This window comes from Mirounga leonina, unplaced genomic scaffold (assembly GCF_011800145.1).
Source record: "Mirounga leonina isolate KUSES-001 unplaced genomic scaffold, KU_Mleo_1.0 Mir_288, whole genome shotgun sequence".
NCBI classification, from domain to species: Eukaryota; Metazoa; Chordata; class Mammalia; order Carnivora; family Phocidae; genus Mirounga; species Mirounga leonina.
In genome coordinates, this window is record NW_023270664.1 from 680520 (window position 1) to 752608 (window position 72089).

A 72089-nucleotide genomic window follows, 5' to 3' on the forward strand; every position below is an offset into this window, starting at 1 on the left:
GGGAGAGGCAGACTCCCCGCCGAGCAGGGAGCCCGATGCGGGACTCGATCCCGGGACTCCAGGATCATGACCTGAGCCGAAGGCAGTCGGTCAACCAACTGAGCCACCCAGGCGCCCTGAAATACTGTTGTTTCTTGGCAGTGTGTCCTGGGTATGAGGAAGTTGGTCTGTGATCTCTGCAAGGAGCTTCTTCTTGACCGACTCTGTGGGGAGTGGTGGGTTTTCTCTCTCCCTTCACTGCTAGTCTACACAGGGAGCCTGCCCCTCTCTCTGATGCCTTCCATTCTGAGATACTCTGCCCTCAGAAGTGCTGCAGGTATTGTTCTCGCTGTTCTTAACCAGCCTTGGGACTGGAGGGTGGAGCATCGCTCTCAGAAGCACCACTGGGTGAGGGAGCTGGGGGTGGTGCCCTGATGTTCCCAGGGACTTTCCAGGACCAGTGTTGGAGAACTGCACGGCTCATTTTTTTTTTTTTTTAAGATTTTATTTATTTATTTGACAGAGAGAGACATAGCGAGAGAGGGAACACAAGCAGGGGGAGTGGGAGAGGGAGAAGCAGGCTTCCCGCTGAGCAGGGAGTCCGATGCGGGGCTTGTTCCCAGGGTCCCGGGATCATGACCTGAGCCGAAGGCAGACGCTCAACGACTGAGCCACCCAGGCGCCCCTGCATGGCTCATATTTGTACTGATGAACCTTCATGTGTAGACAGGTAGATATGTAGACAAACACCTTCTTATGCTCTTCTGCAAGAGGAAGGGCCTGGATTGGTAACCTGGGATGAGTCTGACCTGGTTTGTTAGGGGAGGCCCCGTCCCTGGAGTTCTTTTTCCTCATTGGTGTTCTGTGAAGGAGAAATGGTGGGAGACCCAGGACCACGGCAGGGACAGCCTGCTGTAGTTGGAGGAGGGCCGATGGGCAGCTGGACTTCTTCATTTACTGCAGGGGTCCTGGGGATCCCAGCCGCAGGGTTTCTGTGAGTCCTTTGTGTGTGGACAGTGGGAGAAAGAGAAAGAACAGCAGTCTGACTAAGCAGTGGGTGGTCTTGGTGGGATTGTGTGGACCAGACAGGCAGGGACAGCTCAGAGCCAGGCATCCCAGGGCTGCAGGGGGCTCCGGGTTCCCTCCCATATGCTGCTGTGTCCATGGGCACCTCAGGCAAATCATCTTCCTCTGTCTGTCCTCAGTGTTTTCCCTGGAAAGTGGAGACATTAGAATGTGTGGTCTCCAGAGTCCTTGTCGCCTCAAATGTGCAGTGAGTCCAGCACCGGGCAGCCAGGCCGAGGCCCCGGTGTCGCCAGGTGATGGCCTTGCTCCGTGTCGTCACGGGTGCTGCTGTCTTTTGCCTACCCCCTCCTCATTTTCTAGCCAGTGCTCCCCTCCCACACATGCCTCCTCATCCTCTCCGAGCTGTGAGCATAGCCTGCCTTTGAACGTGGTGCAGCTTTCTTGCAGCTCTGAGAGCTAAGCGCAGCACCACCAGCTAGTTGATGGTGATGTGTTCTGGATTCACATCATGCCAGGCAAACATGAGCCCACTGCTGGGATGAGAGGCTCTGGGAGCATACCCCCATCTGGGGGGCAATGGGGAGCTGGCATGGCTGGTGTTCTCTGGGCCTAGGCTCAAAAGTCAGGCCCATCTGGGCTTGAATCCCAAGTCTGCCAGCCCGTTAGGCTCTCCAAGCCTCCGTTTCCTCACCTGGAAGGTGGGGGTGTTGCAGGGCTGTTGGGAGCATAGGATGAGAGGATGAGCTGCTAGGCACCACTGTGGCTCCCGCATTCACCCAGGGACGAGTGTGGAGTGGCATGTGTGCCAGGGGCTTTTGGAAATCTTAGTATCAGGCCACACCCTGGTCAATTAAATCGGAATTGGGGACGAGGCCGGGCACCGCAGGTTCCCCTGTGAGCCGTTTCTAGCCTGGGAGTTGTGCTTGAGCACTGCTGGGCCTGAGGGGAGAGGCCTGCCGTGGTACCCGGCTGCAGAGGTGGGAGCACGCAGGCCGACGTGCCCTGGTGAGGCGTTGCCGGCCCGGTGTGCACTAAGGGTTGCTTCCTTCCGTGGTTAGAGGTGGAGTCACAGCTGAATGCAAGTGCCTGGGAGAGAATTAACCTTCCCTCAGAGCCACGCACCCCGCTTCTCAACCACTTCTTCAAACTCCCAGTTTCTACAACTGAAGAAAAGATGTAAAAATCCATCCATGCAGACTTGGAGGAGAACTGGAATATTTCCAAATGGAAGAAATGTAGTCACAGACGTGAAGTTTTGACCTTGCTGAGAGAATTCAGGATGTGAATGATGGACTCCAAAGATTCAAAATGTGCTTCTGTTTTTATCATACCTTCCTGGGAGGCCAGATTTACCTCCTTGGAGAAGGGAGGTTTTAGAGGGGACGTCCGTCGCTGTGTGCCAGGTGCAGCGCTGTGTGTGGGCCCCCACCTGACTCCACCCATTCTGGCATCTTTCTTTTCAAGGCCAGCGATGTTCATCGAGGCTGATGTGGGTGGGATCTCCTGTAGGAGGAACCCACTAGAGCTGCTGAGATAGCAAGGGTGTCCTTCATTGGTGATTCCAGAGATGCTCTGCCAGAGCTAAGTGGGAAGCAGAATTGGAAAAAACGACAGAGCCTAGAATTTCTGCAGTCAGATAAGGAGGATTTTACAAAGTGAAGATTCTGAGAAAGGATTCAGAAAACTCATCATCAACCCGTTACAGTTCGTCTGGTCCTATTGAAACAATAAATATTATTGCGTCCATCCAGTATATAAGATGTATGGACCTTGTTTGGTTCTCAAGTCAAACAATTCAACTGTAAGATGACATTTTTATTTTTTTATTTTTAATAATTTTTTATTTTTAAAAAGATTTTGTTTATTTATTTTAGAGTGCGAGAACTCGTGCACGTGAGTGGGGGGAGGGGCAGAGGGAGAGAATCCCAAGCAGACTCCCCGTTGAGCACTGAGCCTGAGGCTGGGCTCCATCTCACGACCTTGAGATCATGGCCTGAGCTGAAATCAAGAGTCGGACCCTTAACTCACTAAGTCAACCAGGTGCCCCAAGATGACATTTTAAAAAGTCAGTTGGGGAATATTTTTCATTTTTTAAAGATTTTATTTATTTGACAGAGAGAGACAGAGCGAGAGAGGGAACACAAGCAGGGGGAGTGGGAGAGGGAAAAGCAGGCTTCCCACGGAGCAGGGAGCCCGATGTTGGGCTTGATCCCAGGACCCTGGGATCATGACCTGAGCTGAAGGCAGACGCATAATGACTGAGCTACCCAGGCGCCCATTTTTTTAAAAAGGTTTTGTTTATTTATTTGCCAGAGACAGTGAGAGAGGAAACACAAGCAGGGGGAGGGGAGAGGGAGAGGGAGAAGCAGGCTCCCCACTGAGGAAGGATCCCGATGCGGGGTTTGATCCCAGGACCCCAGGATCATGACCTGAGCTGAAGGCAGATGCTTAACCATCTGAGCCACCCAGGCGCCCCAATTGGGGAAAATTTAACAGTGATTGGGTATTAGAAATTTATGTATAAAGAACTGTTGTTCCTTTTGCTAGATGTGATACTGGGTTTGTAATTTTATCTTTTAAAGTCCTCATCTGTTAGAGATGCCGTGGGTGTATTAGCTTTTCTTTAACTTACTCCAGCTCCTCCCAGAAGTGGGCTGGGGGGCAGGAAGAATGATTATTGCACTTGGTCAGTGGCTGCAGGAACATGCATCATATTGTCCACTCTACTTCTGTGTGTGTTTGAAAATTTTCACAGAAAAACTTAAAATTTGCTGCCATCATGCTGGTTGCCCTAGTCACAGTGTAGTGTGTTTTGTTTTTCCAGAATGTTGTGGATCTCTCCAAGGCAGCTGGTGGAGGTGGCAGTGAGGGGACCTAGAAGGGAGTGGAGATAAACCAGCTGTCTTCTGTGTTTTCCCAAAATGGGCCCTGAACACAGCAGTTAGCAGAGGGAGGGAGTGGGGACTGCGTTCATTACCCACTGCACATAGGGCTAGATTAGGCTGACGTGATGAAGTATCGGAAGTGTGAGTGCTCACCGTGTGGGAAGGCCTCGTGTAACATATTTGTGCACGAAGTATCTATGCTTTTCGGTTTTTAATACATTGACAGTAATGGGGTCTGTTCATGCATTTCGTTATGATGATCTGACGTGTAGCCATACTTCTCCTGTGGCTGAAGATAAAGATAAATAGATTTGTCATCTTTGACATTTGATTCACTCATTTTCCCCTGTTCGTTTGCTACTCACCAAACGCTCTTTGAGTGAACAATGGTCCAGGTGTAAATCAGAGATAAGTACTGTGCCTACTGCGTGTAGCTGTGGGTAAGTGAGGGTGGCAGGTTGCCACAGGGCGGCCTCGGGGAGCGGGCTGCCCTGGTCTGCAAGCCAGAGGACGGCCAGCTTGTGGTCTCATGGGTGGGGGCAAGGGTGGGCAGGCAGGAGGCCCGGGCATAGTGTGTTATAGTCACTCATGTGGAGCTTCTTGCCCCAGGAGCTTCTGTGCTTGTGCTGGCCTGTCGTCTGCTCTCCGTGGAGCACCCTGCACGTGGGAAGAAATGTGTCCGTATTCTGTGGTTGAAGACAAAAGTTCTAAAGACAACCGTGTCATGGTGTGGGCATATACTGCTGTTCCCAGCCACGTGGTTCCCAGGGCAGCTGCAGGGTGCAGTGATTTTGTCTCCAGACCATCTCAGCAGCGCTGGCTGGCCCAGGCTGGGCTCTGGGTGGTGGGTGCCCGAGAATCTCTGCGCGGAGCCGTGCTTCCTCCCTGTTCCTGGGAACCGGCAAAGAGAAAGATGGTGCACGTTGGGAGGGGCAGTGAGGACCCGCGGACGGAGGGGGAGAGGGTCCTGCAGTGTGGGAAGCCGGGTTTCAGGACTTTTCACTGTGAGGGATGAGGGCCAGGGTCTGAGCCTTGACACCAAAGGAGTTCTGGTTAGTACTTTCATGCCAAGTCTGCAAAGTGCCGCTCACTGGCCGTTTTTGTCAATAAAGGTTTATTGGCACACCGCCACACCCATCTGGTCACACTCCAGGGCAGCTCTGCAGGCACGAGGGCTCAGACGACACACGGCCCACTCAGCCAAAATCGTCTGCTCCCTGGTCCTTCTCAGAAAAAGCTTGAGAACTCTTGGGTTTCTGTCAGCTATTTTCAGCCTTTGGTGGACTGAGGAATCTTTTTCTTTGTTATCAAATTTAAATCAGTTTGAAAAAATACACGTGGACTCATTACTTCCAGTACCCTGTCAAGGTTGGGAGCTTTCAAAGCCTAGGGTGACCTGATCTGATTGGTATTGAAATGTGTCAGAAAGGAAGGGCGCAGGGGGCACCCCCTGGGGTCTGAGGGACTCTGGGCAGTGGCTGCTGAGGGCGGTGCCCTTACGTGAAGTCAGGGGCACCGGAGACGGGCACCTCTCCCAGAGATGGTGAGTGCCTGGGCACAGGTTGACTTCAGGTGTCCATGGTGTGTCTGTGTAAATAGACAGATGGAATAAAGACATAGGTAGGAACCAATAGAAGGATTTGTTCCTTAATTATTTCCTTGGTAAATTGTGGCTCAGTAAATAAAATTATTTATTTCTAACATACCAACCTGAGGTATACACCAAAACCATTCTTGTTGCAAACAACTTTAAGAATGTTACTCAACTTACATGTTTTGCTTCAGTTTCTTACCAGATGGACGTGTTTATTTCCCTTCCGTGTATAGTTTGATCTCAGCTGCACTGCATACTCAGGTTTATCACATAAGTGATCATAGTTCTGATGGCCAGGACCTTTTAGTGGTTTAGCACAGTTTTACATATTTACACATTTAGAGACTTGGGGGCTTTTTACCTCTGGTTCTGGCCTGTAGCCTCCCCCCGCACACTCACTCCGCACCGGGCCTTTGATTTCCCTGGAGCGCCCGCGGTGCCCACGACGCAGACTGCAGAGCTGGGGGCTGTTGCTGGTTGTCGCTCCCGGTTCCCCGTTTGACCTTTGTCCGCTTGTGGGACAGCATCTGTGTAGCTGTCAGCCTGCTGTCAGCTTTCCTGGTACCTGGCTGGAACTCGAGGGGCTTGTACAAACTGGGGGTGCACGGAGGCCCTGGGTCCTGTGGGGTGCAGGGGCTCTGACTGACTCTAGGAAACTCCCCTCCTGGGAGCAGAGTACACGTTGTTCCTGATCCGCGTATCGGCGCGTTCAAGGAACCGTTTCCATACATTTGGGTGTTACTGTTTTTTCTGTAAGCGGGACATGAGTCCCCCGAGGCCCGTCACCACCCGCCTTCCCCTCTCGGTAGGCGGCTTCTCGGCAAGCCTGCGCGAGCCGCCCCCCTCCGCAGCCTCTCTGCCGTTCCTCCGTCCGTAGCATCTGTGAGCAGTCTGGATGTTAGTTGCTGTGGTCTGTCTGCCGGCTGGAAGGTGGACGGCAGGGGTGCAGGGTCTTGCCTGTCTTGCTGTCTGATGTTGCCCCGTGTCTACAACCACCCACCACAAAGTTGGTGCAAAGCAGATGCTGCTCAACGATTAGTATTTGTTTTGTGTTTATGACACAAGTTGCTGTGAACGTTCCCTCAGCTAGTGTGACCAGGGTCATGCGTGTAAGTGGTTTTAAGCGTTCAGTCCATGTGAGGTTATGATAAAAGCAGCAGACCCTGACTTCCCCTCCCCAGGCCCCCCAGCCCTGGGAGCACCACTCGACTGTTCTGTTGACCTCACACTCCGTCCTGTTTCCTATGGGTCCCTGGTCTTCTCTGTGGAGTCTCTGCTGACCTGGCCGCAGCTTTATCATTGCCTCGCACAGTGCCAGGGCCCTCCCATCCCTTCTCCCCCACCCAGTTCCAGGCCCTGTGCGCCAAAATTTCCCTTCAGTGTTAAGATCCGAACGTCCGTTCTGTAGCTCTGGCTGCAGGTTGATCTTAGGCAGTTTTCCAGCATCGTGGCTGTGAAAACAGTGCTTGTTAAGAAGCTGAGTGGGAGTCTCTGATTGCCCTGTGCCCTAGAGGAGAGGGGCTTTGTCCAGTTCACATAATCTCCATTTGACTTCACAGTTGCCCCCAATCATGCCACTTTGGGTTGGTGTACTTGGGCCCTTTTCTTGGTTTTTGTTTTCTAAGCTCCTGGTCACTTTTTCCAAGAGTCTCTGTCCTCGGGGCACCTGGGTCGTTAAGCGTCTGCCTTCGGCTCAGGTCGTGATCCCAGGGTCCTGGGATCGAGCCCCGTGTCAGGCTCCTTGCTCCACTTGGAGCCTGCTTCTCCCTCTCCCACTCCTCCTGCTTGTGCTCTCTCTCCCTGTCAAATAAATAAAATCTTAAAAAAAAAAAGTCTCTATCCTCGTCCCCTCCGGACCTCACTCATACCATCTGTTCATCAAGTCCCCTCCCAGAGGGTTTCTTCTGAGAACTCAGGCTCCAGCCTGCCGGCCCGGGGCCACCATGAGCCCTCCTCCCACAGCGGCTGCTGGGTGGCTCCTGTTACAGTCTGCGAGTGGCAGGAACTTCAGCTGAGTGCAGCGGGCTGTGGCCAGGACCAGGCTGCGAGGGCAAGGATGCCCAGCTTCCTTGTCCTGCCCAGGGAGCCGACCACAGGTCAGCTGTGCCACATTTGCAGTGGAAAGGATTTGCGCTGCACACGGTAGGACTTGCTCTGGGTCTGACACTTACCATTTCTCACGCCCGCCTCCCGTTGTCTGCTGCGAGTCCTTGCATTCCTAGAAGTGGGCAAAGTGCCCTTGACCCCACGGGCCAGTCTGCTCACACTCTCTCACTGAGCCCTACTCCAGGATTTCGTAGCTACTTTTCGGGGGACAAAACAACTCTCACCATTTCATGCACCTCTGGAGAAACAGAACTGTTGCTGTCCCCCCACACGTAAGGCACCATGCTTTGCAGTGTCTGCCCTTGAGTCCTGCCAACAAACCCCGGAAACTTCACCGACCCTCATGCCTGGGCTTAGTGGGGTTAACGCAGCATCCCTGCCTGGGTCTGCATGAACATCCTGGGAAAAACAATTGAACCAATTCATTTACAAGTCCACATAGACTCCTAAGGATAGTAGGTGTAAGGAGTGCTCTCAGGTCTTGGTTATCCAGCTTCACGTGGAGAACCCACAAGTCAAAGCACGGCATTAGCTGAGATTAAGTGTAGTTACGAAAGTGCTATATCTCTTGTGAAGATTATTTTCTGAACGTTGTCTTTGACAGTGAGGATGGCATGGGAGAAGGCTGGATACTCGAGTGGAGACGGGACCCAAACAAACAGTTGAAAATCCCCACAGATATTCCTATTTGCAGAAACAGGTAAAAAGTGTAATACAGATTAATAATTATTGGAAGTCATTCAAGAGTGATTTTTTCCCTACATAATCCTGTTCTCAAATTATAACTGATTTTTTAAGATCACAAAGTTTCATAACAAAAATGTACTTTGTTTTTTCATTCATTTCCATTTACCCTAAGACAGACTCCCTTTGCACTGGTGTGTAAGACAGATGGCCATCCTGCACCTGCAGAATAAGGTGTTTGCTAATGAAGTGGTGGCAGCTAGGGCCAGCATTTCCCTGGGCTGCTTCATCACTGTCAGGTGCGGAAGCACAATGACTCTCGGAGGGCTTCAGTGTTGCTACAGTGTCTTGTTGGCACGGCTTGTTTTGAGCAGAAGGTGCTGGCTGGCAAAATCCAAAGGGCAGAGTTTTATGGAAACCTTGTTTGTTTTTCCATTCTAAAAATAATGTACTTCATTAAAGAAAAAATTGGAAAGTGCAGAAGAGCAAAAAGAAGACAAGGGATTCATGGTTCTATCACTTCATACAACCATTATTACTTTTGACCTTTTTTCCCCCTAGTATTTTTCCCACACTTGGACATGTTTTATGCATTTATAAGCATAGTTGTTATTAGAATTCTGTCCTGAAATTATGTAATAAATATTTTCCCATGTTATTTCATGATCTTTCTAAATATAACCTTTAACCGAGTAGTTTTGGGCCCTAAAATTAATGGGAAAATCACAATTCCCTTTAACTGGAAAAGTCATTCATTGACCATTTTTTAAAAAGATTTATTTATTTGAGAGGGAGAGAGAGGGAGAGAGAGCATGTGTGTGCACACGCCAGGGGAGGGGCAGAGGGAGAGGGAGAGAGAGAATCTCAAACAGACTGCCCGCTGAGCAGAGAGCCCAATATGGGGCTCAACCCCGGGACCCAGAGATCACGACCTGAGCCGAAATCATGAGTAGGACGCTTAACTGACTGAGCCACCCGGGTGCCCCTCATTCACCATTTTGTGAGGAGACTTTTGTTGAACAAGTATCAGTGCTAGGCTTCTGAATAAAAATGATGGGAAAACACTCTGCTAACTCCACCTTATGGGGGAAGAGGAAAGCTCAGGCTTAAAGAGTTAAGGATAGGGAGGAGGAGAGTGAGCTCTAGAGAGAAGTTCTAGGCAAGCATTAACTCAGTGTTTGTAGTACGGCTTTCATGGTCCTCAACTGCGGTGTCCAGACAAACCTCCATCGTCAGTAGGGCCGTGTTAGGTAGGCTGTCCGCCCACCCGTATTCACTTGAGAAGAAATGAAATGTGTAGAACAAGTTGATTATGGGAACATTGCTTATAAAAATGTCACCTTCCAGTAGAACTTCCAAAGAACTGATTAATCCAGAGATAATTAGACAGCTCTGGAGCATAGACACACACACACAAACCTTTCCAATCCTCTCTTGCAAAGATAGCATTGATGTACAAGCTGTAAAATTAGCACACATTCAGAAGACACAGCACCGTGCCACTCAAATACTCTCATACAATTCCTACATAAAATATCAACGAATGTAATCCAGTAGCACATTAAAAGAATACCACGTCAGGACCAACTAGGGGCTCATTCCAAGAATAAAGAATGACTCAATAGTAAGAAATTAATACAGTTGACCATATTGATGGGTTAAAGGAGAAATACAGGTATTTATTTATAAAAAGATTTGAGAAAATTCAACATCTGTTTTTTGATAAAGATTCTTAATAAAGTAGGAATAGATGGAAAATTCCTTAACATGAGAAGTTTTATTTTTATTTTATTTTATTTTATTTTTTTTAAAGATTTTTATTGATTTATTTGACAGAGGAGACACAGCGAGAGAGGGAACACAAGCAAGGGGAGTGGGAGAGGGAGAAGGAGAAGCAGGCTTCCCGCCAAACAGGGAGCCCTACGCGGGGCTCGATCCCAGGACCCTGGGATCATGACCTGAGCCGAAGGCAGATGCTTAACCGACTGAGCCACCCAGGCGCCCCTTAACATGAGAAGTTTTATAGGTAGGTGGAGAGCTTGATAGAGCAAGTGTTAGAAGCCAGTGTAACGACGTGGGTTTCAGCATTCGTACGTGCATACATGTGTGCACACATGACTATTAGCTGTCAGCTGTTATTTAGCATAGCTTTGGCAGTACCAAGCCAGGGTTCTCACCCTTGCTGCTGGGCATCATCTGGGAGCTTTTAAGAGCTTCCATTGTCTCCATTCTGCCCCAGGTCAATGGAAACAGAATCTCTGGGATTGAGACCACTGTATTAGCGAATAAAGTAAATGTGAAAAATATAAGAGGTATAAAACCCAAAGGAAGAGACAATATGATCATTATTTCCAGGTAATATATTTCCAGGCTACATACCTGGAAAACCTAAATGAACCCATTGAATAACTACTGACAGTATTTGGTGGGGTGACTGGTTACACATTTAATGGAGAAATGAGCTTTCCTATATACCAACAACCAACAGAAAACATAATGGGAGATGCTTAAACCATCTGGAAATAATCTGAAGAATGTATGTCATGTATGGAATACCCTCTCAAACTCTGCTGAGGGAATTCTGCTTCTGAGTATGGTGACCAGCTTGCAACAGACCAGTTTTACCCTAAAGCTAATAGAAAAGCTGGATAAACAGCAGAAAATTACCCGTGGGAGATACCAGAGAGGTACAAAGATAGCCAAGGTTGCAGGAAGGGGGACCAGTTCAGGTGACCCAGCACCATTGCATTTGCGAATCAATAATCAATACTGGCAGAGGGATGGCAAAGGAGGAAGCAGCTGCTGGGGGTTTCAGAGTGGTCATTCAGGGTCTTTCAAGGTGTGAAAACTCTGGGGGACATCCTAGGCTTTTAGTCAGGACCTCTGGAGGGCTGGGACTACCTACAGCAGGAGGTAGGTAACCCCATCTCCAGCCTGGCCACAGCAGGCTCAGGTAATCTACCCTGCACTGCTGACTGCCAGAAGCTGAAGAAGAACTCTTTCTGGGGTAAAATATCAGCTTGAGCCTCTTCCTTTTTCACACACAATATCAGCATGTGGTCAAAATTGCCATGCCTGTTAAGTGACAGGACCAAGAGAGAACAGGGAGATACCAGAGACAGATACAGAGGTGATCCAGGTATTGAAGTCATCAGGCTTTGACATGGAAATAATGGTGATTAATATATTCAAAACAACAGTTGATAAGTGGAGAATTTCAGAGAAGTACAATAAAAAAAAAAAAAAACCATGGAAATTCTAGCACTGAAGAATGCACTACATGGATTTAGGAATGCAACCTATGGGTTTAATAGCAGATTAGACAAAGTGGAAGTGAATGGGAAGTAGGTCAGAAGACCATATCCAGAGAGAGGAAAACATGGAAAAAAATAGAGAGAGAGACATATGGACATTGTAAGGAGGTAACATAGTGTGGATTGAAGTCCTCAAAGGGGAGGAGACAGAGAATGGGGAGAAGCAAATTTGAAGGGATAAAGACTAATAGTTTTCCAAGATTTGTGAGAGTCATCAAGCAAAAATGCAAGCATTATGAACCATAAGAAGAACACACATGTGTGTGCACGCACACACACATACACACACACACACACGGGAATGGTATAGAAAAATTGTTGGAAATGAAAATTTAAAAATAAGGCCTAAAAACAGAAGAGGCACATAACCTCCTAGGTTATAAGACTGCATGAGAGATTGCATTACTGTCCCATATCTCCCTTTTTACCTGCACACATGCCTATTGCTGAGTAACCTTGTGTGATGGATGGCACTCCTTGCCCACTGTCTTATTCTGGGCTCTGCTTCTGGCTTAGCTTGGCTAGTCCGGTGAGGAGGGAATAACAGAGATGCTGGTCCTGACACTAGGGGCCTCTCCTGCTCACATGATGGTCGTTTGAAGTCCGTGGGTTTTGGGGGTGATTCTTTATGCCGTTGAGAGCTGACTTCAATAGGTAGGGGCAGCCAGAAGATAATGGAATGCTATCTTTAAAGAACTGAAAGAAAATAACTGCCAACCTAAAATTCTATACCCAGAGAAATTATCTTTAAAAAGACAGTGAAATAAGTGGGTAGAAAGTCTGTGGCCATAGAGGGAAGCACAGTGGAGAAGGGCTGAAGAGCCATGTGGAGGAGGTAGACTCACGGACAAATCCAAAATCTCCTCTGAGGGGTATGAGGACAGTTGGATAATTGATTGGCAAGACAGTGTTTCTGGGTCGGAAGGTCTAATATTGTATTATGTCAGTTCTCTCAGAATTACCTTTATGTTTAAGCAATTACAATAAAACATTAAAAAATTCTCTTGGAATTAAGCAAACTAGTTTTAAAGTTCATGTTGAGAAGTACATATGAGGCTGAACAGGAAAGTGATGAAACCGAGATGTTGTTTGTTGGGTGTTGACTGACCATCCCACGCCACAGTGCTTTATGATGATGGGGTATTCAAACCTGAGTGGTTGTGATCGTAAATAGGCAGACAGATTGAAGGAGAAGAATAGAAAGTCTAGAAATAGACCTGAATGCATATGCGTATTTAGTATATGATAATGATGACATTTTAAATCGGTGGGGGAAAAGATGTATTATTCAGTAATGATTTGGGGACAACTGGCCAGACATTTGGAAAATACAGAGCTGAGTCCCTCCCAAACTCCTTACCCCAAAATAAAATCCAGATGGTTCAAAGATTTAAAGTATAATGGGATTTTATAAGTACTAGAAGGAACTTGGGGGAATTTTTAATAATTTTGAGAAGGAATAAATCTTTTAAGCAAGATAGAAAAGACATCTATGAAAATTTAAAATACACATACTTTTAACGCAGCAGCCCTACTCCTATGGAATTACGTGATGAATATGCTTAAGTGTATGTGTAAAGAATCAAATGTAAAATGATTCTTTGGAACATTGTAATAGAAAAACCATGAACATCTTAAATATCCTTCAAATTATGGTTCACCCCGAATATGGAACTGTATATGTGTTGATTTAGAAAGACCTCAAGACATTTTGAATGAAAAACAAAGATGCAGAACAGCTGGGATTCGTATTAGAAAAAAATGAAATTGGACCCAATTTCTTTTAGGAAAGTCAAGTCCTATACACTTAAGTGTGAAAGGCAAAACAATAAAGATTTTTATTTTTTTATTTTATTTTATTTTTTTAAAAGATTTATTTATTTATTTGACAGAGAGAGACACAGTGAGAGAGGGAACACAAGCAGGGGGAGTGGGAGAGGGAGCAGCAGGCCTCCCACCAAGGAGGGAGCTCAACGTGGGGCTTGATCCCAGGGTTCTGGGATCATGACCCGAGCCTAAGGCAGACGCTTAACAACTGAGCCACCCAGGCACCCCAAAACAATAAAGATTTTTAGATGCAAATACAATGATTTTGTGACCTTAGTAGACAAAGATTTTGAAATAGTACATAAAAAGCACTAACCACAAAGGAAAGGATGAATAATTTCAACTACGTTAAAATCAAGAACATTTCTTAATTAGAAAGACACTAAAAAGAGAGTTAAAAAATAAGTAACAGAATGGGAGAAGACATTTTTAAAATTAATTAATTATTTTTGAGAGAGAGAGGGAGAAGAGGGAGGGGCAGAGGGAGAGAGAGAGAGAGAGAATCTTAAGCAGATTCCACGCTCAGCACGGGACCCTACCAGGGCTCCATCTCATGACGCTGAGATCATGACCTGGGCTGAAATCCAGAGTTGTACACTTAACCGACTTAGCCACCCAGGTGCCCCAGGAGAAGACATTTTTAACACTTATCACCAAGAAGTCTCATACTCAAAATATATAAAGAATCCTAACAAACCATTAAGAAAAGACAGAGACAAGGGGCGCCTGGGTGGCTCAGTTGGTTAAGCAACTGCCTTTGGCTCAGGTCATGATCCTGGAGTCCCGGGATCGAGTCCCGCATCGGACTCCTTGCTCGGCGGGGAGTCTGCTTCTCCCTCTGATCCTCCCCCTCTCATGCTCTCTGTCTCCCATTCTCTCTGAGATAAACAAACAAACAAACAAAAAAAAATCTAAAAAAAAAAGAAAAGACAGAGACAAGAAAAATTAGCATAGTGTTTTAACAGGATGTTCTAAGGAGAAAATCCAGATGATCGAGAAATATACAAGATGGTGTTCTCCCTAATTATTAAATTGGAGAAATTAAATTGAAGTCCCATGAAATATGGTAGATCAGCTACTCAACTGGCAAAAACTCAGTTTACAAATTTCGGATGTTACTGAGAATTGAGCGCATGAGAACTCAGGCCTGGTGGTGGTGGAATAAACAAGGAGTAAAAGAAGCAAGATGAGCCCCCCCACCCCGCCGTGTGTGTGACCAGTGTGTGTTTGTCCTCTGGGAAGATGTTCTGAAGGGTGCCAAGAATCGGCAGGCAGCAATCTGTAGATTGGTTGAGTGGGATAGGAGGAAAATTTATATTTCATTGTAAATTTTTTTTTTTTTTTGCTGTTTTTTCAATGGGAAAAGAAGTCACCTAAGACTAATACAATACATATTAAAAACATATAATTTAAAATATTTAAATGGCACGCAGCCTTCCCAGTGTGTATCTCATTGGTACCGTGTTGTGTTTTGCCTTCATGTATGGGGGAGAGAGAATGGAGGGGAACATTCCTCCACAGCAAGGCTAGGGTCTGCATGGTGGGACTGTTTCGGGACTTTCTTCTGCACGCTGCTGAGGTTGAACACAGAGAGACAATCTACTGAAAGTATTTCTGGACCCCCAACTGAGTTTGCTCTTGGTGTTACGCTTAGCAAGTGTCCTGAAGCAGTACTTCACAGGTGTGGTAAGATTGACGTAGACCAAAGGGTGTGCTCGGGGTGCCCATAAGCGCCTGATCTGGACGGCAGGGCCCTGCTTCCTGGGAGAGGGGAAGCTTCCCTCCAGTGTCTGTTTACTGGTTCATGTCAGTGCTTAGCACACTGCTGAGTGGTTCTGTCTGTAAGTTCTGCAGTGATCCAGAGTGGTTGTTTTTCCATCTTTTAAGCAAATGAAACAATTCATTAAATAAACTTACTATGTCTGTGTGTTCAGCAGACAATAATGAACATTCTTACAACTAGGCAGTAGTTTATATCTAAGTTTCCCTTTTAAGGAAAAAAAATTAAATTCAAAGATATGCTTGCGACTTCATTGTGCGTCCACATGGGAGCCGTGTATTTTTCTGCAGGGCTGACCCCTGAGAAAAGGGGGTTCTCTTGGTTCCTCTCTGCCTCTCAACAGCCTTTGGTTGCCAATTAATGTAGCACGTGTGTGCCGAGCACCCCTATTCCTGGCATTTTGTAGGCAGTAGAATTTAATGTAAGCAGTGGGCTAGCCTTTCTCTGTGATGTGCATGCCAAAGACAGGAGCAGAGGGGAAGCACGTCATCTGCCTGTCTCCTCCCTCCTTTCTCCCCAAGCTTTGCAATGCTCATGGCCATGTTCTGAGGTCACCTGGATGCTCCTGAGTCCAGGCAGTGACACAGGTGAGGACCGGTGGCCAGGGAGGTCCTCCCTCCACAGACTGATAGCTGCACCACGGCCACCTGTGAAACAGCCACCTAGACAAACTGCCCCCAGCTGACTTTTCAGCCTGTTTCTCACCTGCTGTCGCCTCCATCACCTCCTGGCCATCCTCTAAATCACACACATTTGAGTTTTTGTTTTAGAAAATTTTAAAGCTGGAGACCAGGGAATGTAAGAACACATCACTTGGTCACAACTGTGTTGGCCCCACGTCATACCCGCAGTAAGACATGTGTGTCCTTGGATGAATACAGGGCTGAGCTGTGGCCGGGACATGAAGGGGACATGAAGCCTGCTGGGCAAGCTCTTTCTCACGTGGAACCGTCCTCCCTGCTGTAGGATCAGTGACTTTGCCAAGTAAAACTTGCCGCTTTTCTTTTCTTTTCTTTTTTTTTTTTAAAGATTTTATTTATTTATTTGAGAGAGAGAGAATGAGAGACAGAGAGCATGAGAGGGGGGAGGGTCCGAGGGAGAAGCAGACTCCCCGCCGAGCAGGGAGCCCGATGTGGGACTCGATCCCGGGACTCCAGGATCATGACCTGAGCCGAAGGCAGTTGCTCAACCAACTGAGCCACCCAGGCGCCCAACTTGCCGCTTTTCAAAGTGGGCATGAATAAGGTTTGTTGGTGGGTGTGAATAAGAGGAAGAAGATGGCAGATACTTGCTGCCCGCACTATAAAGGCTATTAGAAATTGGGTCGTTCTGGTTCCGTATCTGGAGAAGGAAGTGAAAGGGATGCGTGTGGTAATAATAATGAATAATTTCCCTGCACTGCCATCACTTTGATCTGTCTCGCCCAACGCAGCATTTGAGGTTGGTCCTAGCTCTGCCATCTTCATTTTAATACCAACTATAATACAACTTTGAAAACCTAATAATTTAGGAACAAAAGGAGGTTTTAGTATTTCTGTCTGCTGGGAAAATCACAGAGGGTTAGATGATTATAAAAATGAATTATAGGTCACAAGTTTAGTTTGCTGTTTGTTTATTTACAGTGGGCTCCATGCCCAGCACGGAACCAAACGCGCTCGAACTCACGACCCTGAGATCAAGACTGAGCTGAGATCAAGAGTCAGATGCTTAACTGGCCGAGCCAGTCACGCGTCCCATGGTCACCAGTTTCCGTGACTACTGAAAAAAACGTGTCTTGTTAATAGTTTCCTTAAGGTGCTATATCTGCCAAATCGCTCAGCCCGCCGACACGCAGAGGAGAAGTCTCCGTCATCACTGGTCTGTTTCACTGTGTGACCACAGGGCTGAATTTAGAGAGAGCCGAGCGAACACGAGTCTAAATCCCCTGATTCGCCTAAGCCGAAAGCTTGTCAGCTCGGTTCCACTCATTTGCGGTGTGGACTTAGGCGGAGCCCATGTGTGTCTCTCTGCGCATGGGGACCGGCCCTGTGTGTCCGTGGGCCCTTTGTCACCGCAGGGTTGTATGTAACCCCAGGGACGGGGCGGAATACGAAGGTGGCTGGCTTTCCGTGCCCCAGGGGTGGAATGTGCTGCGTACTGTTTTCTTAGGAGCCTTGCTCTTTCAGGAGCCGTATCTCAGGATGTTGGACAATTGTGCAGCTTCCATCAGAATTGTGGTAGAATCACAATTCCTCACTTAAATGTTCTGGTGATGGGTGATGGGGAGGGAGAAGAGTCAGATCACGGCGGCGTTTTCTTCTGGCAATTCCAGCAGCTTCAACTTCACGCGTGCCGCCTTTTCCTGTGGCTCTCCACCCAGCTTGCTTTTGGCGTAACACATTCATTTTAAGCAGACTGAGTATATCACAAGGTATCTGTTGCACACGCTCAGCTCAGCTGTCTGCTCGCAGTTCATCTGGAAGATTCCTGTGGATTTAGTGCATGGGCTTAGAACGTGCACCTGAGAACGGGGTTGGGGGGTTCCTCTTACTGGAAACAAGCCCCCACGCCCAGGGACCTGGCGAAAATGGAGTTTGCGTGTTTGTTTCCCGGTGTTGGTTAGTTGGGGGAAGAGAAGGGAGAGAAATTAGTTTTGTTTTTCCTCTGGTGTGACTGTCCCTGGACCATGGGCTTGCCCTATTGCTTGCCACACTTAGAGGGTTCCCAGAGGTCTCAAAAAATGAAAGCCCCCTGTTCATGGCACCTTGACATGTAGGCAAATGGTGGAACACTGAGGGAAACCAGCCCTGGGTGGACGGCGTGGGGCGCTGAGAGACTGTGATCTTCTGCCAAAATGCAGAGGCCAGAGATCACCTTCTCTCAGGCTTCTCCCTCGATGCTCCCCAACACCTGGGAAACCCATCTGGGCACCAGACTAGGGAAAGGGATTGAAGGTGAGAAAGGGTCACGTGGCGGGGATGGGTTATCTGGGGGAGGAGGTTACCTGAGGTGGGAGGATCACCTGGAGGGAGTGTCATCTAGGGGGGAGGGTCACCTGAGGGGGAGGGAGGGTCACTGAGGGGGTCACTCTGAGGAGAGGGCTATAGATGAGGAGCTGGGATGCAGGTCAGAACATATCTTCATATCTTTTGTTTGGTCCCACAGAAAAGACCCAGAAGCAGGGCTTTTCTGGGACATTTTATTGGCAGACACCTTGATAGTTGTGTGAGGTTATTATTTGTCTTTTCATTTTAGGTTTAACCTGGATCCAGACAGAAATTGGTGTTCTTATCTAAGCAGTTCTTATCAGGGTCTTGGCCTGAAAATCACAGCCTCCTCAGAAGCTCGCCCACTCACTGGGGTGAGAGAGGTGTCTGCCCAAGAGCCTGGGGGGGGCAGAGGTCAGCGCTCAGAAGAAGACGTTGTTAAAGAGCATTGGCTTTCAAATGGGTGTCGAGTCCGGTTTCAGAGGAAACGCAGATGCAGGTGTTGGGTGCGCGCCTGCTCCCTGAAGGAAGGCCTTGTCTCGCAGTTGAAGCTCCAGCTGGGCTGGGGACAGGGAGGGAAGCGACCCGTGTCCGCATGCTTCAACCCCCCGGCAGCTGGTATGTCCCACGAGGCTGCGGGCAGTTGTGCCCACCCCGCCCCCAGGCCCAGTGCCGGTGGGAGAAGGGGGTGCAGCATTCCCCAGTGACCCCACTCTTCACTAGCACTGACCAGTGCGGTGGGAGAGGAGTCGGTGTCCAGGCTGGGGCATTTGAGCGGAAGGGATGGGGCTGCTGAAACGGTTCTGGGACGTTCCCCACCCAGGAGTGGCTGCACTCTCCCCCTCACTGTCGGCCACCCAGGCTGCCTTCTGACCTGTCCCCTGGGACGTGACCCGGGGGGTCTCACGCATACAGGATGCTCTGCCACAATCCCAAAGTGATTACGGACTATTGGGATCATTTCCGCCGAGTTTTCCTCTCAGGAAGGGACCCAGCGGGCGGGCTTGCCCAGGTGGGGACAAGTGGCTCCTGATGCCCAGGGACGAAGCATTTGCCCAAGCATGGCTCTTTCAGACTAGACTCTGCCTTCCTCCCTCTTCCTCCAGGGGCCTCCCGGCAGCTGGAAGCAGCGTGAGTGCTCAATTATGTAATTAATTTTAACAAGCTCCACAGTGAGATTGACCAGGCGCAGAGAGCAAGCCTACTGTTCTTAAAGATTTGTGGGAAAAATCTCATTAATTCTCCCTTGATTCATTTGATCCTTTCTCAAGAAATTCAGTTTATCAATTTGCTACAAACCAGTCCCTGGATTTATGGGGAACTCAGGCAAGAGAAGGTGACTTTAAAGCCGTAGATGCCCTCTGTTGAGATTTCACTCCTGGTGTTACTGCTGCAGATGTGGTGATGGAGACGGGCATCTTCTGTGGCATCAACACATAGGCTTCTGGGCTGACAAAGACCAACTTGTCCAATGATCTGGTATCCATCTAGTGGGAAACACTAGCTTGTTATATGCTAGAACAACTATATATATATATCCATCCATCCTGAAAGGGCGCTGTCCTGCTTCAGTAGTTATGTTTTATATTTCTGGGCCAATGCCTTTGATACTTTGTGTTCCTTTTTTCTCTTTCTTTCTTTTTTTTTTAAAGTAGGCTCCATGCCCAGGGTGGAGCCCAATGTAGGGCTTGAACTCATGACTCTGAGATCAAGACCTGAGCTGAGACCAAGAGTCAGATGCTTAACTGACTGAGCCACCCAGGCGCCCTGATGCTTTGTATTTTTAGAAATTTCTTTTAACCAGCTAATGTGGGAAGTTTGTGTTTGGACCTGCTCCTCTTCTTGTCTCCCATAAGGTGGGAATAATGGAGTAGATGAAATCTGTTTTAATTTTTTCAACAATGGAAATGTATTATTTTACTTTCTGATAAAAAAGGAAACATAGATTCATTTCCTTCCATGCCTTTTTCATGTGCAGGTTTCTTATATTTAAAGCATTATACACAATAAAAAAAGGAAACATGCTGAATGGTGACTATTTGGGCAGTACAGAAAGGTATAAGGAATAAGATCAAAATCACCCACTTTATCCTAGAACCCCAAAATCATCATTGTGAAGGACATTTGAGTGAATATCCTTCCCCATGCCTTTCTGGGCACAAAAATGGAATCCTGTAATTCTCCAGATTTTTCTTGTCACTTGTAAAAATACAGACTCCTTTACCCTGGTCTGCTGAACAGTGTTCTACTGGTGGATACTGACAGGCAGTGCCCCTTATATGGAAATACAGTTATTTATTGAGCCAGTCCCCTAGTGATGAAAACCAAGGTTTCAGTGTTTTTCCATTATTCAGATATTAACCATTAATGAGAATCTTTTCTAAGTCCTCGTGTATTTGTGTATGGAAAGGAATGGGTGGAAAATGCTGTGGGTTTCAGTGTTCTGTTTCGGCCCCTTTAACTGGCATATGATGATGTTCTTAACTTACGTTTGGGGAAACCATCACTCTCAGGTTTTTAACCATGTCGGGTGGTCAGAGAATGGTCTTCTGACTATCGCTGTCAGTGTTGAGTAAGTGTGGCTGGTGCTGTGCCAGACCCTAATATACCCTTCGGACCCTTCACAGATGCCAAGGTCTCCAATTTGGGGCCTTTATGGAAAGCATCTAGCTCTTAGAAGCAGGACCTGGAGGTGTTTGGAGCCTGAATATCAAGCCCTTGGAACATATGTTTGAGGTGGTATCTTTGCCTACGAGAGGACGGTTTTCTAGGAAGGTTCTCCAACTTTGTGGGCTGTGGCCACCCAAGCTCTCTCGGTGGGTTTAATGCACGTTCTTTGTTCTTACAACTGCGTCTGGGGAGAGTGTCAGCTCAGAAGTGACGATATGTTTGAGTACGGGCAAGAAGTTGGCAGGATCCAGTAGGATTCATGCGAGGACATGGAACTAAAGCTGTTTCCTAAGTGATTTAATGCATTACGTATAGGGAATGCAGGTGGTGCCACAACATGACACCACAGAAGCTGAAACTACCTTTCCCGTGGGTCAGTCCTCGTCACTCCCAGGACTCAGTGTTTACACTTCGCAAAATGAGCTCCAAAAGATCCAGCATCCCTGTGAGTGCTGTGAGATATACTACTTAAAATAAGCCCAGAGGGCTTTGCATATTGGGTACTTCTATGTTAGTCTTTCAAAACACATCTTGCAATTAATATAAAATTGTTTCTCTATCCTATACTTCCTATATCTATTTAACAGATATTTAATATATATATTAATACACACTAACAATTAATATTTAAAAGAATGAGAGATGGCCTAGAATAGGGATTGGCAAATTTGTCTGTAAAGGGTCAGATGAGAAACATTTTTTACTTTGAAGGCCAGATAAGGTCATTGTCTCTTTTTCCTCCTCTTTTCTCCTTCTTCAACCCTTTAAAAGGCCCTGTAAGAAGAGAAAAAAGGCAGGGTTGGGTCTGAGGCCTGTAGTTTGCTGACCTGTGATCAGAGTCTCTCCTACAGAGTTATTGGCAGTGGAAGTTCTGCTGAGCCCTGTGTTACTCAGCTGAACGTCCGGCCTAACCTAAGGTTTTAAAGGGTGTTTTCACAGTGTGTATTCATATTTGGCAATTTCCAAGAACATTATGATCATCAGGATTGAACTACAGACTTCCCCTCTCTTGGCTATGATGACCTAGTTTGCAGCAGAGCAGATTTCCTGCAAAGAACAACTAGAAAACCTGAATAGAAAACAGAAGATGCATATTTGAAGGCATTGGGCAGCTGCTAAAGCAACTGGGATTTGCCTAGATCCAAAAGAGATGGGGCCTGTGGTGAGCCAACATCTGCAAGCTGCTCTTTCCCTCTGGGCATTTGCAATTCTTGGCAAAAGAGGCTGAGAAACTGGGGAGGAGTTGTCGGGGTAAAGGCATGGAAAAGAGAGAGAAAGCAGCAGAGCATTTTGTCCTCCCACACAAAGTGCAATTCTCCAGATCCTGAAGAGAGGTAGGCACTGGAAGAGCGCCGAACACCTGTGACTTTCTCCCCTGAGGCATTTGCCTAATTCTTGAGTTACACAGCTAAAGGCTAATCTGAAGGATATGGAAAGCAGAGCAGAATTTTTGGCAGTCTCTTGATGCCAGAGAGACAAAACTGGAATTCCAGACTTTCTAAGAAAGAGGGGTCAGAACCCACATCCTAGGTCTTAGCTGAGACCCCTGATGAGTCACACCCTACGTGTGTGGAAAAACCAGAGATAGAATTATCCTTACAATGATGATGAGGGTTAGGCCTTGATTGGATTAAGTGACCTGGCCCTAATTTGGCTGCCTAACCAAGGAGGAAGGTAAGAAGGTCAAGTCAACCAGGGCCTCTGCAGTTTCATAGGTGATGTCTGGCATTCAGTTGTCAAGGATGAAGGGCCAAGACCAAGACACAAAAACATGATAAAGAATGCTTATAGTTATTATACTTACCACACTTAAATTTTAAAATAACTGTGATTGGGGCGCCTAGGTGGCTCAGTTGTTAAGTGTCTGCCTTCGGCTCAGGTCATGATCCCAGGGTCCTGGGATTGAGCCCCTCATCGGGCTCCCTGCTCTGCGGGAAGCCTGCTTCTCCCTCTCCCTCTCCCCCTGCTTGTGTTCCCTTTCTCACTATCTCTCTCTTTCTGTCAAATAAATGAATAAAATCTTTAAAAAAATAATAAAATAACTGTGATTGCTATGTCCAAGAAAATAGATGACAAAATAGATTATTTTACCAGGGAAATGGATTTTTTTTTTTTAGAGGTGAGAGAACAAGAGAGAGAGAGATAGAGCGTGAGTGGGGGGTGGAATGGAGGGGCAGAGGGAGAGGGTGAGAGAGAATCTTAAGCAGGCTCCACACCCAGTGTGGAGCCCAAGGTGGGGCTTGATCTCACAACCGTGGGATCATGACCTGAGCTGAAATCAACAGTCAGTCACTTACCTGACTGAGCCATCCAGGCACCCCGAGGGAAATAGATTCTATGAATAAAATAATCAGATGAAAATACCAGCACTGAATTTATAAAGACTTAGTAATAGGTATAGCAGAAGATTAGACACGGCAGGAGAGCAGATCAGTGAAGTGGAAGTAGGTCAATAGGAAATAACCAGGCAGAACAGCAGAGCAGGAGCACCTGGCCAGCTCGGTCAGAGGAACATGCGACTCTTGATCTCAGGCTTGTGAGTTTGAGCCCCACATTGGGTGTAGAGATTACTTAAATGAATAAATAAATAAAAACTTAAAAAAAAAGAATAACAGAGCAAAGCTGACAAAAACTCTAGGAAAGAGTATATGAATGTGGGATATGCTGAAAAGGTCTACTATGCATGTCATATAAGTGGAGTCCCAGAATAGGAAGGAAGATGGTGAAGAGGCAATATTTGAGGAGATAATGTCTGAGATTTCTTTTTTAAAACTGAAGAAAGTTTACCAAACCTTGGATATTAAAAGATCTACTAAGTAGCCATTTTGTAGGTATAGAGAGGTTGAATATTGGTAGTTTCATATGGTTCAACATCATAGAAAGAATTCAGATCAAACCACACCTCTGAATATCATAGTAAAATTAGTAAAACTAAAGTTGAAGAGAAAATGTGGAAAGCAACCAGAGAAAATATCTGTCAACCCAGAAATATAATGCTCACTGAAATTATTTTTCAAATATAAAGGTGAAATAAAGACATGCCCAGACAAAACTTGTGATATTGCATCGAGAGAAGACTTTCACTGAAATATTAAGGGGAGTTCTTCTGACAAAGGAAAATAGCTCCTCATGGAAGCAGGAGATGCAGGAAGAAATGGAGAGCAGTGAGAGAGGCAAGTAGGTGGTAAAGTCACCCAGGTACTGACTGTGTGGGAGGGACGTGTCCTTAGGTTCCAGCATCATGCTGGATGCAATGACTGTGTTAATGCTGTAATGAGTCAGGGATCCTGTTGTGATTTCTAGGGTGGCCACAAAAAGAATAGCTAGCAAGTAAGGGGAAACAAGGAAGTAATAAAAATACTCAATCAAGAAGAAGGCATAAGGGAGAGAAAAAAAGGAAATGTAATGCAGGCAGAACAAATAAAAAGTCAGTGATAAGATGGAAGGTGCAAACCCCAATACACCAGTGATGGTGTTGAAATTAAATGGGTGGGGGGCACCTAGGTGGTTCAGTAGGTTGAGCGTCCGACTCTTGATTTTAGCTTAGGTCATGATCTCAGGGTTGTGAGATTGAGCCCTGTGTGGGACTTGGTGCTGGGTATGGAGTCTACTTGGGATTCTGTCTCTCCCTCTCTCCCTTCCCACTTGTCCCCTGTCACCCTGCATGCTCTCTCTCTCAAAAAAAAAAAAAAAAGGGCTAATTTTCTTTTTTTGGATAGAGAAAGAGAGAATGGGAGGTTTAGTAGAGGGACAGACAGAGAGGGAGAATCTTAAGTAGGCTCCACGCCTAGTGTGGAGTCCCAAGTAGGGCTCCATCTCACAACCCTAAGATCATGACCTGAGCTGAAACCAAGAGTCAGATGCTTAACTAACTGAGCCACCTAGGTGGCTGAAAATTAAAGATTGACATTAAAAAACTAAACTGTATTATGTGCTCTTACCAGAGGCCATCTTAAATGTGGGATATAAAAGATAGGAAAATAAAAGAATGGAAGAGGATACCATGAAAACACCTAAAGAGAGTTGATATAACCGTACTGGTATACAGAGTCGATTTTAAGGTAGAAGTATGTCTAGAGATAAAAAGAATCATAAAAAAAAAAAACCCTAAGAGGGTGCCTGGGTGGCTCAGATGGTTGAGCGTCTGCCTTCGGCTCAGGTCATGATCCCAGGGTCCTGGGATCGAGTCCCGCATCGGGGCTCCCTGCTCCGTGGGAGCCTGCTTCTCCCTCTGCCTCTCTCCCTCTCTGTCTCTCATGAATAAATAAATAAAATCTTAAAAAAAACCCAAACAACCCTAAGAGTCTGTTGACCAGGAACACACAATATCATAAATTTAATGCCTCTGATGTAACTTCAAAATACATAAAGCAAAAATTGAGAGAATCAAAGGAAAGATAGAAAAAATGCACAATCATGATTAGACTTCAGCATCTCTCTAAATAATTGATGGAACAGACAAAAAAAACCCCAAAAAACAAAAAACCCCAGAAAACCAACCCAAATGTATAGAAGATCTGGAGAATAAGATGAGCAAACTTAACCTAACTGACACACACAGAACATTGCACCCATCCGAATAGAATATGCATTCTTTTCAAATATAATTTTTACTAAATTAAAATTGATCATATGTTGGGCAAAAAACATTTCTAAAGATTAAAATCATTCAAAATGTTTCTGTGACTTGAGGAATTAAGCTAGAAACCCATAAAGTTAATAGAAAATTCCTAAATGTTTGGAAATTAAATACTCTTCTAAATACCCTATATATCAAAAAGAAAATAGAAATTAGAATATATTTTGAACTGAATGATAATGAAAATACAACATTATAAACGTTGTGAGATGCAGCTAAAGCTACAGTTGGAAGGAAATAATGATCTTAAGCGCTTTATTAGAAAAGAAGAGAAATTGAAAATAATCTACATATCCATCGCAAGCATTTAGAAAAAGTGAGGAAATTGAACTTGAAGGAAATAATAAGGAACAAAATATAATGTAGCAGAAAACAAATGTACAGTGGAGAGAATGAACAAAGCCAGTCATTGGCTCTTTAAAAAGATTTTAATATAAATTTATGACAAGATCAGTAAAAAAGGGAAGGACCAAATTACTAATAGCAGGGATGAAAAGTGGGATCACTATAGACCCTACAGATGTTAATAAGACAATAAAGGACTATTATGAACAATTTTGCCTGTAAATTCAGATAAAATGGCAAACTTAGGTATATATATATTTTTCGCTCTGCGATTCAGCAGTTCCGCTCCTAGGTATGTACTCCCCACAGAAGTGCATACGTAGATGTACAAAGGATGTGTACGAGAGTGCTCCAGGCAGCTGCGTCCCTAACAGCCCCAAACCGGAAATGTGTCTTACGTGTCCATCACTTACATACAGAGGAATGTGTAAATAAATGTGCTCACACAATGGAATACCATAGAGAAATTACAAAACACCAACTAGCGTTACACAAAAGAGTGTAGATAAATCTCACAAATCTCACAAACACAACACTGAGCAAAGGAGCCAGGGCACACAGAAAAGAGCACACAAAGCGTGATTCCATTTACATGAAGTTCAGATAGTCAGAAGAGGAACTGTGGTGCTTTTATTAAGAGTGATGGCGGCTGAGTGGGGTGGGGTGTGCGTCTGGGTTACGATCTATGTTTCAGTGGGTGTGCACGCTCTGTAAGAATTCATCGGGCTGGATGCTTCTCATGTGTGCACTGCTTGGGAGACATGTTATATTTTAACAAAATGTTTATGAAAATATTTCTCTAGCTGTGGTTCGCTTTCATAACACTTTAAACATATGCCAGGGGCCATAAAAAATATTTTCATAGTTGATCCTCACAGAAAACCTTTGCAGAAGGAGACTCCAAGCGTCAAGTGACCTTCACCCTCCACTCAGGGATGGGGTCTGAGCCAGATCCAGCACCCCAGCTCCAACTCAGTGTGGGTCCTCCACTCCCTGCTCCCTTCAGCACTGGTCTACGTGGGAGGTTTGCTGTTTATAGCTGTCCATAGCTGGATAGGTTTAGGTGCTTGTTTAGGGAACACGTCTACGCTTTCTGAGCACCTGCCGTGTGTCCTGTGTTAGCCACTGGGCAGACGCTTCTACATATCACTGCTCTTAGTCTGAAGATACTCCTGGAGAACATACACGTTGGCTACCTCCACTGAGCCGCACTTTTCTCTTCTCCTTCCTGTTCCATGAAAGTTACACACGGTCTGGGGGTTCTGGAAAGTGCATCTCGGTAAAGTCAAGGAGAAAATTCCAAATCCCTGACTGCAGCGATTGGTTCAGGAGAGGTTATGTGACCCATGCTGATCCTGTCAGACTGATTCGTAGGACTTTGGGAGAATTCTGGGGAAAGACCCCTTTTTCTACTCGGGTGGACAGGAAGGTAGGTGTGAGAGCATGCCACCATAATCACCCAAGGGATGGAGCTAGCAGGTGCCTTCCATGACAGTGGGCCGATCAGAGAGAGGGAAAGAGAGCAGACCACGGGTAACACAGGGGAGCCACTGGATGAAACTCCCCTGCAGTCAGCCCTTTCCTCAGGATTCTTTAGTTAAGTGAACCAACGTATTTCCTGATTTTAAGCTAGTGTCAGTGACATTTTCTCCGACTTGCAGCTGAAAGCATCCTAATTGTTACAGAAATGAAGATCTTGATTAGTTCTGATTTGTTCAAAATCACACAGCTAACAAATAGCAGAGCCAGGGATTAGCGCATGGGTTTTTCTCAGTCCGAGCCCTTTTTCCACTAAACTGTGTCAGCGAAGTGCAAGGAGCTGGCGCTCAGTGAAGTGCTTCTAGCTCATGGGTGCGAAGCCATCCCAAGATAGCTGAGCCCATGTTGAGCCCTGCAAGGATGGCTATGCCACGGAGTGTTCTTGTGAGGCTGCTCAGACTCATTCTCACTTAAACTCATGTAAAACAGACTCCCATCATCGCTCCAGTCCCAGAGACCACTCCACTTGGTAGCAAGGGCCAGGGAGCAGCCTTTGCTGCATTCCTTAGTCAGTTGCCATTCAATGTGATTCTCTTGCCTGTTGGATTCATTACAAAGCATTTTAGTTTAAGCAAATTCCATGTTGCACAAGAAAGCTTTTTAACCTCACGTTGTCTTAGGAGTGCGTTGGCTCGGTCTGGGGAGCATCTTTACGTCTTTGCCCTCTGTGGATCCTTCGTATTCTACCCCCTTGCTCTTTTTCCTCTAAATGATTGCTTTTCTTTGGGCTTGACATTTCAGACCCTATTAGCTCACAATCCATGGTATGTTATGGGACTCTGCTCCTGCATCAGTTTGAATTTAAATTTCATTTAAGTGAAAAGCCTGTGTATTTAGTGAAAAATCAGAAAACCAGTCTACCTCCATCTTCCCATACATTTGCATGCTTACAGTTCTGGACTGGAGCATTTTCCTTTCAGACAGGACTCTGCTGTCTGGAAGGGCAGTTTGTGTACACCTGAGCACAAGGTAGCCAGGATAGGACTTCAAGCGGGAATGGGGTGAGACCAGTGGGAGCCGAGTGCGCCTGCGAAATCTGTGGAAGCTGAGGATCAGGACCAAGGACTAGAGCTGATGGACAGCAGGCAGGAGGTGAAGATCATTGCGGAGCTGGATGGTGAAGGGTGAGCCTAAGGCAGAAAGCCAGGAGAGCAGGTGAGTGCTGGAGTTCCTGTCAGCATTAAATCGGTGAGCATCATCCTGAGTCTGCAGCAGGAACAGGCACTAACGAAGGACCATGCTCAGTGGCCTCCCTTGAGGTTTCCTGGTGCCCAGCCATCTTCATGGATCTGTTAGAATGTGCCATTGCTTCTGATATAAGTATGTTCTTCCTGGAGACACTGAGCAGCCTGCCCTGTTGAGAGACGTGGTCTTGGCATGAAAAGCCTGTCTGCTGGGCAGGCACTGCCCAAGGCACAGGGATAGCCAGTCACTGACTTGTCCTTGGCATGATCCATGTTACCCACTGAAAAGCATGGACTGGATCAGAAAGCAGATTCTTCAGTAGCAGAGCAATCGTATGAGAATATTATGAGTTAATAACAAAAAGAGCCAGAGCTAGGAGTCGAAGCCTTGGGTCCAAGTACAGGCTTTGTTGCCAAGCAGTCATGTCACCCCAGAATGATTCCATCTGATCTGGGTGGGGTTTGTAGAATAGCCCACTTCCTCCACCCCACTTGCCTCTGCTCTTGCAGCAGAGATGTGCTGACACTGGGTGGAGGAGCAAGGGGCTGGGCCGTGAGTGCAAGACATTTTTGTTTTACCGTAGTTCCTTTTATTGCTATAAATTCCCACTGCTATAGAAAACAGTTGTTTTTATTAGAAAAGACTCTGAGAGAAGTGATTAAGGAAAATGCAAACACAAATAGACTGAATTTTCCCAGCAAAATCAGGAAAGAAAGTTGTAACTGAACTGTGACTCCCTTCCCTTTAGATTTTATGCTTCCTGGCTCTTCAAATCTGCCACAGTCCATTCAGGGGATTTGCTAATTGAAATTATCCACCTTGGCAAAGTGGAGGCTTGGCAAACTATGAGCAATGATGGATACTGTGTGCCATTAAAAGGCTTTTTAAAAAAGTTTTTATTTAAATTCCAGTTAGTTAACATACAGTGTAATATTAGCTTCAGGTGTATATAAAATGATATTTATAAAGACTTTTCTAAGGACATAAGGCGACTCTTCTGAAATGATGTTAAATGAAAAAGGGAGCCATACAATTATATAAATAATGTGATCTCAAACATGTAAAGAGTTCCTGAATGGGGAAAAAAAAAAAAAAGGAAATGTGCCAGAATGTTAATGGCCGTTCCTCCAGTTGGCGGGTTATGAGTAATTTTAGTTTCCTTCCCTATATTTCCTCTGTGTCCAAACATTCTTTACAAGAACAACCTAAGTGACTCTCAGGAAAGGCTTTTTTAAGGGTCTCCCACTGCTCTCTTTTTCTGAGCTGTGAAGAACAGACTCTCTTCAGTGCTCTGAATTACACCTTCCCTTTTATATATTCAGCATCCCTATTTTAAAAATTACTTTTTTTATTTTGGCCTGAAATGAAATGCTCGGTTTCCACATCTGTCTTTTTTTTAAATTTTATTTTATTATGTTATGTTAGTCACCATACATCACATCATTAGTTTTTGATGTAGTGATCCACGATCCGTTGTTTCCGTATAACACCCAGTGCTCCATGCAGAACGTGCCCTCCTCAATACCCACCACCAGGCTAACCCATCCTCCCACCCCCTCCTCTCTAGAACCCTCAGTTTGTTTCTCAGAGTCCATAGTCTCTCATGGTTCATCTCCCCTTCCAATTCCCCCCTTCATTTTTCCCTTCCTTCTCCTAATGTCCTCCTAATGCTATTCCTTATGTTCCACAAATAAGTGAAACCATATGATAATTGACTTTCTCTGCTTGACTTATTTCACTTAGCACAGTTTCATATGTGGCTCCTGTTTAAAGATTCTCAGTGGCTTTGGTGGGTTCCATAACACCCTGTTTAACACTTGATTAGAGGTTAAGAGAACCACTGAAATTTAGAAACCCCGCAGAATTTAAGGCCTAGGCAGATTAGATATTGAGGCACCTGCTAGAGAGGAATAGGATTTTAGTCTCTTTTCTGATGGCAAATCAGAGAGGACCCTTTCAGTGTATAATTCCAGGTTCTTAGCTGCAACCCACGGACCCGCTGTGGTCTCTAAAGCTTTTCCTTTGTATGTACTTCTCCAGCAGCACGTGAGGGGTGGGAAGCTCGTGTCGGATCCCGCCCAGCCAGGCTTCCTTCCTCCTGGACGCCATCTCTGGTTCCACACCTGCTCTCTCTGTGGATCTGTACCTTCCCTTCCTTACCTGACATGTCTGCTTGGCCACCTAGTTAGTCCAGCCTACCTTCCCAAGAGGGTCTCTCCGATCCGCCTTCCCATATTCATGCTGACGAAGCTTGTTGCTCCCCCTCCATGCCCCCAGTGTGCTTGGATGTACCTCCAGGTCAGTATATATCCCTCGTGGTGTTTTGTTGTAACAGTCTATTTCCATATCTATCTCTCTACCACCGTGCCAGTCAGGGTTTCCAGAGAAACAGAATCAACAAGGGGTGTGTGCGTGTGTGCCCACCTGCTTGTCTATAAAGAAATTTATTTTAAGGAATTGGCTCACGTGATTGTATGGGCTAAGTCCAAAATCTGTAGGGCAGATCTGAGTCTGCAGACTCAGGCAGGAGTCAAAGTCATGGTCATGAGGCAGACTTCCTTTTCCGGACACCTCAGCCTTTGCTCTTCAGACCTCTAACTCATCAGATGGCGCCCACCCACATAATGGATGCCTTTAAAGTCAGTGAAGGCGGTTGGGAATCACATTTGCAAGACAACATCACAGCTACATACCTACAATTCCATTGTAGCTGAGCAGGAATCAAGATGGCTTCTTGTTTTATCAGTGCTTTGTTTCCGCTTGGGTGGCAGCTTGATAAAGCCAGTGGAGAACGGCTGCCCAGCAAACAGAACTCGCCCTGCTGCCCGGGCTTCTGTGTCCACGTGGGGACGCTATGCTCAAAGCATGGGCACTCCTGGGCCACGCGTCGTGGTGCGTCTCGCCCTGTGTCTTGGGGTGGGGAAGGCTGAGCTGGCGTGGTCAGCTGGGGGCTGGCCCCGCAGGTGGTTCCCAGGGCAGTCAGGCCACTTGGACGCTCCCAGACTTTGAGCATGCTCTTTGCGCCCTCCCATTTCATTTTCCTCATCTGTAAAGTGCAAACAAGAAATTACTGCTTCAGAGGGGAGTGTGAGGGTTAAGCGAAATAAACCATTGAACACTGGAGGCTCCGTGCGTCCTAGCTGTTTCATGATTGAATTCCAGTCGGTCTCAATTCTTTGGTCTTAGCGTAGTGTACCGTCTCTGCTTCTGGATCTCCTCATCTAGAGGAGGAGGGAGCCGGACTCATCTCCAGGATCCCCTCCTCGAGGAGCGTCCGGGGTGAGCTGAGTGCTCAGTGAAGAGACACAGTTTGGGCCTCACTGACGGGCGGGGGAGGTCACCTGGGGGAGGATCCAGTGAGATCCTCCCAAGCTTTACTGCCCAGTGCTTGAATGTCCAGCGGGTTCTCTGCGCACACACCCCTGAAGCCCCTCGGGCAGGTGTGGCCCGTGGTGTCACCTGCTCCAGGGGCGGCTGAGGCCCCACAGCTGGTGGGCCGTGGGGCCTCAGATGTGGTTATAGGTTCTCGCCACTCCTTACCATTGGGTCTCCTGTCTGTTCCTCCAGGTTAGCTCCCTGCTCAAGCCGATCCTTTGTTATCTTAAAAAGTGGAATAAGTTAGAGAAAGACAATTATCCTATGATCTCACTCATATGTGGAAGTTAAGAAACAAGACAGAGGATCATAGGGGAAGGGAGGGAAGAATAAAATCAGACAAAATCAGAGAGGGAGCCAAACCACGAGAGACTCTTAACTCCAGGGAAAAAACTGAGGGTTGCTGGAGGGGAGGGGGGGTGGGGTAACTGGGGGATGGACATGAGGAGGGCACATGATGTGATGAGCACTGGGTGGTTTTTTTTTTTGTTTGTTTTTTTAAAAGATTTTATTTATTTCTTTGACAGAGAGAGACAGCAAGAGAGAGAACACAAGCAGGGGGAGTGGCAGAGGGACAAGCAGGCTTCCTGCTGAGCAGGGAACCCGATGATGCGGGGCTTGATCCCAGGACCCTGGGCCCATGACCTGAGCCGAAGGCAGCCGCTTAAGGACTGCCCCGTGAGCACTGGGCATTGTATGCAACTGATGAATCTCTAACCTCTAACCCTGAAACAAAAAAAAGAAAAAGAAAAAAAAAAGTGATGGTATTTGAGGTAAATTTGCATAAGGACGCTCACTTCAGGTTTTCTTGTTGCTCTGGGCGGCCTAGCAGAGAAAGAAGCTCCGCCGTGTTAGACTGGAATTCCTGTCCAGGAAGCTGCCCTGTGTCCTACCAGTGCCATTCCCCTTCTCACTTTGTCTTTGGAGAGCAGTCTGGAGAGCCTTGTGCCTGTTCGTCTTGTCTTCCTCTCTACTTCCCCTGCAGATGAGATCCAGATACACAAGACCTGAGTGTGTTCAGGCTGGCTGAGCTCGGACGAGGCACCGTGACGGGGTCTGCTGAGCTCGGTCGAATCACCGTGACGGGGTCTGCTAAGCTCGGACGAAGCACCGTGACGGGGTCTGCTGAGCTCGGTCGAGTCACTGACGTGGTCTGCTGAGCTCGGTCGAATCACTGTGACGGGGTCTGCTGAGCTCGGACAAGGCACCGTGACGGGGTCTGCTTGGTGGTCGCCAGGAGGCCTGTGCTTCACACCTCAGGCCTTGCTCAGTGCTGCAGGCCACAGGGTTTCACGTGGCATTTGCTGCTTCAGGTGGAGGAGTGGGTGTCTTCTTTTTTCTTATTTCTATCTTCCTTTTATTTGACTTTCTTTGAGACATGCAAGAGTTTGTGTATGCATCTGAAATGAGGATCTGGCAGGTTTCAGAATGTTCCGGCTCCCTTCCGTGTCCAGACTGGTAATTCGAGAAGTCAGATGGTGTTCTCGGAGCTGCCACTGGGGATTGCTGACGCCTCTCCATGTGCGTATTCCGGTTCTCCCAAACCAAAGCAGCCCATTTCTCCTTCTCCACACGTGTGGGATGCTGTCTTTGCAGACTGGAAGCCTTCAGTGTTGTAGACTGTTCTTGGTTGTGGTTGAATTTCCTTGTAGGCCGACACAGTTGCCAGTCTCTGAGGCAGGATTCGGTAGGCTTGTGAAATTAATGAATTCCAGCACAACTGCATGTTTTAATGGCACTTCTTTTGTGGGTGCTCTTTGAATAGTGGATTTTACTGGAGTGTCTCTGTGATGAATCTTGATTGCCAGTGACCAGACTGCCTCCTTTAGGGTAGCCTGGGCTCCAGGCTCAGCACTTCTGCTGTAGGATATTGCACGCAATCTGGTACCGAAGGAGGGTCTAAATTGTTTACAGTTAAGACAGCTTCACTTTTGTACTCAGACCTTAGGGATGATAGTGATTCTTTATTTTCTCCACAGCTATTGGTGAATATGTGGCAGTAAAATGTTTGATCACTACTTCTAAATGTAAGAATTTTAGATTTCAGTTATATCCCATTTATATCAAACAGAACATATGGGTCTCAAAGCAGCACAGAACATATTGGAGACAAACCCAGCAATTTGCTCCACTATTCAGCTTCATTTTTTTTTCCACTTTCATGGAAACCATAAGATTGTTTTTGTGTTTCAGATCAAACATGTTTTTGAGCAAAGAGTACATTACCCAGCTGTCCTAAAAGCCATTACTTATCACTGTTCAAATTTAATCTGAGCCATCTGTTACATTTCTTTCTTTCCATTTATTTTTGAGGCCCATCACGGGAAAGCTGCTTCTTGACATATCTCACTTGGAGAAACTACAAAAAGGAAAATATGTTAGAAACTTTAGATAACATTTTGTCAATGCATTTTGCATAAATAATTAAGTTATATTCCACTTAGGATTCAGTAACTCTATGCTCTTACCCCAACTTAAAATAAATTTGAAGACTCTAAGAAACAAAATGAATCTTCTATTAATATTTGTTAATGGGGTGGGTCTCAGTAATAAGCAACAGGTTAAATTCTTCCTTTTAATTGTGATTCAGTGGAAATTTTTCTCTGAAGACCTGAGACTAAATTATGGTATGCAGTGTATGTGCTAATGTATTTACTAATGGTAATGTGCCTGGTAAATGTGTGTAACTGGTTTGTTTTTATTCCGAAGCCTGGATAAAAATCTGAGCCGCACAGGCTTAAGGCTGTGGGAGAGTTGTCACTCCAGAAATGAACTTGAATTCACTTAATTTTATCATAAAAGGACGTTGGCAGAATTGGGTATGTGGTTGGTTTCTGAAAGCTGCACAGGGTTTGGAAATTTTAAGAAGATAATGGGTAGAATTTCTCCGCATGACTCTTTTGGAACCTGGGGTGCTTTATTCCTGGGACTGTAGCCCCGTGGGCCATGACACACTGTGACATGGCCATGCTGGGGACGTGGACACATCACTAAACAGAGATGGGGTGGGGACGCATCACTCCATCCAGTCATGACAGATACCCTTGTGGGACACGTTTCTCAAATGGGGGTGCAAGAGAAGGGAGAGGAGAGTCATCAGCCAGGGGTTATTTTTCTGGAAGCCCATTTGGTTGAGAATGAAGATATTGTTTTCATGATTTACATTAGCCCCTGTCTTTGGGAAGAGAAAAGAACACAGAAATCATGCCTACATGTGTGACTTGATTAGGCATAATATTCTTTAAGCCTTCCCTTCTTGGAAATATGTCTTAAATTGAAAGCATAAGACAGCTTTGCCAATATGCATTTGCCTTTGATGAAGAGGGAAGAACACATGCCGACCCCTCTGCTTAAAGCAGCCCTGGACACCCCCACCCTCAAAGACAAACCCAAGATTTGTGTTCTGAAAAGAGCCCCGAAGAGACCAAAGGGTCAAAGGGAGTTTGTGGCAGGCAGGACCCAGCACATGGAGGGTGATTCTCCTGTCAGTGGTCTTTCCCAAGGCTCTCTTCACTGCCTTTCCACTCGGCTGTGCTCTGGGTCCCAGGTAAGGCCCGCTCACATGACGTGAGCTTCTCTTTGCCTGCTTTGGAAGGAAGAACAAACAGTGGCTATTTGGGAGAGAGAATGCTTTCTTTGTTCCTTGCTCACTTACTGAAGTGCTTGTACACAAATGTGACAGAAACCTATTATAATACGGCGTATTCCCACTTCTCTTTGCACACTTTTTCCTATTAAGTTTTTAAATTTTAATTCCAGTACAGTTAACCTACAGTGTTGTATGAGTTTCAGGTATACAATATAGGGATTCAGCAGTTCTACACATTCCTCAGTGCTCATCCTGATAAGTGTACTCTTTAACCCCCATCCCCTGTTTCACCCCCCACCACCACCACCTCCCCTCTGGTCACCAGCAGTGTGTTCTCTGTAGTTAAGAGTCTGTTTCTTGGTTTATCTCTCTTTTTTCCCCTTTGTTCCTTTGTTTTGTTTCTTAAATTCCACATATGAGTGAAATCATATGGTATTTGTCTTTCTCTGACTGACTTACTTCACTTAGCAGAATACTCTCTCGCTCCCATCCATGTTCTTGCAAATGGCAGGATCTCATTTTTTTTTATGGCCGAGTAATATTCCATTAAATACACACACACACACCCCCCGCATCTTTTTCCATTCATCTATCGATGAACACTTGAGCCTTTTCCATAATTTCACCATTATAAATAGTGCTGCAATAAACACAGGGGTGCATGTTTCCCTTCAAATTAGTGTTTTTCTGTGTTTTGGGTAAATACCCAGTAATTTGATTACTGGATCATAGGGTAGTTCTGTTTTTAACTTTTTGAAGACCCTCCATACTGTTTTCCACAGTGGCTGCACCAGTTTACATTCTTACCCACAGTGCATGAGGGATCCTTTTTCATCACACCCTCACCAACACCTGTTGTTTCTTGTGGTTTTTATTTTAGTCATTCTGACAGGTGTGAGGTGGTATCTCATTGTGGTTTTGATCTGCATTTCCCTGGTGATGTGATGTTGAGCATCTTTTCATGTGTCTGTTGGCCATCTGGATGTCTTTGGAGAATGGCTGCTCATGTCTTCTGCCTATTTTTTAATTGGATTATTTGTTTTTTTGGGTGTTGAGTTGTATCAAATTTTTTTAAAAGATTTTATTTATCCATTTTGACAGAGAGAGAGAGCACAAGCGGGGGGAGCGGCAGAGGGATAGGGAGAAGCAGACTCCAAACACAGAGCAGGGAGCCTGATGCGAGGCTTGATCCCAGGATCTTGGGATCACGGCCCCAGCCAAAAGCAGATGCCCAACTGACTGAGCCACCCAGGCACCCCAAGTTGCATCAGATTTTTATATATTTTGGACACTAACCCTTTATCAGATATGTCACTTGCAAATATCTTCTCTTATTCTGTAGGTTGCCTTCTAGTTTTGTTGGTTGTTTCCTTCACTGTGCAGAAGCTTTTTATTTTGATGTAGTCCCAATAGTTTATTTTTGCTTTTGTTTCTCTTGCCTCAGGAGACATTTCTAGAAAAATGTTGCTATGGCCAATGTCAGAAATTACTGCCTGTGCTCTTTTCTAGGATTTTTGTGGTTTCAGGTCTCACATTTAGGTCTTTAATCCATTTTGAGTTTATTTTTGTGTACGGTGAAAGAAAGTGGTCCAGTTTCATTCTTTTGCATGTAGCTGTCCAGTTTTCCCAACACCATTTGTTGAAGAGACTGTCTTTTTCCTATTTATATTCTTGCCTCCTTTGTCAAAGATTAATTGACCATGTAATTGTGGGTTTATTTCTGGGCTTTCTAGTCTGTTTCATTGATTATACATCTATTTTTGTGCCAGTGCCATACTGTTTTTATGACTACAGCTTTGTAATATAACTTGAAGTCTGGAATTGTGATACCTCCCTCCAGTTTTCTTTTTCTTTTTCAAGATTGCTTTAGCTAGGGATGCCTGGGTGGCTCAGTCACTTAAATGTCTGCCTTCGGCTCAGGTCATGATGCCAGGGTCCTGGGATCAAGTCCTGCATCAGGCTCCCTGCTCAGCGGGGAGTCTGCTTCTCCCTCTCCCTGCCACTCCTTCTGCTTGTGCTCTCTCTCTCTTTCTGACAAATAAATAAAGTCTTAAAAAAAAAAAAGATTGCTTTCACTATTCAGGGTCTTTTGTGGTTCCATACACATTTTAGGATTGTTCTAGTTCTGTGAAAAATGCTGGTGGTATTTTGATAGAGATTGCATTGAATATGTAGATTTTTTTGGATAGTATAGATATTTTAAAAATATTTGTTCTTCCAATCCATGAGCATGGACTATCTTTCCATGTTTGTGTCATCTTCAGTTTCTCTCATCAATGTTTTATAGTTTTCAGGGTACAGGTTTTTCACATCCTTGTTTAAGGTTATTCCTGGGTATTTTATTATTTTTCATGCAATTGTAAATGAGACTGTTTTCTTAATTTCTCTGTTGCTACATTATTAGTGTATAGAAATGCACAGATTTCTGTACATTGATTTTGTATCTTGCAACTTTACTGAATTCACTGATCAGTTCTAGTAGATTTTTGGTGGAATCTTTAGGGTTTTCTAGGCATAGTATCATGTCATCTGCAAATAGTGAAAGTTTTACTTCTTCATTACCAATCTGGGTGCCTTTTAATTATTTTTGTTGTTTGATTGATGTGGCTAGGACTTCTAGTACTGTGTTGAATAAAAGTGGTGAGAGTGGACATTCTCGTCTTGTTCCTGACTTTAGGGGAAAAGCTCTCAGGTTTTCCCCACTGAATATGATATTCACTGTGGGTTTTTCATAGATGGCCTTTATTATGTTGAGGTATGTTCCCTGTAGAACAATTTTGTTGAAGGTTTTCATCATGAATGGTTGTTGTACTTTATCAAATGTTTTTTCTGCATCTATTTAAATGATCATATGGTTTTTATTCTTTCTCTTATTGCTGTGACGTATCACACTGATTGATTTGTGAATATTGAACCACCCTTGCGTCCTGGTAATAAATCCCACTTGATTGTGGTGAAAGATTTTTAAAAATGTATTGTTGGATTGGGTTTGCTAGTATTTTGTTGAAGATTTTTGCATCCGTGTTCATCAGAGATACTGGCCTATAGTTCTCTTTTTCTGTGGTGTCTTTTTTTTTTTTTTTAAAGATTTTATTTATTTATTTGAGACAGAGAGAATGAGAGACAGAGAGCATGAGAGGGAGGAGAGTCAGAGGGAGAAGCAGACTCCCTGCCGAGCAGGGAGCCCGATGCGGGACTCGATCCCGGGACTCCAGGATCATGACCTGAGCCGAAGGCAGTCGCTTAACCAACTGAGCCACCCAGGCGCCCTTCTGTGGTGTCTTTATCTGGTTTTGGTGTCAGGGTAATGCTGGTCTTATAGAATGAATTTGGACGTTTTCTTTCCTCTTGTAATTTTTGGAATAGTTTGAGAAGAATAGGTATTACCTCTTCTTTAAATGTTTGATAGAATTCACCTGTGAAGCCATCTGGTCTGGGACCTTTGTTGGTTGGGAGTTTTTTGATTACTGACTCAATTTCATTGTTAAGTTATCAGTCTGTCAAATTTTTTATTTCTTCCTGCTTCAGAGTTGGTAGGTTATATGTTTCTAGGAATTTATTTCTTCTAGGTTGTGCAATTTGTGGGATATGATTTTTCATATTACTCTGTTACAATTATTTGTATTTCTGTGGTCTTGGTTGTTATTTCTCCTTTTCCATTTGTAATTTTGTTTGAGTCCTCTCTCTCATGTTTTTTGTTGTTGTTGTTGTTGTTTTGAGTCTGGCTAAAGGTTTATCAATTTTCCCGATCTTTTCAAAGAACCAGCTCCTGGTTTCACTGATCTGTTCTATTGGTTTTTTTCATTTCTATTTCATTTATTTCTGCTCTACTCTTTATTATTTTCTTCCTTCTGTTGGGTTTTGTTTTTCTGTTTTTGTTTTGGGCTTTATTATTTTTTTTCTAGCTCCTTTAGGTGTAAAGTTAGGTTGTTTATTTGAGACTTTTCTTGCTTCTTGAGGTAGGCTTGTATTGATAAACTTTTCTCTTAGAACTGATTTTGTTGCGAGACCAGGGGAAAGATGGCAGAGGAGTAGGGGACCCTATTCCAACTGGTCCCTGGAATTGAGCTGGGTATCTACCAGACCACTCTGAGCATCCACAAAATCAGCCTGAGATGTAAGAAAATAGATCTGGATCTCTACAAACAGAATATCGCAGGCAGTTGGTTTCGAGGTACGAAGCGGGGAGCTGTGATTCCGTGGGCAGATATCAGAGGATAAACAGCAGCAGGAGGGTGCCTGGCCGTGGGGATCCTACACTGCCGGTGAGCGACAGCCTTGTGCGCTGGGGACGGGCACAGACTTGCAGACCGGTAGCGGCAGGGAAAGGACTTTAGGGCAGCCCCCTGGATGGAAACCTGGAGCGGCGGGGTCGCACGTGCGAACTGGGAGCAGCTGGCGGTTTTAGAAGCACAAAGGGCAGAGACATGCCCTGACCTGGAGGCAGGACTGGGGGTGCTGCAGAGGGGCACACAAACCAGGACACTGCAGTTTATAGCAGCACGGACAGAAAGGGAGACGGTGTGGCCTGGAGAGCTCACTGAAGAACAGACTGCGATCTCTCTGCTCTGAGGCAGAGGGTTGGAAACAGTCTCTTCTGCTCTGACTCTCAGAAGAGACGCGGAAAGCCGCCAGAGAAGAAAAGCCCCCCAAAACCGGTTTTCACTGAGCCCATCCCTCGCCACAACAGGGGCAGGGAAACTCTGCCCAAACAGGGTTGCCTGAGTAACAGTGCGGCAGGCCCCTCCCCCGGAAGACAGGCTGGGAAAACAAGAGGCCAACAACCCTAAGGTCCCTAGAAAACAGGTACATCTTGCTTGGGTTCTGGTCAATAATTTGGACTCTATACATTCCCTCAACCACCCATCAACAGAATAACTAGGAGGAGGAACCCCCAAAATAGGAAAGACTCAGAGATTATGACTTATGCCACAGATTTACAAATGGATTCAGATATAACCAAGATGTCGGAGATGGAATTCAGGCTAGCAATTGTGAAGACAATGGCTAGAATGGAGAAATCAATTAATGGCAACATAGAGTCTCTAAGGACAGAAATGAAAGCTGAATTGGCAGAACTTAAAAATGCTATCAATGAGATCCAATCTAATCTAGATAATCTAACAGCTAGGGTAAGTGAGGCAGAAGAACGAATAAGTGACCTGGAAGACAATTTAATAGATAAAAAGGGAAAAGAGGAGGCCAGGGAAAAACAACTCAGAATCCATGAAAATAGAATCAGAGAAATAAGTGACACCATGAAGCATTCCAATGTCAGAATTATTGGAATCCCGGAGGGAGTGTAGAGAGAGAGAGGACTAGAAGATATATTTGAGCAAATCGTAGCTGAGAACTTCCCTAATCTGGGGAATGAAACAAACATTCCTGTCCTAGAGGCAGAGAGGACCCCTCCAAAGATCAAGGAAAACAGGCCAACACCCCGGCATGTAATAGTAAAACTTGGCAAATCTTAGAACCAAGGAAACCATCTTAAGGGCAGTTACGGGGAAGAGATTCCTCACGTACAGAGGGTGGAACATCAGAATAATGTCAGACCTATCCACAGAGACCTGGCAAGCCAGAAAGGCCTGGCATGACATATTCAGCATACTAAACCAGAATAACATGCAGCCAAGAATACTTTATCTGGCAAGGCTGTCATTTAGAATGGATGGAGAGATGCAGAGCTTCCACGACTGGCAGAAACTGAAAGAATATGTGACCACTAAGCCAGCCCTGCAAGAAATATTAAGGGGGGTTCTATAAAGGAGAAAGACCCCAAGAGTGATATACAACAGAATTTACAGGGACAATCTATAAAAACAACGTCTTCACAGGCAACATAATGACAATTAATTCATAGCTTTCAATAACTCTCAACATGAATGGCCTAAATGCTCCCATAAAACGGCACAGGGTTGCAGATTGGATAAAAAGACAGGACCCATCCATATGCTGTCTATAAGAGACTCATTTTGAACCTAAAAATACATCCAGACTGAAAGTGAAGGGATGGAGAGCCACCTTCCATGACAGCGAACCTCAAAAGAAAGCTGGGGTAGCAATTCTTGTATCAGACAAATTAGATTTTAAACTAAAGTCTGTAGTTAGAGACACAGAAGGACACTATATCATTCTTTTTTTTTTTTTTTAAAGATTTTATTTATTTATTCATGAGAGACAGAGAGAGAGAGAGAGAGAGAGAGAGAGGCAGAGGGAGAAGCAGGCTCTCAAGGAGCAGGGAACCCAATGCGGGACTCGATCCCGGGACCCTGGGATCATGACCTGAGCTGAAGGCAGACGCTTAACCATGTGAGCCACCCAGGCACCCACACTATATCATTCTTAAAGGGTCTATCCAACAGGAAGATTTAACAATTGTAAATATCTATGCCCCCAACATGGGAGCAGACAACTATATAAGCCAACTGTTAACCAAAATAAAGAGTCATATTGATAACAATATGTTAATTGTAAGAGACCTCAATACTGCACTCTCAGCAATAGACAGATCATCCAAGCAGAAGATCAACAAAGAAACGAGCTTTGAATGATACACTGGACCAGATGGACCTCATAGATATATACAGAACATTCCACCCTAAAACAACAGAATACTCATTCTTCTCACTCTCTCTTTTTTTTTTTAAGATTTTATTTATTTATTTGACAGAGAGGGACACAGTGAGAGAGGGAACACAAGCAGGGAGAGCGGGAGAGGGAGAAGCAGGCTTCCCACTGAGCAGGGAGCCTGATGTGGAGCTCAATCCCAGGACTCTGGGTTTATGACCTGAGCCGAAGGCAGACGCTTAACAACTGAGCCATGCAGGCGCCCCAGAATACTCATTCTTTTTAAGCGCACATGGAACTTTCTCCAGGATAGACCACATACTGGGTCACAAATCAGGTCTCAACCGATACCAAAAGATTGAGATTATTCCCTGCATATTCTCAGACCACAGAGCTTTAAAACTGGAGCTCAATCACAAGAAAAAATTTGGCAGAAATTCACACACTTGGAAGCTAAAGACCACTCTGCTCAAGAATGTTTGGGTCAACCAGGAAATCAAAGAAGAACTTAAACAATTCATAGAAATCAATGAGAACGAAAACACATCGGTCCAAAAGGGATATTGCATGGGCGGTCCTAAGGGGGAAATACATAGCCATCCAAGCCTCACTCAAAAAAATAGAAAAATCCCGAATTCACCAACTAACTCTACACCTTAAAGAACTAGAGAAAAAGCAACAAACGATGCCTATGGCACGCATTAGAAGAGAAATAATTAAGATTAGAGCAGAGATCAATGAATTAGAAACCAGAAACACAGTAGATCAGATCAACGAAACTGGAGGTTGGTTCTTTGAAAGAATTAATAAGATCAATAAATGACTGGCCAGACTTACCCAAAAGAAAAGAGAAAGGACCCAAATTAATAAAATTATGAATGAAAGGGAAGAGATCACGACTAACACCAAGGAAATAGAAACAAGTATTAGAAATTATTATCAACAACTATATGCCAATAAACTGAGCAATCTGGATGAAATGGATGCATTCCTGGAAACCTATAAGCTGCCAAGACTGAAACAGGAAGAAATTGACAACCTGAATAGGCCAATAACCAGTAACAAGATTGAAGCAGTGATCAAAAACCTCCCAAAAAACAAGAGTCCAGGGCCTGATGGATTCCCTGGGGAATTCTACCAAACATTCACAGAAGAAATAATATCTATTCTCCTGAAGCTGTTTCAAAAAATAGAAACAGAAGGAAAGCTTCCAAACTCATTCTATGAGGCCAGCATTACCTTAATCCCCAAACCAGGCAAAGACCCATCAAAAAGGAGAATTTCAGACTGATATCCCTGATGAATATGGATTCCAAAATCCTCAACAAAATCCTAGCTAATAGGATCCAACAATACATTAAAAGGATCATCCACCACGACCAAGTGGGATTTATCCCCGGGATGCAACTGTGGTTCAACATTCGCAAATCAATCAATGGGATGGAACACATTAATAAGAGGAGGGAGAAGAACCATATGGTCCTCTCAATTGATGCAGAAAAAGCATTTGACAAAATACAACATCCTTTCCTGATCAAAACTCGTCAGAGTAGGGGCGCCTGGGTGGCTCAGTCGTTAAGCGTCTGCCTTCCGCTCAGGTCATGATCCCAGGGTCCGGGGATCGAGTCCCACATCGGGCTCCCTGCTCAGGAGGAAGCCTGCTTCGCCCTCTACCTCTCCCCCTGCTTGTGTTCCCTCTCTCGCTGTCTCTCTCTCTCAGTTGAAAAATAAATAAAATCTTTAAAAAAAAAAAAAACAACTTGTCAGAGTATAGGGATAGAGGGAACATACCTCAAGTTCATAAAATCCATCTATGAAAAACCCACAGCAAATATCATCCTCAATGGGGAAAAGCTGAGAGCCTTTCCCTTAAGATCAGGAACACGTCAAGGATGCCCACTCTCACCACTATTGTTCAACACAGTACTAGAAATCCTAGCAACAGCAATCAGACAACAAAAAGAAATAAAAGGTATTCAAATTGGCAAAGAAGAAGTCAAACTCTCTCTCTCTTCGCAGGCGACATGATACTTTAGGTGGAAAACCCAAAAGACTCCACCCCCAAATTACTAGAACTCATACAGCAATTCAGTAATGTGGCAGGATACAAAATTAATGCACAGAAATTAGTTGCTTTCCTATACACTAACAATGTAACTGTAGAAAGAGCAATTAGAGAAATGATTCCATTTACAATAGCACCAAAAACCATAAGATACCTTGGAATAAACCTAACCAAAGAGGTAAAGGATCTATAGTCTAGGAACTACAGAACACTCATGAAAGAAATTGAAGAAGACACAAAAAGATGGAAAAATATTCCATGCTCATGGATTGGAAGAATAAACATTGTTAAAATGTCTATGCTACCCAGAGCAATCTATACCTTCAACGCTGTCCCGATCAAAATTCCAATGCATTTTTCAAAGTGCTGGAACAAACAATCCTAAAATTTGTATGGAATCAGAAAAGACCCCGAATCGCCAAGGAAATGTTGAAAAAGAAAAACAAAGCTGGGGGCATCACGTTGCCCGATTTCAAGCTATACTACAAAGCTGTGATTACCAAGACAGCATGGTATTGGCTCAAAAACAGACCTATAGACTGAACCCAGATATGGACCCTCAACTCTATGGTCAAATAATCTTTGACAAAGCAGGAAAAAATATGCAATGGAAAAAAGACAGTCTCTTCAATAAATGGTGCTGGGAAAATTGGACAGCCACATGCAGAAAATGAAACTTGACCATTCTCTAACACCACACACAAAGATAAACTCAAAATGGATGAAAGACCTCAATGTGAGATAGGAGTCCATCAAAATCCTAGAGGAGAACATAGGCAGTAACCTCTTTGACGTTGGCCACAGCAACTTCTTTCAAGATACATCTCCAAAAGCTAGTGAAACAAAAGCAAAATGAACTTTTGGGACTTCATCAAGATAAAAAGCTTCTGCACAGCAAAGGAAACAGTCAACAAAACAAAGAGGCAACCCACAGAATGGGAGAAGATATTTGCAAATGACACTACAGATAAAGGGCTGGTATCTAAGATCTATAAAGAACTTCTCAAACTCAACACCCGAAAAATAAATAATCAAGTCAAAAAATGGCAGAGGATATGAAAAGACACTTCTCTGAAGAAGACATACAAATGGCTAACAGACACATGAAAAAATGTTCATCATCATTAGCCATCAGGGAAATTCAAATCAAAACCACATTGAGATACCACCTTACACCAGTTAGAATGGCAAAAATGGACAAGTGTTGGAGAGGTTGTGGAGAAAGGGGAACCCTCTTACACTGTTGGTGGGAATGCAAGTTGGTACAGCCACTTTGGAAAACAGTGTGGAGGTTCCTCAAAAAGTTAAAAATAGAACTACCCTATGACCCAGCAATTGTACTCCTGGGTATTTACCCCAAAGACACAGATGTAGTGAAAAGAAGGACCATATGCACCCCAATGTCCACAATAGCCAAACTGTGGAAAGAGCCAAGATGCCCTTCAACAGATGAATGGATAAAGAAGATGTGGTCCATATATACAATGGAATATCCAGTCAGCCATCAGAAAGGATGCATACCCAACTTTGACATCAACATGGATGGGACTGGAGGAGATTATGCTAAGTGAAATAAGTCAAGCAGAGAAAGTCAATTATCATATGGTTTCACTTATTTGTGGAACATAAGGAATAGCATGGAGGACATCAGGAGAAGGAAGGGAAAAATGAAGGGGGGGGAGAATCGGAGGGAGAGATTAACCATGAGAGACTATGGACTCTGAGAAACAAACAGGATTTTAGAGGGGAGGGGGGATGGGTTAGCCCGGTGATGGGTGTTAAGGAGGGCACGTAATGCATGGAGCACTGGGTGTTATATGAAAACAATGGATCATGGATCACCACATCAAAAACTAATGATGTATTGTATCGTGACTAACATAACATAATAAAATTAAAAAAAAAAAAAAGAACTCCTTTTGTTGCATCTCAGAGATTTTGGACCATTGTGTTTTCACTTTCATTTGTCTCCATGTATATTCTTATTTTCTATTTGATTTCTTGGTTGACCCATTCATTGTTTAGTAGGTATTATTAAACCTCCATGTATTTGTGGTCTTTCCAGATTTTTTCTTACGGTTGATTTCTAGTTTCATAGTGGTCTGGTCAGAAAAGATGCATGGTATGACTTTGGTCTTTTTGAATTTGTTGACACTTGTTTTGTGGCCTAAGATGTGGTGTATTCTGGAGAATGTTCCATGTGTACTTGACAAGAATGTGTATTCTGCTGTATTAGGATGGAATGTTCTGAATATATCTATTAAGTCCATCTGGTCCAGTGTGCCATTCAAAGTCACTGTTCCCTTGTTGATTTTCTATTTGGATGATCGTTGCATTTATCTAAGTGGGACATTAAACTTCTCTACTATTATTGTATTACTATTGATTACTTCCCTTGTGTTTGTTATTAACTGTTTTATGTATTGGAGTGTTCCCCTCTTGGGTGCATAAATATTTATAATTGTTGTATCTTCTTGTTGGATTGTCCCCTTTATTATTATATAGTGCCCTTCTTTGTGGAGTCCTTTTGGATGAAATCATGTGCACAGAAGCATAACAATTAGCAACATATTGGGCTTTCAGTGAATCCCTGTTGAATAAATAACAGGTAGTAAAAATCTTTTACAGTTCAGTATGAGACTCTGTGTAAGGTAGATTTGTTTACTGGTTGTAAAGGTCTTCTCTTTTGAAAGTAGGCTTTGAAACAGAGACTACCCCTTGCTTCTAGATTTGGAGACGGTAAAATAATGAAATGCTAATCTTCCAAAGACTTTAAAACATTATTTGCAATCTTAGAAATCTCTTGTTGGTGAATATTGGCAAAGTAAAGTGATAGTGGGCTTGTTAATTGCACGGTTTACTTGGAGTGCTCAAGACAAATATATCATTTTAATTCTGCTTGGCAGTACATTGCTGACTGGCCTCCTGGCATGAAGCGGAAGAGGAAGGTCTGTGCGAATCAGTATCAATTCTTTAGGAATAACGAGGGAAAGGAGGAGCTACGCTCATTTGACTTTCCACTTTAACAATGTTTTTGTGAAGCTGTGCATTTTCCTGAGTCTTAAGGGCTCCCCAGTGCCCTTGATATAGACTTCCTGCATCTATGATGCGTAATTAAAGCAGAGAAGGGATGTTGGCTTGTTACAGTGTGTGTAATGTTTGCAAAACAGCCGTTTCCTGAAATGGGGCCTTCTTGGCCAAAAGGGCTTCATGTTAAGAAAATTTATCAGGCTTGTGCCGTCCTCCCAGTAATATCTCAGAATGGTGGAAGTACACATAGATGCTCATTGTTAGTCAGTCACAGGAACCACATTGCCCCAGACACGTTTTTAGTCTGGACAGTCTTTCCCTCAAAACTTGGCAATGCTGTGGGTGTGCTTAGATGCAGCGTTCAAACAGAATGCTGCATGAGATGGCGAGAGAAGCGTTCACTCAAAACCAGTGCCAGGCCATCCGCACTCTGTACAGAGGTGTAGGACCTTAACAAGGGCCAGCACGCTGACACCAGGCAAAGTGATCACTAGTGGGCAGTGGGGGAAATTACAGTCACTGGAATTAGTTTAATTTCCTTTAAGACCTTCTCATTTATCATGCAAGGAGCCTGGTTGAGGGTCTTTGATGCAGGGTCTCCTCATATGTGTGATGGCGATGAGTTGCTGGGGGAGGGTAGGGGAGGAAGTTGTCAGAATGTCACTATACATTTTTTTATAAAAACATTACAGCCTCTCTTACTACTGGTTATCAGTGTATAGAGGAGTGAAAAACACTAACATTGGTTTGGTACAGTATAACTCAAAACATCAAAAACATTGAGAGTCAAAGTGTCCCAAGCCCAGTTTGAACTGCGTTCTAACTTAAAGATCTGAGGAAAGCGTCTTTTCTGTGACTTGGTAAATCGTCATGCACCCTTCTAAGTTTGGATCAGCTTCTAACAATTCTCCTTTGCGTATTCAGTGTTGTGAAATATCTCTGGGTGTTCCTTTAATGTATTTTTGCTGGCTTCACCTCCTTCTCTGCTTCCTTTTCCTCACATCCGCATCCCTCCTTTATGTGGATGAGTTGTCTTCACTAAGTTCCTGCGGAGGCACATCTAGTCTCTCAGACAAGGCTGTGTCCGTATTCATCAGGCCAGCTGTCTCTTCTCCAATTCCATTGGCATTTGATTCACATTTCCTTCCGATACTTTTGGCTTTCCCTTCTTTTCTTCGCTTTCATCTCTCTTGGTCCGCTCCCTCTTTCTGAGTGTCCATTCCTGTGAAATGTCATGTGGTTTATCACAGAAGACAAGGAGCCATGCTTTGCTGTCTGTGTGTGAACAGCAGGAAGCATGCACAGTGACCGTCCCTGATGATCTTTGGAAGGAGTGCCACGGTGGGTCCTGATGCACAGCTGTTTCACTCGCAGTGATTTGTTCACCGAGGACCTGGCGACAAACGCTCTCCTTTAGGCAGTTATCATGGCGGACGTGCTGTGAGAACTGAAATGTGAACTGCATTGCTGGTTGTGCAGCTAAACTCTGATAACCGTCTGTGCACAAGGAACTGGCCGAGTGAGTGTTGCCTTGTGCCGTCCCATCATAGAAGTGACCCCAAATCTGGCTGATCACTGATGTGACTGAACTGTATACTTACGTAGACTGTCTCGGGACAGCTTTGATGTTGGTCAGGTTGAGAGACGTTGACGTGTAGGACTTACCGTTCATGAAGGCACCAGCAAAGTCGATATGGAAGAGAAGAAAGCCAGAACTCGGCCGACAGTGGTTGCTACCGGGGTGTCAGAGATGGAAATGACAGGAAGGTCTGCTCCAGGATGTGGGACCCCAGAGCGCAGGTGCAGGAAATTCCAGCATCTCTGAGGTGACCGCCTAGCCCCTATGGATAATGTTCTCTCCTCGAAGATCCTTGTGGAGGCAACTTCATAAACTTCTCTGAAGTCACCTGTTGATGACTAAGTCTAGGCTAAATCACCCGAATTAGTTTAATTTCCCTTAAGACCTTTCTCATTTATCATGCAAGGAGCCTGGCTGAGGCAGGGTCTCCTCGTGTGGGATGGCGATGAGTCACTGGAGGGTAGGGGAGGAAGTCGTCGGAAATAATTCTAAGGTGGGCACTGGTATGTAATTTGCGTTGACAGAATAGGTGCACTGTTCTATATCTTTATTGCTTATAGAATCACTTGGGGAGATTTTAATAAAGCTGATGCTGAGGCTGCTCCCAGACCAATTACATGAGAACCTGTGGAGGTGAGACCCGGCCCTCTGCATCTTAAAAAGTCTCAGGTGGTTTCTGTGTGCAGCTGGGGCTGAGGAGGTTGCTGGGGGCTTTGAGGGGCCAGAGCGCAGGGCCAGGGTGATCCCCAGACCCTGTGGCAAAGCCTCTGGTCTTCAACCCAGCCACAGCAGGTGGGTTTCTTGGGGTGATCTGCTGGAGGCTTTTGTTTGTTTGGCTTTCAATCACTAGGTTTCCAGCTATTTACCCAATGCAGTTGTGAGCAGTCAGAGTGGTACTTAGAGAGAAAAATGAGTTTGGAGAGATGAAGTGGGAGGTACAATTTATGGCCATGTGATCAGTCAGGAAAGTAAACGGAACTGCTCGGCTTCTGTTAAGCAGGATTAAGCCAGGAGCAGCCCCATTAATTTCAGTGCACATTTCCAGCCTAGTCGAGTTGTCCCTCAGATGTCAATGACTAACAGCATTTTCCTCCAACAAGCTGGTGGTCATTCAGTTGGTGTGATGAATTTGGAAAGGATGGAGATTGACCTGGAAAGTCCCTCCTCTTCCTTTTACCCTGCTTCCCATGGCCCTTCGGGGTGTTAGTGGGAACCCTGAAGAATTAACTGCATTGGTGTGGCCTGGGCAGGAGAGCAGTGCAATTTGGACAAGTATGCTGGATGTAGGACCTCAGGGTGAAGGCTTTGTTGGTCAGAAAGAGGAGGGGGCAGCTTATTCTTAAGAATTCTCAGTGGGTTCTGATGTATTACTTACAGCTGAGCCCAAAGAATACCTAATTTCTTTTGCAGTTGTCTTGCTCACAGATGCAATTACTGTAGTGAAATTTGGTCCAGGAAGATGTGATGAGATTCTATTTTAAGGTTATTTCTTCTCTCTGTGGTGAAGGCCTGAATAGCCATTGTTAATGCCCTGCCACCCTCCCCGATCTGTCCTTTTGGACTCAATGCTTCAGCCCATTAACTTCTTTTAAATTTCTCCCCGGTGAGCACTCCTAGTCAGCTCCTTTGTCTTAACCTCCTGGTTCAGGGCTGCCCTCCTGATTCATGGTGTGCTGAGAAAGTCGCCCCCCTGCCTGGGGGCTGGCGGTAAGTCAGTCATTCCATACAGGCCTCGCTTTGGTCTGTTTAGGACTTAGCACTGGATTTCCCTGTCGTTTGTGAACACTGGTATTCCACATCATATCACAGTTGCTGAACCATGGCTCACACCCCTGCCTGCACCTGGGGGGTGGAGGTGGGGGGGCCCTGACTCCGCATGCAGGGGCAGCCAGGCCGAGAAGGGCTAGCTGTGTCAGCAGCAGCAGGTCCTCGTGGGCCTAGTGCATTGGCTGTACCAGACAGGTAAACTCCCAAGTTCTCAGGGACCCGTCACTCCGGGCTCAGATCAAGTAAGTGCCTAGCGCGCTAGTAACTCCTCTCTGACCCAGAGCTCCTCCTACGGTGCTTTCTGAGGAAAGAACCCATCAGCTTGCTGCTGCGGTGACCAGGGAGCGCTCCAGCCCTGGCTCTTGCCGTGGCTGTGGTCTGGGAGTGCAGGCTGGAAAGCGCCAAGGGGCGGCTGTCATCCCTGTGTTAGCTTCAGGTCCAGATGGGGCGGCGGGAAGAGGAGGCAGCAAACCAATGCACTTCAGGCCCATTTACACCATGTTTGCTTGATGGTGTTTTATCGTGTGTTTGTGTGTATCTTGTTCAGATGCTAAGTGAGCTGCGTAGGAAATTTATAGGCACACTTGCAGTTGGATTCTCTTCCTTTGTCTCTTCCCCCTACGACTTACTACAAACAAGACACAAAGGATTGTTTTGATCTTGAACTAAACTTTAGTTCAAAATTTGTCTTTCCTGCTGTGGATTATCCAGTAGGTCTTGAGCCAGCTCTTGATCTATTAGATTGGAATAAGAAAACAGATGTATGCTCTGTGGACAGTGGAGAAGGAATAGCCCTTGAGGGGAAGGCCTGGGTGGGGTTGCTGACTGTGCCTCCCCCCGGTCTGAACACACGTGAGCCCCCGTCACATGCTTAGCACCCTGGGAGATGGGGGTGTGGTCTTCCTGGGTCGCAGACTGGCTTACCTGGGGTTACCAGACTCTATCCCGACACACCACAGAGCTCCTTCTTACCTGGCTGTGCTGCCCCCCGGGAGCTCTGCCCTGACCTCCAGGGCCACAGGGGACCCTGTCCACAGTGGATGGGGCTGGGACTTTGGGGTGGCCCTGACCTCAGTAGGGGGTGGTGCTGACCTCTAGAGGAGAGCCCAACTTCCAAGGGAGCCCTGACTCCGGAGGACTCCTGATCTCTGGGGTAACTTCTTGCCTTGGGCTCCTGAGGTGGGCAACATAAGCCCATTGACTGTGGTGGATTGACTGTTGGCTGAGTTTCTCAATGGGTAGTACAGAGTGCTTGACTGTAAGGATAGTAAATCGGTGTTGACCTTCTCTAATAGCAGCCATTGTTATGGGGCTGGGGGGGGTCAACTCTTAGGAATCAGAAGGGCCTTTCCTCAAGCACAGTTGGACCTTCGCCTGGAATAGAACTGGGGGTGATGCTGGTGGGTCTCCAGGCAGCCCCGCTGCCCCGGTGGGAATGGTGAGTGCACTGAGTGGAAGCTGCCAAGCACCTGGAGACACGTGGGAGCTTTCCTCAGCCCACGTGCTCTCAGCAGTCGGGAGGAGATCTGTCTGCAGCGGGCAGACCGTGCAGAACCCCATCTGTAAGGTGTGGAGCTGACCACCATGTCTTATCTGTGCTCTTCTGATGCTGTGGTCCTTGAAAGGAGAACACCCAACATCTGCCAGCCTTGTACAAGAAACAGATTCTGTATTTTTTAAAATAATGAGCTTCCTGGTACTGGATAGGACATTTTATTAACAGACGATACACTAGTGAGTGCTGGTCTCTTGGCCTGAAAATAGTTGTTTTCAGATGCTATTTAGAGTTGATTGCAAATGTGAGGTTCCTAGCAGCTGCTAAGGCAGACGTGGCGTAGGCCCCTGAGATGAGAAGTATGAGCCGTCCCATTCGTAGCTGCATTTGTGGACCCAGTGTCTGCAAACCATCCTTGCTGTTGGTCCTTACTCATAGCTCAGGCGAGCTTCAGAGACAGAGATCTCGTGGGCACAGATCTAGCAGGAAGCTGCCCTGCCATTGGCCTCATGGTTCCGGGCACCTCAGCCTGATCCCAGATATACATGAGGCTGAGAATGTACGGCGAGGGGTCTGGGGAGCACGTTCCTCAGAGACGGCTATTGCTGAGCTGCCTCCATCCCAACTTCGGATAAGACAGGAGGTGTGACCTTTAAACCTAAGCCTGGTAAGAGGCTTTGAGGGATGACTCAGCAGTTCCAAGTGGTTTCTTGCAGATGTCGAGGACTGGTACCTCACTGTGGTGAGGACTGACCCCTGACCCCAAGAGGACAGGACAAGCCTGGCAGGCTGCTCGAGGGTGGACCTGACCCTCAAAGCTGATCAGGGCAGGTCTGGCTTCTTATTCCATATGTGCTGTTTGGAAGAGTGTTGACAAAGGGTGCCTAGAAGGACATGGGAAGAGCTCAGGTGGAAGAAGGAGCCATGAGAGACCCATAGCCAGGAGAAGTATGGTTCTGATTTCAGGGTAAAAATCTTGGGCCTTCATACATCCTCATGCAGGTATAGGAAGAAACACCCCCCCTGCCCCCGCCAGCTGAAAAAGCTCAAAGAAATGTGGGACAAAAGAATAAAGTCGAGTTTTTTACAGTGTACATGTTGAGTTTGTTTGCTGGCTTACCACCAAATCCACAAATTACTGAGTGTTTGCTCTATAAAAACATTATGCTGGATGCTGGGGAAATAAAGGAGAAAAATGGGGTCTTGGGAGAGCCCACAACAGTGAGGAGGACATTGCCCAAAGAGAAGATGGTCCTGTTTGTATTAAGACAGCCCAGGCTGTCAAATCACTGAGGTGTAACACCATGAAAGTGGCTTCTCACGCACAGAGCGTGTCTCATGGGACATTTGTCCCACACCATCACATGGGGACCTAATGATCCAGGATGGTCACATGCCTTCTCTTCTGTGCTCCATGTGCCTCTTCTTAGAAGGACACTAGTCATTGCATTTTGGGCCCGCCCTATATCCAGGATGATTTCATCTCAAGATGCTTAACTAATAACATCTGTAAACACCCTATTTCCAAGTAAGGTCACATTCTGAGGTTCTGATTGGACATAAATTTTATGGGGACACTATTCAACCCATTACAGGACCCTATCCCCAAAGGACTACAGAGCCACATTGTTCTCACTTCAGGTTTGAGGAAACAGGTACTTGGAGAGGTTGGTCTTGCTCAAAGCCTTTAGCCTGTTTGGGACACACTGGGAGCTCCTGCCATTTGTTGTCCACAGTGCTTCCCAGAGTCCTGGAGCTTTAGCCAGAGGAAACCGTAGCTGGTGCTGCAAGTCAGCATCCACTCCATCACTTTCACTCTGCGGAAGTAGAGAATCTTGTTAGTCTAGAATTACCGGGCAGGACAGTGATGGAATCTGGTGTCCTGACCTCTGCTTGTGTCCTTCTTCTGCACCTCCCACCCCAGGGGACAACATACACGTTCTCCTTATTGTGTTAGGTTGATGCTTTGATGGTGGGGAGAGAAGTTTGGAAGGGGACGGGGGTCTTGGGTGGGAGTGCAAGCACACACCTGCAGGTGAGAGGCAAGGGCAGAGGTGACTCGGAAGTGGGCTGTGTTTTTCTTAAATGGTGCCAGAGAGGGAGGGTGTTCGAAGACCTTGGCAGTCATCAGCAAATGCACTCACATTATGCTTGCAGCCACTGGAAGAAGTCAAAGGTGAAATTTGGACCCTAGACTGAGTCAGAAAAGTGTTCAGCTGAGCATCTGGAGTGGGTGGACACCACGTAGGCATGCTCCCCATCTTCTGTGGTTTTCGGGAAACTTTGGGAAAAAAGTGCATGGCATCTACTCAAAAAGGCAACAACTTTCTTTCTTCTTAAAACTGGATTTTTTGACAGGTGATGTCAACACATTTTTCTCAGCTCTTTATTTCAGTTCTTAAAATATTTCTCAGATCCTGCAAGAAATGTTCTGAATGTCTGTGCATCTGCAAGGGCCCCTCTTCTTCCCAAGCACTGGGTTTGGAGGAACCCTGAGCCATCAGCTGGCCAAACCCCTGCCCTTGCGCAGGTGAGGAAAAAAGCCAGCCAGATGTTTCGAGACCTCCAGGGACGTTTTTGACCTTCTGTGCGGCTCATTCAGAGGATTCACTTGTGATGCTTCCTAAATTCTTGTGCGCAGCCCGGTCTCAACAGTTTGAACCTCTCTTCTCTCCGGATATTTTCATAAGTGTGGAGAATGGCAGCAGGGGCAGCTGCAGAAGAACCTGCCTGACTCTGGTTTGTTGTTGTTGTTTTCGTGTGAACTGCCATTTCCTTTTTTGTGCACAATTGTCTGGCTGTCCACACACCGCATCTGGATGAGGCCTTGGTCCTAAGGATGAGGGCTTGCTCTCCAGCCTAACACACTGGCAGCAACTTGAGTAGAGATGCCAAAGGGAAGCGCTGCCCATCCCCATCCAGCCCAGACTTTGTGTGGCCTCCCACTTCTCTGAAAGAGAGAGTGGCTGCCCACGATCCAGCAGCTGAGTCGTGGCTGAATCCAGCTGGGAAGCCGGGCCCTGCATGTGGAGAGCAGGCCCTGATGGGTTTCTCACACGCCCCGTGTGTTTCCTTCTAGGCCCTTTGACGGGTTTTACTACTGACGACTTCCAGCCAAGCAGTGCTCCTGGCTGAAGGACGCAGGGATCGTGTTAAACACATCAAACCAATGGGCAGTTGCATGAACCTTCTCTGTCTGCAGGAATGATCTGCAGGCTCTGGTCAGCCACTCCTCTGTGGGGTGCCATGGAATACACCCTCTTCTCAGGCGTGTGTGACTTGTGTTGAGTTGGCCAGTTTTTCTGCCTTGCTGGTGTGGCCCTGGTCATTTCTCCAGAAGCCACGGAAGTCCAAAGGTCCTGGGCCTGGCTGGAGACAGAGCTCAAGTTGGAGTTGTAGGTGCATCAGCCCCCAACCTGGGTCAGCAGTCCTGCATCAGGAGGAGGTGGGCCATGTGAACTGTGCGTGTTTCTGCACACACCTCACCTTGCATCACCAGGTCCAGGAAACCCTAATCGCAGGCAGAGTGGGTGGCTTCCAGCTGTAAATGTCCGGCCAGTCCTAAAGATCCCCCATGCTCAAGAATCCCCCTTTGACCATGCAAGGTGCCTGGGTGAGCCCTTACCTCTTCAGCTGGCCATGGAGGTGTGATCCGGGCCACCACAGGCTCTGTTTACTTAAAGGGATCATTGTTTGCAGAATGAGTCTGGGGTGGCAGGGGCTTGGAGAGAGAAGCTGGTTGCTTGCACACAGGCTTTCCTTCATTTCCTGCCATTTCTGTTGTCTTGGGAGTTGGCACGATCCAAGAGGAGTCCTCATGCCACCACTAAAGAAAATGATTATCAGTCGCATTAGGAGGCAGTGAAGGCAAGATCAGAGCCTTTGGTTTTGTCATTTGCAGTTTTGCTCCTTCTCAAGTGCCTGTCAGGTGTCAGGTACCCTGTTGGTCTTTGCCCAGCATTGGGTCTTTGACCCAGACATTGCCGTCCAACCTGAGCTGCTGAGGGACCAGGCCCGACAGCCCAGTCCTGACCACGGACAGAGGGACTGGCCTTGGGCAGCACGTAGCAGCTTGTGGGCTGGTGCTTCTCCAGGGAAGCAAGCTCTGCACACTGTACAGGGAGGGGGTGTTAGCCCTGAGCACCCTCCAGTGAAGGTTAACGCAGAGTGGACCCTGAGATGAGGCTGGGGTGGGCCAGATGCCACAGCTGCCGGAGGTCTGGAGAACTGATGTGTTCCCCTGGGGCTGGAGAGTGAACCTAGATGTTCATCCACTTACGGAGATGCCGCTTGTTCATTGTACGATGGGAATTGTGAATAAGAACGTGTAACTCCTGAGTGCTGTGATAATTAAGGTTGTGCATGGTGAGAGAGATAGGATGATTACCTTCCAGTGCTTTTTTTTTTTTTTTAAATTAAAGGGTAAGGTGATCACTAGAATGGGTGGCAAGTGGGGGGATTAACTCTGTATCTTCTAAAGTAACATTGTTATAGCAGAGTTTCGAACAGTCTTTGCTATCTATAGGAGGATACAAACAAATGTAAATATGACTGGGGAGGTCCAGTGTTTATGTTAGCAGTATTTTATATAAACATATTTGACTTTTGGGGCACCTGGCCAGCTCAGTGGGTGGAGTGTGAGGCTCTTGATCTCGGGGTTGTGAGTTCGAGCCGCATGTTGGGTGTAGAGATTACTTAAAAATAAAATCTTAAACTAAACATATTTGACCTTTGATCAAAATCTGAAATTTTGATCTGACCCCCTTCTTCCCCCTCTTTTATAGTATCACCATACTCAAACTGCGAAGAGGTGGTCATATGTTCAAGTGTAGTTCTGCAAATACAGGGGAAACATTTCTATTATGCGGTTACCTTTTCTTATCATTTGGACTTTTTCTGAGCCCATTGAATTACCGATTTTATTAATTTAGTTTTGACATACTTAGTAATAAATATCGTTTTGCAGAAATAAGTAATGAATATCTACTTTCTCCCAATTTCACTCCAAGAGAATAGAAGAGCTTCCTGTAAGATGCTAATGAACAGCTTTCACAGGAGCGAGGCCCGTGGGCTCATGCCCTCAGGGACTGATCTCTTCTTCTTTTTAAAAAACATCCCACTATAGAGGGAGCTCCTCTAATCTAAGCTACTTTAACAAGGTGCGGCCTAGGAAGAAGAAAATAGTGCTTTATTCTTTTGGTTTATTAAAATTAAAATATGCTTAAATATGTTCTTATTAATTTTTTCATTATTTTATTAATATTTTATGCTGCCTCTGGTGGTGTTTGCTTTCAATCCCAAAGAAACTGCAAAGATGTGTTTTGATGAGTATTTCCTTTCTGATACAAAAGACCACCAGATGTCAGTGTAACTTAACGAATAAAATCTCACCACGTTGGTGCCTTGGTCATTCTGTCTACGCATGTTTCTTTCCTATTCCACTTCTAAAACGAGGGGGAGCTTTAGGGAGCATGCACACATGCCCGTCAAGGACGCTAGTTGTTAAATGTTGTGGGAGACATCTTCTTGCTTTCACGCTCTTGAAGGTTTGTTTCCAAATAAATGCGTTGCGAATTCATTCTCCATTCCACTTAGCAATATGACATTTCAGGATCGAGGGTTTTTTTGAACCATGAGCACAGGCTTCCAGGTCAGGGTCTTGGTGGCATTGTCAGGGGTCTTTGGTCTTACTATGGGCCCAGGACCCAGAGGGTTGAGCTTGCTCTGCGGCCTGAGGATGTGCACTTGTTTTCTTTCCAGAGCCAGCAGGGTTAGGGTTAGGGTTAGGGTTAGGGTATTAGCTGTGGGCCAGGACCTGTGTTGTCCGTTCTGTGCTTGCAGCATTTTCTCCATTGCATGGTTGAGGAAAGCCAACTGATTGCTTAAAGTCACTTGTCTGTGTGTTTCTGAAACTTTGCTGTCCACTGTTTGATACCAGGTGAAAGAACCAAACCTAAAAGGCAAACAAAAAATCAGGAATGTGGTTCGAGTACAGAAGCTATGCATGGAAACTGAGGTTAGGAAGTAGGCAGCTGTTTGTTCAGCAGTGACCTTTTATTTATTTATTTATTTATTAAGATTTTTATTTATTTGACAGAGAGAGACACAGCGAGAGAGAGAGCACAAGCAGGGGGAAGGGGGAGAGGGAGAAGCAGGCTTCCTGCTGAGCAGGGAGCCCGATGAGGGACTCGATCCCAGGACCTGGGATCATGACCTGAGCCGAAGGCAGACACTCAGTGACTGAGCCACCCAGGCGCCCCAGCAGTGATCTTTTAAAGGTGTGTGGACAGCGCAGGCCCTGGGAGAGGGAGCCCGCACTCACACAGCACGTGGTGTCCAGGAGCTGCCACGGGGGTCACTGCAGAAGGTGATGGTCCCTCGGGTATGTTTCAGGTGTATGCACGCTCTTCCTCCATGTGATAGACGCACCTCTTGGATCCCAGTTTTATGGGGTGAGTCTCATCATTTATGACCGCGGCACACAGTGCTTCTGCCTCGCAATTGGGAAGGTTCTGGGTTTCCTGAGCAGAGACTCCACAGTCAGATGAGTTTGACTTTTTTGTTTTTTTTAAGACTGAAAGGAACACAAATTTGGTTGAGGTCAGAAAAATACATTCTAAGTACATTCAGAAAATAGTGGATATCATAGAACTAGATAAATCATATTTTGCAGCAGGGAGAATTGTGTAGGTAAAATAACATTCATTAGAAAAAACTTGAAATTTGTTGTTTGCTACCTGCCAGTTAGGAGGTATGCCCGCAGCTCATTTTGTGTCTCAGGTAGGCAGGCATATGGTGAGAAGGTGTTTCCTCCAGAGGCCTGTTCTGGAGAGGCAAGCTTGTTTCAGGCATTTTAAATAAGAAGACTTCAGTCCTTCTGGGTCAAATCCTGGTTTATAGCCAAAACGAAGGATTCTGAGGGCTTATTTTCAGCAGTGGAAGCTCTGTGGCCACGTCTAGCCTTGGCTCCCAGCATCTGCATTGCTGGGAGGGGAATGTGGAGTGCATGTGCCCCCAGCTGAGAGGGTTCCCAGTGCCCTCTTTGGGGCAGAGAAAGGCACAGCTTCCTGGTGGTGGGAGCCGAGATGCTGACGGCCTGCTTGAGACAGGCCTCCTTAGATGTGTCAGGGCAGGAGAGGGCTGTCCAGTGACCCACAGCAGAAACTCGATTTAGGGAATGCCGCCTAACCAAGAGCCTTGAGCTGGGGTCCCCTGGGAGGTCCTGTCCTTGTGGTGGGCTTGGAGATGTCTCCATCCAAAACCTCAGGCCCGTCTCCTGTTCCAGAGACAACCGGCCAAGGTGGGCCCCATCCCTGCAGATGCAGAAGGGGCGCCCTCTTCCTTGTGAAACAGAAGGTTATGGATTGTGTTCTGTCCTCGGGCCTGCTGTTGGGCTGTCATCACACTAATGGGCTAAAATACCTCCCAGTGACTTGTGTTTGCACCTCTGGCTCACAGCACGGTCCGCATCTTGAATGCTCCTTTGGTGATTCATCTTGAACGGCCTTGTAGAAACTCCTGTTTTTTCTTTCATTGTGTTGTTCAATATCTACTACTCTTCCTGCCCTAGCATCAGGACATCACATTTATAGTGAGTAAAATCGACATTTAAAATCTTTGGGGGGGAAGTACACTCTAAATTAAGTGGTTTTGGGCACCTGGCGGGGCTCAGTTGGTTGGGTGACTGTCTTCAGCTCAGGTCATGATCCTGGAGTCCCTGGATCGAGTCCCGCATCGGGCTCCCTGCTCGGCAGGGAGTCTGCTTCTCCCTCTGACCCTCCCCCCCTCATGCTCTATCTCATTCTCTCTCTCAAATAAATAAAATCTTAAAAAAAATAAATTAAGTGGTTTTTATAAAATTAATTTTTCTTATTGTCACAGTTGTACCTGTCATTATGGAAGATTTGGAGGATTCACATAGTCAACAAGATGTAGGTCACTGTGGACTCTCCACCCCCGTATTTTATTCCTGTTTTCATGTGGGTCTTGTCAGGATTTCTCTTCTTGGGTGGATGTATCAGTATTCACAAACGTGAAGTCACAGTGAACTTGTGACTTTTGACCTGCGTTTCAAATTTATTACATTGATTAGTTGAATTTTTATGTTAACCTAAGAGGCAAGGCAAATATCCATTTGCTCACTTTCAATTATTGTTGATTTTTTTCAAAGTGTATTGTCCTAGGATCAGAATTTCAGAACTCTGAGGAATCCAAAAGACATCTCAGTTCTGTGGCACTTTCGGGTGTGATTCCTGGCCCATTCACATCGCCTACAGCTGTCACCCTAGTTTGCCCATCTAAGTAGTGAATCTCTCTGTGGTGAATAAATTCTCTCACTCTCAGGAGTTTGAGTTTAATAGGTGCTTACTCTGGCCACAGGTTCTCAAAACAGCTGCCCAGGAGAACTGAATCAGTCTGCATGTTGCTATCCATTCTCATGTACAACCAGGAAGGAGAAGTACTGTTCTTGGTCATGCCCTGGAATTACTGTTTTTAAAATTTGTACAAAAAAGGAAATTCCCTCATAGGCATTTTTGCGTAATTTGTTTCTTTAGCATATAAAAGGCTGTTTCATTTGGTTTGCTTGGGAGGCCCTGTCCACCACGGTTCTGATGTTTGAAGCTTTGCTAGGGCAGGTCTGTCCCCGTTATGTGCCTGGATGTGTGTTTTGCCCTGCTTTGCCTCCCACATGTACAACACGAAGGCATCACGATGCTTTAATGGGAGAGGTGCTGTTCAGAAAGGGGCAGAATGCCCATCCTGGCTGCCTTCGGAGGGGCTCACGTAGAACATTCTGGGACATGGCAAACTTGTGGGGGACAGAGTAGTAGGAAATCTTGAGGGCACCACATATTTGATGGAGATGCATGAAATCAGGAGTGGTGTTAAGGAAAAATATGTCTAGAAAACAACTTTGACTGCTCTTGACCTTTTCTGGGTCATGTGCTTTTATGCGCTCAATTGTGTCTCCCCCCAAATTTTACATATTGAAATCCTCACCCCCAGTACCTCAGAAGGTGGCCTTATCTGGGAATAGGGTCGGTGCAAATGTAGTCCGTTAAGATGAGGTCAGTAGGTGGACCCTAATCCAAACATGACTGATGTCCCTCTGGAAAGGTGAAATTTGGACACAGAGACAGAGACAGAGGGATAATGATACGAGAATACAGGTAGAGACAGCTAACTATACAGCAAGGAGAGAGGCCTCACCAGAGAGCAGCCCTGCTGACACCTTGGTTGGGACTTCTAGCCTCCAGGACTGGGAGAAATAACTTTCTATTGTTCTAAGCCCTAGTGCATGGGACTTTGTTATGGCACCCAGAAAACTAACACAGGCTCTATCTCTTGAGCTGAGATTTAGCTCCTGGTCTATTTTGGGATGTCACTTTACCTTCTTGCTTCTCCCCCAGCTACTTTTGGATCTGGACCCCAGACTCGCACCTTTTCTCACTCACTAGCTCTTTGCCTTCTGGCCCCGCACCCAGAAAAACTCAGCTTTCCATTTGAGTGGAAAAAAAATGCTCATTTAGTCTTGGTCCAAAAGCATCTCTTTTATTTGTTATTTTTTTGAGAGTCTGTGCAGTCACTCTTAAGTGACAGGAATAGGCAAAACCAGTGGAGTTCTCTGGGGAGCAGAAATAATGTCCTGACAAGGTTTCCACATCCATCTTGTTGTGATGGGACCTAATCTCGGAGAGTATTTTAAAGTAGATACACACGGAGTCATGCATTTTGGAAGGAAAGAGAAGTTGAAGATGAGGCTGCTGGGCCAGCCCTGGAGTCTCCCCAGCATCCCTCAACACTGAGTATGAGGCCATGTGGGCCCTGGAAAGATAGGAGTGGGGAAATCTGACTTTTCTTTCAAGTCAGAGCCGTGCATGGCCCCAGGAAGAGGCAGCACCCCCGTGTCTTAACACACCCCTCACGTCTGACTGGTGAAGAACTGAAGCCCCCATTCTGGGACCTAGAGGGGAAAGAACCATGGATAATCCACTTAAATGCTGGATCTTCAGAAAACCCTCAAGTTTGCCTGTTTCTTGTTTGGTGCAGGACTGCTGGTTCTCTCTTCTCTTCAATTACTGCAAGCCCTGAAATTAACCTAGAATCTGCAGCCATCAAGAGAAGATACTAGGCATACTGTAATTGGATGGAAAGGAACATTTCCCCTTGCACACGCTTTTGCAAATGGAATGTGGACATGTCCTGTGTTTCATCTCTCCAGCGGCCCCATGCATGATGCATGTAGTCCTCCGGATAACAGAGAGTCCACATGTGTGCACGTCTGCTTGATTGGCAGAGATGTGGGGTGGAAGGGGTAAGTTCCCTCTTCCCACCTGTAATTATCTTTCCGCTTCAGATGGCACCTTGGCCCTAGTGCTGCACATGCTGAATACACTTGGAGGGTTGAGGCGGATTGACATGAAAAAGGCATCCGTCATGATAACCTCCTGGGAAGCCTGATGGGCTGGAGAACACAACAAGGTAATTGGGTTGCAAGAGGAGCATCTGGTTTTCTGCCTCTTTGCAATAACTGTAGAGATAGTCAGATGGGAAAGGAATTTGGAGGTGGATAAACAACCTGCACTCTGAATCATACTCTTGCTCAATAACTTGAAACTTACAGGAGGAAGGATGGGAAGTCTGGTGTGCTATACCCCACCCACAGTCTGAGACACAGCCACCACACAGCTGGCTGACCTGTCAGGTGGAGGCTAGATCATCAGTCCACTGTGCATGAAGCCTTAGAATGGAATTTTATCTTTTGTTTTGCACAGTTTTTCAGCCAACCTGAATTTGGCCATGAGGTAGTAAGGGGTGTCATAGGAGATGGCGCTAATGGCTGGCAGGCACCTGAGGACCCTATTTTAGTTCTCTTGTGAAGGATAATTAATTATTATCTCAGGAAGGACCCTGTACCATAATTATATCTGCAATTACAAGATGTGAAAATTCCAACTAATTTTCCAACAGCCCTATTTGCAAAATGTCACTGCAGAGACACGGTACCTGGGAAGTTCAGGCCCGTTGTTATTCTCTGTTGGCCCTCATAGTCACGCAGAGGGAGTGGTAGTTCAGGCCCAGTAAAGGGAGATTATAGTTATTATGAGAGTGACTGGGAATCACTAGTATCTGTCCACAAAAGACTAAATCACATAATCTCTAATTACATGCAAAAATTGTCTGGGGCTATTTAGTAGTAACTCAAGCCCGAGAATCCTTGGAGAAGGCCAAGTTTCAGTTGAGGGGATAAGTTTTCCAAAAAACAGACAGGAGGATTCTAGAAAGATGACAGAGAAGGAAGCACCAGGAAGCTGTCTCCCACCTGGACAGCAGCTGCACTGGTATGAATCTGTCTGAGTAACTGCTTCGGAACTCTGGAGTCCATTGAAGCCTTAAACTTCTAGGGGAAGGCTTGGAGAGTAAATTAGGATTAATTTTGGTCAGTTTCAGCTAAATTTCAATTTAGCCCAGGAGCAGCTACCTGTCTCCCACCTTCAGTCCCCTGGTAGGCAGCTGTGAGCGTGTTCTGGCAGCGTTTGCACATGGCTTGTGCAAACCAGGGTGCACAAAAAGGACCCTTTCAAGTACTGGGGCTCTGTGTTCTAATGACTGATTGCTCCTTCTGATCACAGTTATACAGACAAAGAGGTGGGTGGCCATTGCTGTTGCCCCTCCCTCTGTTGTTCTAAGTCCCTCCCCCTCGGGCTCAAGTGACTTATGTGGATTTAAAGGGCCAGTACCCCACCGTTACTCCCTTCATTTGTCACTTTTCACCTTTTGGGAGACAGGTATTAAAGACTAGAACATTCGAAAACAACTACATATATGGGGAAGATATATTATACCTCAGGCTGATCCTTGGCACAGAGACAGCCTACCACAATAAAAAACCCCAAAACTATAACAACAACAACAACAAAATAACAAAACCCAGCAAATCATGGGGAAGGAGGACATGATTTCCAGAATTACCACATTATTAGATTCATATGTCCAGTATTCAACAACAGCAACAACAACAATATCAATAACAACAACAACAAAAATTACAAGACATACAAAGAAACAGGAGAGTATGGCCCATTCAAAGGAAAAAAGATAATTCAACAGAAACTGTCCCTGAAAAAGTCCCAATGGTAGATCTATTAGATAAAGAATTTAAAGCAACTGTCTTAATTAAAGATGTTTAAAGAATTAAAGGAAGATGAGGAAAAAAGTCAGGAAAATGATGTGTGAACAAAATGGAACTTTCATTAAAGAGATAGAAAACATGAAAACAAATTCTGGAGCTGAAAAGTACAATAACTGCAACAAAAATTTTACTGTAGGGATTCAAAGGCAGATCTGAGCAGGCAGAAGAAAGATTCAGTGAGCCTGAAGACAGGACAATGAAAATTATTGAATCTGAGGAACAGAAGGAAAAACACTTGACAATGAGTGAACAGAGCCTAAGGGATATGTAGGATACCATTAAGCAGACCAACACACCCATTGTGGGAATCCCAGTAGAAGACAGAAAGGGACAAAGGCTGTTGAAGTTAAGCTACTATAAATTCAGATTAGAATGCTATAATTTTAGGATGTTAAATGTAATCTCCATGGTACCACAAAGAAGCTAGCTATAGAATATACACAAAAGGAAATTAAGGGGCGCCTGGGTGGCTCAATTGGTTAAGCGACTGCCTTCGGCTCAGGTCATGATCCTGGAGTCCCTGGATTGAGTCCCGCATCCGGCTCCCTGCTCGGCAGGGAGTCTGCTTCTCCCTCTGACCCTCCCCCATCTCGTGCTCTCTCTCTCTGTCTCATTCTCTCTCTCAAATAAATAAATAAAATCTTTAAAAAAAAAAAAGGAAATTAAGAAGAAATTTAAGTATTTCACTATAAAAAAATCAACTAAATTCAAAAGAAGACAGGAATGTGAGAAATGAGGGACAAAAAAGCTATAGGTCACATAGAAGACAAATAGCATAATGACAGAAGGAAGTCCCTCCTTATCAGTAATTGCTTTAAATGTAAATGTATTAAACTCTCCTATCAAAAGACAGAGAATGGCAGAATGGATAAAACATGATCCATCTATATGATGTCTACAAGAGACTCACTTGAATCCAAAGACACAAACAAGTTGAAAGAGAAAGGGTGCAAAATGATATTCCATGCATGTAGTAAACAAAAAGAGAGCAAGGGTGCCTATGTTAATTTCAGAAAAATTAGGCTTTAAATAAAAAAGTTTATAAGAGACAAGGAAGGACATTGTATATTAATAAAAGGTTCAATAAAGCAAGATACAACAATTATAAACACGCACCTAATGACAGACCATCAAAATATATGAAGCAAAGGCTGACAGGATTGAAGGGAGAAACAGTTCAGCAATAATTGTTCGAGACTTCAATACCCCACTCACAGTAATGGGTTGAACAAACAGACAGAAGATAAATAAGGAAACAGAGGACTTAAACACACTATAAACCAACTAGATCTGATAGACATTCATAGAACAGTCCACTCAACAGCCACTTAAGTGTATATGGGACATTTTCCAGGATAGACCATATGTTAGACCACAAGTTAAGTCTCAACAGATTTTATTTTATTTTTTAAAGATTTTATTTATTTATTTGACAGAGAGAGAACACAGTAGGCAGAGGGAGAGGGAGAAGCAGGCTCCCCGCTGAGCAGGGAGCCTGATGTGGGGCTCAATCTCAGGACCCCGGGATCATGACCTGAGCCGAAGGCAGCTGCTTAACCAACTGAGCCACTCAGGTGCCCCAAGTCTCAATAGATTTTAAAAGATAGGGATTATACAAAGTATCTTCTCGAACTACAAGAGGATGAAGCCAATCAATAACAAAAACTGGAAAATTGACAATATTATGGAAATTAAGCAATACATTTTTAAACAACCAATGGATCAAAGAGGAAATCACAAGGGAAATTAGAAAATACTTAGAGAGGAATGAAAACAAAACCACAACTTACCAAAACTTATGGGACACAGTGAAAGTAGTGCTAAGGGGGAAACTTATAGCTATAAATTGTTACATTAAAAAACAAGAAAGATCCCAAATCAACAACCTAACTTTATAACTTAGGGAACTAGAAAAAGGAGAACAAGCTAAACTTAAAGCTAGCAGAAAGAAGGAAATAGCAAAGATTAGAACGGAGGTAAGTGAAACAATAGAAAAACAGTGGAGAAGATCAGTGAAATGAAAAGTTTATTCTTTAAAAAGATCAACAAAATTGATGAACCTTTAGCCAGATGGACTAAGAAAAAAGAGAGAAGACTCAAATTACCAAAGTCAGAAATGAAAGTGGGTTTGTGATTCTACAGAAATGAAAAGGATCAAGACAGTACTATGAGCAATTATATGCCAAGATATTGGATAACCTAGATGAAATGGACAAATTCCTACAAACACAAAACCTACCAAGACAATCTCAAAGAAATAGAAAATGTGAATAGACTTTTAGGTAGTAAGGAGGTTGAATCAGTAGTCAAAAATCTCCCAATATAGAAAAGCCCTGGACCTGACAGCTTCAGTGGTGAAGTCTACCAAGCATTTAAAGAAACACTAATGCCAGTCCTTCTCAAACTTTTCCAAAAAAAAATTGAAGAGGAGGGAATACTTCCTAACTTATTCTTTCTGTGAGGCCATCATACTCCTAATACCAGAGCCAAAGATACTACAGAGAAAGAAAGCTATAAACCAGTATCCCTTATGAACCTTTATGCAAAAATTCTCAACAAAATGCTGGCAAACTGAATTCTACAGCATTTACCGGGATTTATTCCTGGAAGGCAAGGATGGTTCAACATAGGAGACTCGATCAGTGTATTCCACCACATCAACAGAATGAAGGAAAAAAAAATCACATGGTCATCTCAGTTGATGTAGAAAATGCATTTGACAAAATTCAACATTTCATGATAAAAACACTCAACAAAATACAGTTGACCCTTGAACAACACTGGTTTGAACTGCCTGGGTCCACTTATATGCAGATATTTTGGACAAATACAGTATAGTACTGAAAACGTATTTTCTTTTATGATTTTCTTAATAACATTTTCTTTTCTCTAGCTTACTTTATTGTAAGAATACAGTGTATAATGTAACATACAAAATATGTGTCAACTGTTTATGTTATCAGTAAAGTTTTTGGGTGAGTCAGTAGTTTTACTCGGATTTTCAACTGTGTGGGGAGTTGGTGCCCTAACCCCCATGTTGTTCAAAGTCATCTACCTCTACATAATAATATAAGCCATAGAGAAAAATCCACAGTGAACATAATACTCAATGGTGAAAGTCTGAAACCTTTTCCTTTAAGATCAGGAGCAAGGCAAGGATGCCTACTTCTATCACTTCTATCCACTATAGTACTAAAGCAGTTAAGCAAGAAAGAGAAATAAAAGAAGTAAAATTATGTTTGCTGATGATATGATCTTATATGTAGCAAGTCCTAAAGACTCTAAAAAAAAAAAAAGGCTGTTAGATCTAATAAATGAATTCAGCAAAGTAGCAGGATACAAAACCACACAAAAGTTAGTTTCATTTCTATACATAAGCAATGAACAACAATCTGAAAAGGAAATTTAAAAAGCAATTCCATTTACAATAGCATCAGAAAGAATAAAATACTTAGGAATTAATTGAATCAAGGAGGTGAAGACTTGTACAATGAAAACCAGAAAACATTGCTGAAAGAAATTAAAGGAGACAAATAAATGAAAATATATCTCATGTTCATGAATTGGAGACAATATTGTTAAAATGTCAATTACCCAAAGGGATATACTGATACAGTGTAATTCCTATCAAAATCCCAATGACATTTTTTGCAGATATAGAAACATTTAACCTAAAATTAATATGAAATCTCAATGTACTCTGAATAGCTAAACAGTCTTGAAAAAAAGGACTAAAATTTGAGGACTCCTACTGGCTGATTTCAAAAGTTTGCGGTAATCAAAACAGTTGTCATATTGGCATAAAGATAGACATATAATATAGACCAATGGAACAGAATAGGGAGCCCCAAAATAAACCCTCACATGTAGTTTCAAATAATTTTTGACAAGGGTGCCCAGAACATTCATTGAGGGAAAGGACAGTCTTTTCAACAAACGAAATCTGAAAACGAAATGTCCACATGCAAAAGAAGGAAGCTGGAACCCTTGCTTAACCCCACATACAAAAATCAATTCTGCATGGATCTAAGACCTAAATGTAAAGCCTATAACAATGAAACTCTTGGAAGAAATGCAGGACAGAATCTCCATGACATGGGATTTGGCAGTGGTTTCTTGGATAGGACCCCAAAGGCACAGCTAACAAAAGAAAAAATAGGCAAATTATGCTTCATGAAAATTTTCAAAAATTATGCATTAAAAGACACTATCCACAGAGTATAAAAAAGGCAACCTACAGAATGGGAGAAAATATTTGAAACCCTAGATGCTGAGGGGTTAATATCCAGAATATATAAAAAACTCCTAGAACTCAACAACAACAACAACAACACAACAACCCAATTCAAAAGTGGGTAAAGGACTTGAATACACGTTTCTATAAAGAAGATAGATGAAAGGCCAAGAAGCACATGCAAAGATAACTCAACACCACTAATTATTAGAAAATGCTAATCAAAACTGCACTGAGATACCACATCACACCCATTAGGGCGGCTACTCTCAAAGAAACAGGAAACAAGTGTTGGCACACTGGACCCCTTGTGCACTGTTGGGGGGAATGTGTAGTGGTGCAGCTGCTGTGGAAAATAGTTTGGACCTTCCTCAAAAAGTTAGACCTAGAATTACCATATGACCCAGCAATTTCGCTTCTGGGTACATACTCCAGAGAACTGAAAGCAGAGTCTTGAAGAAATACTTGTACCTCTATGTTTACGGCAGCATTATTCACAGTAGCTGAAATGTGGAAGCCACCCAAGTGTCCATTGACAGATGAGTGGATAAGTCAACTGTGGTCTACCCATACAATAGAATGTTTTTGAGTCTTAAAAAGGAATGAAATCCTGACACCTGCTACAACATGGATAAACCTTGACATTATGCTCAGTGAAATAAGCCAGTCAGAAAAAAACAAATACTGTATGATTTCGCTTCTATGAGATACCTAGAGAAGTCAGAGTTGTAAAGACAGAAAGTAGAATGGCATTGCTAGGGCTTGGGTAAGGGGGAGAACGGGGAGTTAGTATTTAATAGGTGTAGTGTTTCAGTTTATGAGGCTGAGAAGAGTTATGGGGATGGATGGTGGCGATGGTTGCCCAGTGTGAGCATGTTTAATACGAGTGAACGGTACTCTTAAAAGTGGCTAAGGTGGTAAATTTTATGTTATGGGTATTATACCACAACAAAAGAAAGAAAAACAAAATCAATGATGCCATTATAAGGTACTGAGATACTCAGGTTTTAAGAATGGATTTTGAGGAATTGCAAAGGCAACAAAGCCATTAGGGAGGAATTGATTTATTTGGTTAATCTGATAGAAGAATCGTAGGTAAAATGGTCTTAAATAGTCTTGAGTGGCTTGTCATTCAGGAGCAAAAATGTATGAAGAGCAAGGGGAAGGGAGAGCATGAATGAGACAGTCTACTGAGTCCTAATGACCGCATTGATCCAACTGGACATGCCTGATAAGGAGCGCCCTATCGGTTATCGCCCCCGCACATGTTATCACTCTCTTGCGAGAGGGTAAAGCCTTGTACTTAGAGCTTGTGACAATTTATTTGAAGGTCGTGAGGAGCCTTAAAGTGAAGAACCGGTGTGCCTTGCCTCCTCATTGGTAAAATGGAATTAATAAGACAGATCTTCAGTGATTGCATGAGGCCTGCCTGTGGCCCCGGTTCCAGTTATCTCTGGGCAAAAGGGAATGAGCTTGCACACACATGCACATGCGCTACTCCCGCACATGTGTGGAGCCTTTCTGTGGACAGGAGCTAGCAGTAGGAAAGTGTGAGCAGAAGCCCCCGCTCCTAACTTCTGTGGTGGTTTGGGACAGCTGCGTGGGCCCACCGAGCACTCACCCTTAGCTAACTGAGGTTTCTCTGGACACCTAAGTCTTTCAGCAGGTCATAAATGCTTGAAAGCCTGGATCATAAAGAACATCAGGGGAAGCCGGCCCAGCCTCAGGTACCCAGCCTGGCACAGGCAGGGCCTTGGGAGCCTGCATGATTGGCCTGGGGTCACCTGGCCCCACTGAGTGTGTCCCCTGCCAGGCCCTGTGGCTCCAGGTGTCATCTTGAATGTTCTGCATTTCCTGCGCTCATTTTCCACTGTCCTCAGAAGTCTACCCCCAGTTGGCAGATTACCTCTGGTCTTGCAAACCTGCTACTGCTGTTGAGGGATGGCCGCCTTCCAAGCCAACTGCAGGGCTGGACAGATGCAGGTGTGGCAGGAAGGCCGGGCTGTGTGTGAAGCCTCGCTCAGTGTGGAGATATGCAATGAGTAGCTCAGGGTAGCTTGAGCTGTCCGGGTGCAGCTCTGGTCTACAGCCACCCCCTGGGGTGCTGTCCTCACGTGTGGAGATCTAGGGAGCTGTGTATGGCCGGTTTCTATGATGATGGAGGGCCCTGCAGCGGGGAGGGCCCAGAAGTCGAGATGGGTGGTTACCCCAAGCCCCAGGGATAGAGACAACTTGTAGACTCATGAACATGGGAGGCAGGGAGCTGCTGGGGGGCCAGGTGATCACTGATTTTTGTGCAATGTGTCTGCACCCTGAAGCTTCCCGGGCTTCTGTCTGGCCTGCAAATTGCACACCACCCTGTCCGATCCCGCTGGTTCTGTGTGCCCTGGAACAGTTGCCGGCAGCTTAGGTTCCAGTGCCTGTGGTGGGGACAGGTGCACTGAGTGGCAACCTGCTCCCAGGACTCCGGCCGTCCCGTCACAGTATTTGGTTCTAAGCACGCCCTAGAACTCTGGCCACGGCGCACAGAAGCTTCTTCACGCTCTGCTCAGCCATTCATCCACCAGCTTCCACATCTGTTCTGTTGGGTCTCCCTCCCACATGTGTTTTGGGGTGGCCACTGTATGGGAACACTGCAGATGCCCTGAAGGAGACGGGTGGGGCTGGGGTGGAGGGTGCCGGGCTGCGTGGCAGGAGGGTGCGGGGGTGGGCAGCAGACATGCAGGCTGCTTTGCTGCCCGATGGAGTGCCGGTTCCTTGGTTCCCTCCTGTGTCTGGGTGGGCGGAGGGAGGGAAGCAGGTGTGGCAGGAAGTACGGACACTTCCCCCTTCCCCTCCTCTTCCCTCTGCCTCTCTTGGTCCTAGAAGGAGTGGAAGGGGCACAGGCTTTGTTCCCACGGCTGTGAACGGACACCTAATTTACAGGCACCCACTTCAGCAAGGAGTTTACTTGGTCTTGTTTTAACATGGGAGGAATTCACTGCTTTTCTCCTGAGGTCAAAGGTGTATTTGTTCCTCTGCATCGAGCCCTCGTAATCGGAGTGATGTCCCCTCGGGTACTGTGGGCCCCAGGTGGGGCCAGGCTCCTAGGGAGCCCAGGTCTGCAGTGGATCGGATCATGCCTCCCAGCCAGCCAGTGCATGGCCCTCTGGCGGTCACTCGTGCTCCTTCTCTTCTGGTCTCCCCTTTCCATTCACATCCCCTCCATCATCTGCTTGCTTTGGAGATGCCTGGAAGGAGCTGCTTGCTCTCTGACCTGTTGCTTCCTTGCCCCACATGTCTCCTTCATCAAACACTTGTTTGCTGTGGCCAGATGGTCTCTGTGCCTGTCTATCCCTTCATCCAGGGCAGCCTTAGACCAGACTGGACACCTCTAGTCCATGCCATGCAGGTCATAAAACGGGGTGTGGGAGCTGCAGGGGCGACAGCTGATCTCCAGTGAAGGCTTTCCTTTCCTGGAAGGGAGTTGCAGTGATACACCCAAGGCCACAAGCCAGTTAGCCTCAGGAGATTCATGATGTAATCCTGTGAATTTGGGGGAAGGATTTATTTATTCCTGCAAATATTTACTGAGTCCCTATCACGTAAGCTACTGGGGTTGCAGTGGTGCTGTGACATCGAGCGCTGTCTGCGTGGTGGGTTCGTACGCTACA